This window comes from Neovison vison, chromosome 12, assembly GCF_020171115.1.
Source record: "Neovison vison isolate M4711 chromosome 12, ASM_NN_V1, whole genome shotgun sequence".
NCBI lineage: Eukaryota > Metazoa > Chordata > Mammalia > Carnivora > Mustelidae > Neogale > Neogale vison.
Window position 1 is genome coordinate 9,228,545 of NC_058102.1, and position 69,480 is coordinate 9,298,024.

Here is a 69,480-nt window from a genome sequence, read left to right on the forward strand (position 1 = left end):
AGGAGAGTGAAGGCAGCTGAGCTCAGAGAGGCCTGGGGCAGATCGTGGAGGGCCTGTGGGTTGCTGTCAGGACTTGGGGGAGACGGGAGCCCCTGGAAGGCTTGAACAGAGGCATCTCTGTTACACAGTCCTCTCTCTGGCTGCTGTGCAGAGACGAACCACAATTCAAGGGCCAAAGGAGGGAGATGGGTCAGGAGGCCACTGCAGGCATCCAGGCAAGAGATCATGGCTGCCCGGATTAGGGTGTGGGGGGGTGGATTATTCTGAGATTATTCTGAATATCGGTCCAGCAGGATTTGCAATGGGTTATGTTCCCGTGAACTACCGCGGTCTAACCAACCAAAGCCCCAAAGCATCTTAAAACGATCAGAACCATTTCGTTATTTCTCATGGTTTCTGCACCTCAGGAATTCGGGACGGGCCCTGCTCGGTGGTCTGGCCTGGGGTCTCGCGTGCAGCTGGCGTCAGCGGCTGGAGCTGGGATGGCAGGGTGGAGGCAGCGTCTGCGGGCTGGGCGTCTGTCCCCTCTTCCGGCCCAGCGGCGGCCTCTCTGTCGGGTCTTCCTGGGCTCATTGGGCTTCCTCCCAGCATGGCAGCCCGGAGCCCTCAGGCAGGGTCCCCAGAGAACCAAGCGGAAGTTCCGCTGCCTTTTCTGACCTAGCTCGGAAGCCACAGAGCATCCCTTTTGCAAAATCAAGTCTATCCAGATTTAAGAAGAGGAACACGGGCCGAGCATCGTCAGGCCGTTAAGAGTGTGTAGGATGGGAGACACCGCTGTGGTTCTCTCTGGAAAACACAACCTGTCACAGACTGCAGAGGCAGGATCTGGTGCTGTCACTGGGTGACGTGACCAAAGTGCTCGGCCTCTTCACGCCTCTGTTTCCTCAATTGTAAGGGGGCGTGGGTACCAGAGACACCCCAAGGTTGGGATTCCACGTGAGCCGTGGCCCCCCACCCCAGGGATGTGCTCGGCGACCGTGGGCTTCTTCTGCCCACGTCTCACTGGCCACATAGGCTCCACTCTGCCGTGCAGGGAGGCTCCGGTCCACGGAGACGATGGAAGCAGACGCTGAGCGGCTGAGCCTCGGGGCGGCTGTTGACCCCACGCCACCTGTCCGGGCCTGGACCACCTTCCTCGCGTGTGCTCCTGTGCACGTGCATGCGCACGGGGGTGCTTGTGCATGTGTACGGGTGTGCTTGTGTATGCACGCCCACGTGCTCAGTGCTTGGGAGGGCGTCCCTCTCCCAGCCCAGCTGTGGGGGCATCTCAGCCTCTAGCAGCTGCTCCAGCGGGAAAACTTGCCTCGTCTGCCTTGGCCAGACGCTCATCTGGTCCTGAAAATTCCTCTCAAAGCCAGTTCTCAGGGTCTCCCCCCTTGACCTTTCTTGGGCCAGCACTGTCATGGTCGCCACCTCCAGCTGACTGGGTCCCTCCATCCTCCTCGGGCCTCTTCTCCAGGGCCCATGTGGGCACAGAGCCCTCCCAGGTGCAGGCCTGGAATTCTAGAAAGGGCGACACTGTGGAGCTAGAAGTCAGGTCAGTGAGGGCCAGGGCCAGGGCCAGGTGCACGAAGGAATGTTCGGGGTGGAGAACACGCCCCGTGTCCCCTCCGGGTGGGGAGTGACACGACTACATCTGTTCAAGTTTTGACACCTGCTGACTTTTCCACCCTGCTAAGCCGACAACAGCAAAACCTTCCCAGGGTCCTCATCTGTCTGAGCGCTTGTCGAGCCCCGCGGTGTGGCCGGCACTGTTCTGGACACGGGGCACAAAGCGGGGGTCGAGGCACAGGAGATCCCCATCTTCATGGGGGGGCGCCGGTTGGGGTCAGACGGGTTAGAACTATAGGGGACATAACAAGCAGCAATGTGAGGGGAGAATCAAAGCGGCCAAGGAACCAGGAGGGACCAAGCTCATTTGGAGGCCTTCAGCGACCTGTCCCCTCTCCACTGCCGCCCCCCAGAGGTCTCCTGGCCCCAGTGGGGCCAGGCTTTGCGAGAGGGGGAGCTGATGGCTGGTGCTTCCTGTCTCACCAGCACAGGACAGTGGGATGGGACACGTGTCCCGGTGCTCCCACCTCAATGGCAGGACAAGGGGACATAAGGCGTTTCAAGTCCTCACGAGCACACCTCGGCACACACATGCTCCAGGCTCTGGTGCACACATTGTCCTTGGACACTGGTGCACACACTCGAACACGGGGCTCTGGCCTGCGTGTAAGTCCACACCCCGCCTTTGGTGTCTGTTCTCTTTCGATCCCATTCAAGGGCTTCCACCTTCTTCGGGAGCGCGCTCTCTGGGCAAACACAGGTGGGTGCACACGCACGCGGACCTCCTGGCTCTGCGGCACACGTGGCTAGTGCGGCTGCTTGCTGCGGGCTTACTTGCCACAAGTTCTGTCTCTATCTCCCCCACAGCCCTGCGAGTGGGCACCATCGTGACCACATCTCACAGATGGGGACACAGGGGGGCTAAGGGGGGGTTAGTTATCTTGCCCCAAAACTGCAGTGACAGTGGAGAGCCGGGATCTGAAGCCAGGCTGGCTGGCTCTGGACTCTGACGTTTGTGGCTCTCCATGGAGATCACCAGGTGTTGGGGACACTTGTCTGTAGTGTCTCCTGCTCTTGGGGAGGCCCCGTGCCCCAGGTGTGCCTAGCACCTCAGAGCTGACCCAGCCCTCTCCCCTCCTGAGATGCGATAGTGATGGGTCTCGCTCAAGGTCACACAGGGGTTGATGGCAGAACCCGGATTAGACCCCGTATCTGTGACTCCCGGTCTCCCCATCTTGCCCTGCTCTCCAGGGATATTGAGCTGCTGGTCACTGCCCTCCTGCTGCATAGACTCAGGAATTTTCTGGAGAGCCGGGAACAAGGGGGAGGTGGGAGGAGGCAAGAGTGCCTCACTGTGCGGGCTGAGGGGCCTTCCTGAGGAGGCGGAAGAGCCAACCTAGTTTTGGAGGGGTTAAGAGGAAGGAGGGGCAGTCGGAGGGGCCCGGTGTTCTGGGACTGTCCCCTGCAAGGGGCTGAGGACAGCAGGCGTGCCTCATCCGTGCCTGTCCCAGCCAGAGGACAGGGATCCAGACCTGCCTGCACAACCCCAGGGAGAGCAGGGTCAAGGCCAGGGACGAGGGAAACCTAAGCAGGGTACCTGTCTGGAGATGAGGAATGTCGGCCCAGGAAGTGTGGCTCCCAGCCCGTCCTCTCGCGCTCCCCGTCCTCTGTAGAAGGCTGTGCACGGCCAGGCATTGTTCGCGGGTTTAAAAATAAAGGCATCTTGGCCTGGGCCCTGCTGGCAGAGCAGGGGAAGGGTGGCCCTGCCTCAAGCCTGAAGGGCATCTGGCTGGAAAAGGAGGCCTCACCCAGTTCCACCACCAGCATAGCTGGGAGTGGGGGGGTGGTCCCCAGAGAATTGCCAGCTCCTGAGCTTCTGTAACAAGACACAGGCAGAGGGTACCTGGGTGCTGTCTGTCCTGTCTTCAGTTCGGCCACTCAGGGCTGCCCATCACACTTACCAGAAGTTTCCAAGAACCTGGGGCCCGTGGGGAGACCCAAGTCTCCTCCTAGTACCCTCTCTACCCCACCAGCTGATAATACTAACAATAATAGCTGTGTCCCAATAGCCCTGGTGGGGAAGGCACTATTACTACCATTAAGCAAATGAGAAATTTAAGAAAAGCGAGGCTCAGAGAGGTTTAGTCACTTGCCCAAGGCCACACAGCTGGCCAGTGGAGAAGTCAGGCCTTAAACCCAGGTCTGACTCCTCAGTCAGGGTCCTAACCAGGTGCCTCACTGTCCCTCGCCACTCCAGGGCTCCACCTCCTGCCAGGCTCCGGTTCCAGGCCCCCATCCTGGGCAGCAGAAGCATGAAGCAGTCTACTTCTCCCAGGGAGAGGTAGAGGGAGGGAGGCAACCGACAGACAAGGAGCGCTGGGGTGTGCCAGGGCCTGGGTCGGGGGTGGGCTTGGTGTTTCCTTATTCAATTCTTTTTTTTTTTTTTTTAAAGATTTTATTTATTTATTTGGCAGACAGAGATCACAGGTAGGCAGAGAGGCAGGCAGAGAGAGAGAGGAGGAAGCAGGCTCCCTGCCAAGCAGAGAAGGGCTCAATCCCAGGACTCTGGGATCATGACCTGAGCCGAAGGCAGAGGCCCTAACCCAGGCGCCCCCTCCTTATTCAATTCTTATACTAAGCCCTTGCATAGAAGGAACATCCCCATTTTGTAGATTAGGAGGCCCAGGGAGGCAGTCAGGGTCGAGATGGGATTTGAACTTGGGTCAGCCTCAGTCCAAAACGTTTTTCCTCACACTCAGTGTCTGAAGGGTTAATAGGAATCTCCAGCACAGAGCCCTATCTCCCCCCACCCCCAGCAGGGCTCCACTATAAACCAGAAGGCACTGAGGGTTTGAGGAGCTGGAGGGAATAGCGTGATGGGGGTGGAGGGGGGGCGCTGCTGCCAGGGAACCACCTCCCCCCTCCTGGAGAGATGGTCAGTAGCTACTGCAGGCCCATAGTCCAGGGTGCCCCCCACCTCAGATGGGACTGGCAGGGCCCTGCCCTTCCCCGATGGCTCACGGCTGCCAGCCTCCCCATTCCAGACAAGATCCGGTGATCCCCCGTCCGCCCCCAGGCCTTTGGCGAGGTTGGCACTCCGGTGCTGGCTCCAGAAAGCGACATTCCAGAGGCCACCCCCCCCAACTCCCTGCCAACCTCAGATTCTTGGCAGAGCCGGGTTAGGGGGGGTGCAGGTTGCGGTCAGGGAGGATTGTGGGAGGGGCCGGAGTCAGAACACCTGTCCACAGGAGGTAAGAGGAACCAGGCCAGAGACAGGGAAGTCACCCCCCCCAGAGACAGGGCAGACCCCGCAACAGAAACACGGCGGACCCCCCGCCCCCGGCCACTTCCCAGGGACTGTGCATCTCTGGCCTGCTTACCACCCTGAGGGCAGCATCTCAGACACGGCTTTCTTGAAAAGACACATCCTTTTCACGTGGCAAAGTTCCTCTTCCTACCTTCTATAAAAGGATTTCCAGGCAGAGTTGCCACTCGCTGTGTGACCTTGGGCAGACGTGTGCCCTCTCTGGGCCTCAGAGACTCATGAGAGGGCTGAAGTGGGAAAATCTTGAAGGTGCCCTCCAGCAAACAGTGTTTATTATCCCAAGGTGCTGTGACTTTAGTCTCTCCCTGGGCTCCCTGCGGGTCCCTCTCCACAGAGCAGCCAACAGATCCTCTAAAATCTGAGGGAGGTTGGGACTCTCCTGCTTGTCCCCTCGCCCAGGGAGGGCACCACCTCCTCTCGCTCAGGGAGTGCTACCCTGGTTTCTTCCCCATCTGGCCCCTGCCACCTCCTGACCCCCGTTCCTGCCCCTCTCTGCTGGGAGTGGACTCCTGACCTCCAGACTGCCCCCAAACCAGACACATTCCTTCTCTCCTTGGAGTCTGCCCTTGCCCCTCCTCTGGCCTGGAGGGCTCAGCCACACCGAACCCTTCGAATAGTTGTTTGCGGCCATCCAAGTGTCAGCTCAAATGTCACCTCTCCGGGAGAGGCCTCTCCTGACCCTCTCTCTAAATCAGGGCCAGACACCCCACCCCACCCGGTGTCATGATCCCGTCTCTCTGATTTATGTCCTTCATAACATGTGTCAGGACGAACGCGATCTTGGTCATTGACTGTTTGCTCACTTGCTGACTATCTTTCGTCCTCAGCACGGTCCACTCCGGGAGGGCAGCCCCTCTCTGTCCCCAGCGCTGGGCCGGACATGCAGCTCGAACTCAGCCTGTCTTTTCTCAGTGACCGACTAGAGACCTCATGCACCTTCCTACATGCCCCAGGCCCCGGGTTCCTCACCATGTGCTCTTCCCTGGGAGCTGGCCCCCCCTGCCTCTGCGGTTTCCCCGAACCCAGGCCGGTGCTGAAGTTCTCAGGAACTCAGCTCAGGGCCCGGCAGCCCGAGGGGCAGGGTAGGCAGGGCGGGAAGACCCACGGCCCTGAATCGTGGGCCGCCCACACCCCAAGAGCAGGAGTTTGGCCTTGGACCTGGAAACCCCCTGGGTCCTGCTGTTGGGCAGGCAGTTCCGGGGTGACCTCATCGCCTTGAAAGGAGGGCAGCAGGGGCAGGAAGCTGAGGACGCATCAGATGGGCTAAATTTAGAGCGTTTGATTCAGCTGAGGCAGGACAATATTCCTGGAGTCCCCATTGTTCGTGAGGGGCCAGAGGGCAGGCTGTCCATTGAATGGCTGGGTCTGAGCCGTGCCAGGCTGTCTGGGCAAGCCGAGATGGGGGGTGCGAGGTGGAAGGGTGAAGGGGGGGGTGACCCACTCCTTGCTGGGGGAGAAGCCAGGTCAAGGGTCCCAGAGGCAGGGCCTGGCGGAGTGGGTGCCAGCTCTGGGGGCTTTGCCCTTGGGATTAAGGCCCAAGGTGGGAAGGAGGATGCCTTCGAGGTAAAGAATGGGGCTCTGGGCGGTTACTGCTCAGCGGTGTGACCCTCACAATGGCCAAGACAGCCATTAGTCCCCCTCCCTATTCTACCATTTTACAGGCCAGGAGCCTGAGGCTCAGACCCAGCACACTGAGCCACCCCTGGGCCACACAGACGTCCCGTGTCCTGATGCCCAGCCCCAGGCGGCAGTCGTCAGCTGTGCCGGAGCCCTGCACCCTCCCAACCAGGACAGGTGCTACGGGCCCTCACCCTGGCAAAGCCTGCTCCCTGCAAGGCCAGGCAGCTGCAGGGGGACGGGAGAGGAGGGTGGCTCCGCCCAGGCAGGCTCCAGAACCCGTTGCCATAGCAACCCCGGGGTCCAAGCCTGCCCTGCTCTGGAGGCGAGCCTGAAGCCGAGGGTTTCCCTGGGCGAGTGGGCAGGGGCTGGAGCGGGCTTCTGACCCTTGCCTGCCAGAGCCCAAGACTGGGTCAGCGGCCCTGCGCAGCTGCCTGCGCTAGGCCAGTGCTCCTTAATGGTGTCCTGTTTCTACACCCACACCTCAGCCCCACACCGTGGCCAGGCAGCCAAAAGAGGGTGGGGATCGTCCTAGATCTGAGGCCTTCTCCCCCGACGGAGAAGAAGTTGTTTCCCCCACCTCGCAAGCTGTGGGTCCTTCCTGCAAGTCCCACTGGGGCCCAGGGAACTCCTTGGGCCTCCTGCCCTTGGACATGGGGGCAGGTACTAGACGTTGCCATGGACCCAACCTTCCCACTGACCTGTGAGAGGCATGAGGAGAGGACCAAGGATGCTCACTGTGGGCCCAGCCCTCTTTCCTCTTCGCGGCTCAGGGAGGGCCTTGGCAACGAAGCCCAGGTCCCCCCGCCCCCCTTCCGCCCCCCCCCCCCCCGCCCACAGTTCCAGGTGAGTAACCAGAGCGTCTGAGCCCAGATGAGGCTTGTCTCACACCATACATGGGGCTCTAGCTTCGCCTGTCCTCCTGGGCCCTGCCTGCTGCCAGGGCCCGGGCTCCAGACCCCCACTCCCTGGAGCCCCACTGCCCTGCCCCGGGCGGTGGCCCAAGGCTGTTCGCTGCTCCTCTTGATTTCACATCATGACTCATGTTATCATGTTCTCAGGAGCTGAGTAACCACCTGAGTTATTTATACCCTGGCTTAGCAGGCTTCCTTCCCTCCTCCCAGAACTCAGGCAGGGAGGACTGGGAGGGGGTAGGGAGGAATCTCGGAGTGGGGGGGGATGTGGACTGGGAGAAGGCAGTTGAGCACCCCCCCGTATCACCTCCCCTGGGGTACCACCCCCGTAAAACACCCAAAAATAACCGTGACTATCCCAGCACAACAGGATGGGCCTGGATCTATGGCATCGATATATAGGTATTATGATGGTTTGGGGAGGGGGGAATTCCTTTCCCGAGCGAGTCACCCGTCTGGAAAAATAAAGAAGGAAAAAGCTGAAATTTTTTCCTTCCATCAAAACAGGAAGGAGCTGGGGGAGGTAGGGGGGGTGGATGGGGAGATGACCGGTGGAGGCTGAGATGCATCCTCTCCCCTGTGGTGGTCTTCAGGGAAGGGAGGCCCGGGGCAGCTGCACGCAGGGCCCACTGGCCCTCGGCTGGCACTGGGTGCTCCCACTGTGCGTATCCCTGGCCACCCAGCGATGTTTTTGTCCCCTCCCTCCCAGGCCCGTGTACGCTCACGGACACACACAGATGCCCACGTGCGCACAGACCCATGACCCTCCTCCTCCCCATCACCATCCCTCTCATACGCACATCGCACAGACACACTCGCTCACCCCCACGTGCCACCACCAGATCCCACAGGAGAAAAGATCTCACCCTGGGTGGGCGGGACTTGGGAGGTCTGCCTTCCTGACTTACTTGTTTTTCCCTCCCCTGGAGCACTGCTCTGGGAGTCCTACAACTTAAGTTCGCCTCTGACTTTGCTCCAACAATGGCCGGCAGGACGACCTTAGGGAGGTCACGGTTCCTCTCTGGAGCCTCAGTTTCTCATCCGTAATAGGGGTCATTCCCGTGCTGCTTTCCTCGGGGGCCAACAGTGGGAACGGTCTCATCCGAGCTAGGGAGAGCCAGAGCTCCCCCTTCCTGAGAGCCCTCTGTGTGCTAAGCATCTACAATCAGTCGCTAGATTAATCCCTTCACCCAGTGTGCTAGTTCCAGAATTATCCTCAGCTACAGCCCAGAGGGCAGGGACTCACCCAGGGTTACACCGCTGGGGTGTGGTGGGGGTTGGTTTTGAACTCTGGGCTCCTCCAAGGAAGAATGAAGGAGGTGCCATCAGAGCCCCAAGGAAGAGGAGGAGGAGGGAGGGGAGGAGGGGGAGGGGAGGAACAGGAGGTGGATGAGGGAGATCTCGCTTCTCTGGCCTCGTGCTCCCACAGGGACCACTGATGACAACGCCGTGTCCTCAGGAGGGACGTGCCCTGGTGGTCAGGGGACGCATCTGTGCCGAACGAGCGTTACGCCCGCTGTGGTGGTGGTTTCCATTAAGACGGTTAGTCATTCCCACTGGGCTGCCCTGTTTGCTTATTGACTTATGTAAGCACCGCCTGAAGGTGTTTGTACAGTTCTCCATCTTTCTGTCTGTCTGCCACCTGCCTGCCTCAGCCTGTATACCCCTCAAGGGTAGGGGGCTCCAGAGAGGTGAGTTGGCAATTAACACCCAATCCTTCATAAGGACAAGTCTGGGGTACTAGGTAGGGCCTGTCTGCACACCCTACCCGCAATCAGATTGTGTTGGGACCCCATTTTACAGATGAGGACGCTGGGGTCCTAGATTTTGCTCCTCCTGGCTCCACACTGGACAGCCCAGGACGGCTACTCAGGGAGTCGTAGCTCCGAAGCCTTTGGCACTGGTTCAAATCTGGCTTGGTGACTCCCTGATCGTGTAAATCAGGGAGGTCATGTGATTTCCGAGGACTCAGTTTTCTTGTCTATAAAATGGGGATAAAATACTTTGTTCTCTCTGGGTCATTGGGTGCTCAAGGAGGTCAACGTATTTATTCGGTCCACATGAAATCATGTTGCTTGACCATTTTTTGTTTTTTAAAGATTTTTATTTATTTATTTGACAGACAGAGATCACAAGGAGGCAGAGAGGCAGGCAGAGAGAGGGGGGAAGCAGGCTCCCCACTGAGCAGAGAGCCCGATGTGGGGCTTGATCCCAGGACCCTGGGATCATGACCTGAGCCGAAGGCAGAGGCTTCAACCCACTGAGCCACCCAGGCGCCCCAGCTTGACCATTTCTGACCTTCCCTTTAGATCAGGGCTTCTCAAACTGCTGTGCCCATGGATCGCTGGGACTCTTCTTAAAATGCAGATGCTGAGCTGACAGGTCTGGGGAGGGCCCAGCACCATGCACTCCTGACAAGCCTCCAGGGTCGGCAGCAGCTGGTCGGGGGACCACACTGCGGAGCAATGGTGGGGGTGTGGACAACGATTGAAAGGGAGTGGCTGAGCTGTAGGCTGAGCAACTGTGCACCAGGCCCTGGGCGGGCGCCTCGAGCACCGATCCCCACATCTGGTCTCTCAGCAACTGTGCAAGGCAAATGTAGAGATCCCAGTTCGCCGCTGAAGAAAGTGAGGCTCAGAGAGGTCAGTGTCCTGCCCAAAGACACACAGCCAGTAACTGGCACAGCAGGGTCTCCGAGCCAGGCCTGCAGGGCTTACCTACCAAGGGCCTTGTCCATGGATCCAAACCTCCACGCAGGTTCACAGTCCCTGCCCTGGAGAAGCTCGCAGGTCTTCGAGTGGGGTGGGGTGGTGAGTGGGGTCCCAAGATACATCCAGGACGCGGAAGCCTCCTCAAGCAGCCTCTTGGTAGTGGCAAGAAGGGACAGCTTGCTACTTCTGGGAACTCGCTCCAGGGAAAGCTCCCCAGCAGGCAGGCAGGACTGGTGAGGAAGTGGGCAAGATGTGGTTGGAGAAGAGAGTGAAGGCTGAACTGAGAGGGGCATCGTCACAAGTACAAGTGTGGTCTGGGGTAAAAATTAGCCCTCCACTCTTCCTTGTGAACTCCAGCTTCATCCAGAACCTTCTCTCATATCCATCTGTTTCCCTCCCTCTCTCACTGACCACACTTCCAGACTCACCACCCTGGAGACCTTGCTTCCCCACTCCCCACCAGCAGGAGAGGGCTGGGGGTCCCTGCCGTTGGCAAAACTATCGCTCATTTCTGTCCCTGACTCACTGTGTGATCTTGGGCAAGTCACATGTTGTCTCTGAACCTCAGGTATCCCCTCCGAACAGCCTTGGCTTGTACGGCAGGGACGGGGGCTTGAACATCGATGTTGTGTCAGACTTTCTCCCCAAGGAGGGCTTCCTAAATAGCAGTGGGAGGAGATGGGGACTCTGGTGAGGAAAAGGAGTGAGGAGGACAATGACCATCCATTACTTGCCATCTGTGTCTCCTTTCTAGCAGCCTCCCCTGTCCAGCATTAGCCCACCATGGTGCGGCACCACACAAGGCAGAGAAAGGAGGCTCCTTTGGCCAGGGGTCCAGCCCAGGGCCCACCAGTGGACCTTCCCCATGTAGGGGTGGAGCGAAGGCAAAACCAGTGGGTGAGGGCGGGCAGTGTCCAGGTGGGCTGGGCAGCTGTGTTTCATCTTTGACAGGCCTGGCAGGCAGGGACAGATGTTCAGAGGATGATGCTGGCACCAGGCTGCCCAGGTTCAAGTTCCAGCTCGGCAGGTTGTGAAGCTTAACTGGGTGAATATACCTAAAAACCTGGGCTCATCTGCTCTCAGGAATATTGAGGACGGATCTGTGACTTTGTCACTGTGATCAGCTTTCCATCCTTCGGACAGGTCCGTCATGTTTCCTGCAGTTACAAATATCTTCCTCCGGAGAGCTGGGGAGAGTCTGTGGGCTGCTGTAGCCCCACCAAGAGGGGCTGCCCGCTGCCTGCTGGCCCTTCTCTCCCTCGTGCACCGTCTCAGTCAAATCTTCAGAGCTGGGCAGCAAGGACATCCTGATTTGGAAAGGGCCAGCTAACCCGGATCTAGCACACAACTTCCCATTTGTGGGGCCACAAATGGCTCCCTGCCCTGAGGTGGTGGGCAGGTCTTGGGGGCCCACTGCCTCCAGCCCTGCTCAGTTTCCTCTGTGTAGCTCACTTAATTTGTTGAATTTTCTGAATGGAAAGTGACATGAAATGCTGGGCGGCTCCAATCCAGGCCCCACAGCAGGCATGATGTAATGGGGAGACGGGAGAAGTCTGGGCTTGGGCAACAGGGCTCTGGATTCAAATCTTGACACTGCTGCTTCCTTGCTGGGTGATGCTGGGCCAGCGAGTGTCCCTCTCCGAGCCTCAGTGCCCCCTCCCCCAGGGATGAAGAAGATAAGAGCGCCAGCCCTCCAGGAAGTAGCTTGTTCCTTTGCTGGTAGAATGGTGACAGTTGCTATGCCCTCCTCAGGCAGAGCGCTTGGTTCAGGGTGAATGCTCTGTAGGGGAGCGCATCCTGGTTACTGGAGGCTCAGCCCAGGAGCAGCCAGGGGTTAGGGGTGCCCAACACCAGCTCTGGGGCGGAGTCATCTCCCAGCATGTTTGGGGGGGTGGGGGGACTTTGCTCCATTTCCAGCCAGCTTTCAGGACAGGTAGATCTGAGCTGTCCCGTCCAAACATCCTCTTCCTTGTCTGGAGACTAGAGGAGCTAAAAATGCATAACTCAGCCCCAGCAAAACAAACACCGAGCTTCCCTTGCCTTTGTATACAGGACATGAGGCCCAAGGCAGCAGAGGCAGTTTGGTGGGCTCCCCCAGGCTGCCTTCGGCCTGGGGAGGAGGGATCTGTCTGTCTACCTTCCTGGGGTTCTCTCCTGCCTCCCTGGTCCTCACATCCATAATGGCCAGAGCCTCACCAGTGTGTGGGTGTCTCCAAAAGAAGTGGTGGGGGGCTCATTGTGAAGACCCCCCCCCTTCCAGGTGATGTGACCAGTAGCCTGGCTGGCCTTGGGCTCCACCCCAAGCCCTGTCTCCGGAGCTCACAGGTGTGTGTGTATGTGTGTGTGCGCATATGCCTGGGGCTGGAGGGCTAGAGCCATAACAAGGATCAGCCCAGCACCAGCAACCGACATGTGTGCAGCGCGCCCGCCATGCTTTCAACACTGAGGATGCGTTAACCCCGTGACGTGATCACTACTGTTATCCACATTCTATAGAGAGAAAGCCGAGGCTCAGAAAGGTGAAGTTCAAGGTCACAGGGCTAGTAAATGGCAGAGCAGGCACTGAACCCCTGCTGCCTTTGCTGGGAAGCCTCCCCATGATAGGAGCACCAACGCAGAAATCGCTCCCTTCCTGGGGGAGGGTGCAGGCTGGGGTCCGGAGGCAGGGGCAGGGCAGGTAGGGGTGAGGGGGCAGCTGACTGCAGCTACCTGCTGTGGGGGTAGATGCCTGTTTTGCCATCATACAGCCTCAGGCTGCGGCCTCGGGCCATTTGTGGCTTGGCCTTGGACTGTCCCCAACTTGGGAGCCTGACCTCCTCCCTGCCCCCCATCAAGCTGGAAAAAGCAAACATGCCTGGCATGGGGCCTGCTAGGCCTCTCTCAGGAGAACGGGGATACCCACTCCGGACTTGAGGGCCCAACGCTGCCCCCGGGATGGAAGCCAGCTCCTTCCTTGGCCCTGAGCCCCCACTCCCAGAGTATGAGATGTTTTTGATGGAGGAGAGCTTAGACTGCTCTAGACAAACAGTCTAAAAAGGCCTGGCCTTTGGGGGGGGCCCTCAGCAATTAGCGGAGGGCTGTGGCCACTTGGTTTTCTGCTGGGCTCAGACCTATCAAGGGGGTGGGGGGTGAGAGTTATGGCGTGTGGTTTCCAGCCCACATAAACAGTTTCCAGAACTATTGGAAAGCCTAATTCTTCAGGGCCCCATTGCCAAAAGATGTGCCGGGGTCTTTCCAGGTCTGTGAGGTGCCCCTGTAGAGTCCGGTTTAGAGGCTCACATTATAAGCCCCTCCCTAAGCCCTTCCACCCCCTCAGGCAGGGCATGGAATCTTTGCACCACAAGGCCAGGGCTCAGAGGAACAAAAAGGCAAGATACTTCTTCATTTATTCTTTTCTTTAGCAGATATTTATTGAGCATCTGCAGTATTGTGGGAGCTGGAACGAGACCCTTGCTCACCAGGATCTCAGTCTAGAGCTAGACTGATAAATGGGCAATGACAATACCATGCGGCACATGCTGTGGGAACCCAGAGCAAGTTCCAAGCCCAGGGGGCTTCCTGGAGGAGGTGTTAAGTCAAGTCTCACAGGAGGAAGAGGAGGAGGTGTTCTTTAGAGAACTGCTGGTGTGGAAAGACCCCCCCCCCCACATTGGGATGGTGTCCGCGAGGAGCAGGCATAGGAAAGGCGAAAGGCGTTCTCCTGAGCAAGGCACTCAGGCTGGGTGCCCTGTGGTTCTGGCCGCCTCTGCTGTCCCTGTCCTGCCACTTCTAACCAGCGCATGAAGACGTCTGGTCTGTGATGATCTGTGTCTAGCTCACTCGAGAGCCTGGTAGGTCACAGAGGCCCAGCTCTGGGTCTGCTTTCTTACATTTCCTCTTAGGGCCTGCAGATCGTGTGTGCTCAGTGATGCCGGTCCCATACCCTCCCCCCTTCACATCCTTCCCCTGAGGCTGAGCCGTGTGCTCCCCTCCTTTGTGCTCCTCCAGCACTTTTGTGTGTAAGTCAGAACTGCTATTTGTATAGCACTTTCAGTTGGCAAAGCACTTGGACATGTATTCATGGATTTGATGCTCACAAAAGTGTAAAATATGTCCTAATTCTCATCGTCAGTCATCACCTGCCAAGAGGCAGCATAGCATGGTGGTTCAAGCCTGTGGGCTCCACAGCTGGAATGCTTGGGTTGGAGTCTAGCTCTACCACTGTACTGGCTGTGTGACCTTGAACAAATTGCTTCAACTCTCTGTGCTACAATTTCCCCATTTGTTAAGATGGGAGCAGCACACCTAACAAGAGCACCGAGAGGCTACATGCGGAGTAAAAAGAACACTTCTATGACGCGGTCCCCTCAATGATAACGGGAGCTGTTCGCATCTCTTTTATGGATAAGGATCCACAAGGTCAAGGTCAACATCACCTAGTGTCCTGTGGTTTTATGTCTAAGTCTTTGGACTTCAAGTCTTGTGTTTTGGGATCATCTTCCCAAACCCCCACACCTCAATCTCCCCTGTCACCCTGTCTCCTGATTTGTCTGTCTATGCCTCTGTCTGTCCTTCTGGATAGGGACTCTGCTAGGGCAGAAGCCTGTATTAGCCTTGTGTGTTCTCCCCAGCGCCTGGAATAATGCCTGGCCCCCGGGGAACACTCAGACTCCGTGTTGAAGGAACGATGGACTCTGTGTGTCGGGTATCGTGCTCAGTCCTTCCAGATGCGTTATCTCCTCTGGGCCTTCAGACCGCTTCAGGAGCTAGCTAAGAATTCTACAACTGCACAGAGGTATAATAAAATGCATAGATCAGTTCTGATGTGGGTAGGTATCCGTGAACTCATTGTTCCCAGCAAAGCTGACAAACATCCTCATTGTCCCTAGCATTTCCCCAGGCCTCCTTGAAATCCTTCTCTCCCACCAATTCTAGATTTATTTCTAGTTTCTAGGGGGAGGAAACTGAGGTACGGAGAGGTGAAGCTTCCCAGAGACACCTGACCTGCTCAAGTGGCCACACCAGGATTTGAACCAAGGTGACCTGCCCCCAGCCTGCCTCCCAGCCACTGTGCCAGGCTGCCCAGGTGGTCGTGGGTAGAGGGGAGTGCTTGTAGCTTTTGTAAAGAGGCCCGCCTGGCGAAATCCTCCCTCCTCTGGGCCCCCCTCGCTTGGGTCCAAGAAGACGGCTTCTGAAGAGACAGCGGGTGTGCCTGTCTGGGCGATGGAGGCGTGAGGAGCAGGCTGGCACCCCAAACGGATGTCTGGGTCCCAAGGGCAGACAACAGAGGGTGCAAGGGGACCAGAGAAAGGTGCCCTATGGCCAGGAGCCCAGTGATACAGTGAGGCTGCGGGTCCCGTGGTGGGTGTTGGGCTGGGCGGGCGTGTGTGTGACTCTGTGACTGTGATCGTGTGACTGCGGGGCCACCGCAGCTCTTTTGGCGCTGGGGGTGGGAGGCGTTAACCGTGTGAATGCCGGTGGGTGTCCACCCCCCACCCCGCCCCTGGCCCCCGGCCTCAAAACCTGGGGGCTGAGGGAGGTAGTAAACACCAGGGGGACTGTGGGATTGCGATGGCGGCCCTGCAAGGATGCTGCAGGGCGGTGGGGGTTTGTGTGACTTTGCAGTTCAACGCACTGGCGGTGCCTGTGGTGTGCCAGGCAACCAGCGAGGAGGCGGAGACACCAACCCAGCTTTCTGCTGAATGGTACTGGCTGCGGGGTCTGTGTGATCACCTTGTGGCTGGCTCCCAGCTCTGTGCTGTCTGCCTTTTCTGGCCCCAGGTCCTCCCAAGAACCTCATGCCACTCCGAGGCTGGAGGGAAGAGCGAGGAAAGGAAGTGACTTGCCCAAGGTGACCCAGCTGCTCAGCGCCAGGGCGGGATGGGAACCAGGCTGCAGAGCCTGAATCCTTCACCGCTCCTCCTGGGTCAGGGTGCAAGTGCTGCCCTGGGGGGCTGCGGGTTTGGACTCCCGGGGGTGGTCCCGGAGACAACTCCCCAACCACGTGGGCTAGAAATCAGGCCACGGTCACTGTGCTAAGGGGCGGGGCGCTCGGTTGCCCTTAGTTCTCCCTTCCCACGGGCCAGATCCTGGATAGAGGGGCTGCGGGGCTCTTAGAGACCCCTGAACGCCCCGCCCCCCACCCCAAGCCCTCCCAGAGCTCCCCCCCCTTCCCGGTGCTGACTCTGGGCCAGAAGAGGAAAGGCAGTCTCCACCCACCTCTAGCGCTCTCCCTTCTCCTTTATAAAGGCCGGAACAGCTGAAAGGGTGGCAACTTCTCCTCCTGCCGCCGGGAGCAGCCCGCCTGTCTCCCCGCGCGCCCGCAGCCTCCCCCGCTGCCTCCCTGAGGGCTCCCCTCTGGCCGCCCGCGCCCATCTTTCATTCCCGAGATAGAGATATTTTGCGCACACACACATACACACACGCGCAAAAAAGGGGGAAAAAAAAAAGGCCCACCCTCCAGCCTCGTTGCAAAGAGAAGCCGGAGCAGCCGCAGCTCACAGCCCGCAGAGGACGCCCAGAGCGGCGAGCGCGCGGACAGACGGACCGACGGACCCGAGCCGCGTCCACCTGTCTGCCGCGCCCGGCACTGCGCGCAGCGGGCACGCCGCGAGCGCGGAGCAGCCGTGCCCGCCGCGCGGGCCCCGCGCCAAGGCGCACACGCTCCGGCCCCCCCCAACCCGGCCCGGGCGGGAGTTTGCACCTCTCCCTGCCCGGGTACTCGGGCCGCTGCTGCAAAGCCAACTTTGGAAAAAGTTTTTTGGGGGAGACTTTGGCCGTGAGGTGCCCAACTCTGCACTTTCCGACTTCGGGGGCCTTTCCAGAAAATGTTGCAAAAAAGCTAAGCCCGCGGGCAGAGGAAAACGCCTATAGTCGGCGAGTGAAGACGAGCCATCGACTGCCGTGTTCTTTTTCCTCTTGGAGGTTGGAGTCCCCTGGGCGCCCCCACACGGCTAGACGCCTCGGCTGGTTCGCGACGCAGACCCCTGGCCGTGGATGCTCACTCGGGCTCGGGATCCGCCCAGGTAGCGGCCTCGGACCCTGGTCCCGCGCCCAGGCCCTCCCCAGCCCCTCAACGACGGAGCCGGGGCCGGGGGCGGCGGCGCCCGGGGGCCATGCGGGTGAGCCGCGGCGGCGGCTGCAGCGGCCTGAGCGCCTGATCGCCGCAGACCCGAGCCGAGCCCACCTCCCTCCCCAGCCCCCGCCCCCAACCCTGGCCGCGGGGGCGGCGCGCTCGGTCCACTCGTCCGGGGCCCCGCGGGGCCGGGCCCGGAGTCGGCATGAATCGCTGCTGGGCGCTCTTCCTGTCTCTCTGCTGCTACCTGCGTCTGGTCAGCGCCGAGGTGAGTTGCGACGGCTGCCAGGGCTGGTTCGCTTCATTCATTTCCCCCACCCTCGCCCCTTAGTCGTTCCCTCCCCTCCCTGCAATGAACTTCGGACCTTTGCAGCCCACGGGCCTAGCGCCGGGCGCGAGGTGACCTCCGAGGGCTGGGACGCGAGGTCCGGGAGGTGCCAGGCTCTAAGGGGAGGGGGCAGGGGCAGCTTTCTTTCCGAGGGCGCGATCCCAGATCCCCGGCCCTTTCAGCGTCGGGATAGGGTGTGTGTGTGGCCCTGTCACCCACCCCTCAGGAACCCGAAGGGAGAGACGGTGGGGGTGGCGCCCGGGGTGCAGAAGGCGGCGCGTTCTCCCAAGCCCACTTTGGTTGCAGCTTCGTTCTGTCCAGGAGCCGGCTTGCACGCGAGGTGCGAGCTCGCGCACCGGCGGCAGCTACGCCAGCCTTCCGCGGGGATTTGCCTCCCCTCCCAGGCTCTGGCTCCCGGTCGGGACGGGCGCCCTCGGGCCAGCGCAGGGCATGTTCAGCCCTAGAGCGCAGTCCCGCAGCAGCTTGTGTCTTGGGTGCGGGGGTTGCCCAGAGAGAGGTCTTGGGCACTCGGGAACTGGGGAGGAGTAGAGGCTCTTAAAGAATCCAGCCCTCGGGGCGGTGTTTGCCCCAGGCTCCGCCATACCTGCGCCCGCGCCCTGCGAGAGGGAGCGCCTCTCTCCCCCGCTTGCGGGGAGCGGAGCGCGCCAGGAAAAGCGTAGCTGCAAGGCAGGTGGGGTGTAAAAGCGTCTGCGGGAGCGATCAGGTCGGATCAGTACCCCCACCCCTCCCAGCCTCACGTAGCAGTGAGTTGGCAAGTCCACCCGGAATCCAGGTGGGAAAGGGGGCGGGGCAGGGAGGAAGCGCGAGGTTTGGGGGAGGAGAGGGCAGCGGGGAGCGCTGCGAGCCTGGGTCCCGTCCCGCCTCCGCTCCGCGGCGGCTGGGAGCCGGCACTTCGCCGGCTCCCGAGGAGGGCCAGCCCCTCCTGGCGTCCAGCGAGGCGCAGGAAGGCGGCGGTGGCGGCGGCGGCGAAGGGGTTAAGGTGAAGGGCTCCGAGGCAGCGGCCAGACCTTGGGCCGCCGCCAGCGCAGGTTGTTTTGACCACGGCGGAGCCGTCGCCGTCTCCTTTTGTTCTCGGGGCTCCTCGAGGGCCGCCGGCCGCCCGCCCTGGGGCCCCGCCCTTCCGCGGCCAACCCCCCGCGGTCCGCACCGGGAGGGAGGCCGCAGGGCTCGGCCCAGCAGCCTGCAGGCGCCTCCCGACGCCCCCTCCTCTCCTCTCTGCAAGCCCCCCGGGCCGCGGCCAGCTGTTGGGGAGGGGGGCGCCGGCCGGCCCCAGCTGCCGCCTCGCCTTGCCGCGAGGCCTGGGGGCTGGGGCCGGTGCCAGGGCGTCCTGGGAACGCCGGCTCCCCCGCCGCTGCTCTCCGCAGCCCACCCCGCCCGGCCCCCGGACTCGCTCACTCACCCCACGCACGCACACTCTTGGCCAGAGGCGATGCTGCGCTCCGGCGGGCGGGCGCGCAGAGCGACGGGCACGCACTACCGCGGCCGGGTCGCGCGCCCGCCGCCGCCACGCCCGTGCACACGCGGGGCACACGCGCGCGCGCCGCACACACACGTACGCCTGGCCCCCGAACACGCGACCTGAACACACGTGCGCGCACACCCACGCACGCACCCGGGCACGCACGGCTCCTATACACCCGGCACTAGGAGTCCACCCCCGCGCAACAGGTGGGCTCACCGTGGGCCCTGGAACCTCCTCGTCTCTGTGGGGACCACATCTCCTTGCTGGGCCCTAGGAGAGAGGGGAAACCGGGACCCTCCCATCAGGGCCTGGCTCCGTAGCACCCACTGTGTTTTGCTGGCTCAGGTCAGTTTGCCGCCGCTCCAGCATTACCCCTCCGTGACTGCTTTTTTCCAACTACCGGGGAGGCGGAAAGTAGTGATGCGACCGGGGGCGCTGTGATGTCCAGAGCAGTCTCCCTTCCTATAAACCCTTCTTTGAATCTCCAAGACTGGAGGACCCTCTCCGCTGAAGGGGCTCCCCCTGGCTGTTCTGTCTCCTTTGCTGATCCCAGCCAGCCAGCTCGGGAGAGGCTGGATGACAGCTGGATGAGTCTTTTTCCCAGGCCTGCCCTCCTCATTTCCAGCTTCCTCCCCCAACTCCATGGATATGTTTGGGGAAACGCTGTGACACCGAAGCTGGTGCCTTGCTCCCCACTGTAATCACAGTGGCCTGGAGCACAAGGCCTGGAACACAAGGCCCTCCGGAAGCCACAATTTCCGAAAGAAGCACTTTTGAGCTAAGCCTTGGCGGGGCTCTGGGGGAGGAGACATAAAGGGGAAACCCATCAACATGGGGGCCAGTCGGGGAGGGGAGACCACAGGAGAGCTCGCTGTGGAGATGGCCTTGGGGCCGGCCTGGTCCCTGGCCTGAGCCTCAGGTAGAGGCCGGAGCAGGTGCACAGGAGGGGTGGGAGCTCTGATGGGGGGCCTGGCAGAGGGTCCGCAGAGGCCTAGGAGGTCCTATCTCCATCAGCTGAGCTGGCTTGGGGGAGGGTAACTCCCATTGTCATGTGATGCCTCCCGCCTCAGCACCCTTCTGCCGGGAAGGAGTGGCTTGCTAATGGCCTTAAAGTGGTGCGGGACCAACTTGCTGGGTTCTCTGTCCCAGCCCTAGAAATGCCTGCAAGTTTAGGACTGAACAGAATTTCGAGGCTCTGGGGCAAGACCTAAACAGGGTGCCTATACGTGTGTGTGTGTGTGTGTGTGTGTGTGAGGAGGAGGGGTTGATTCAGTGATAGTGGTAAAGAGATGTTTGCCATGGGCGTCCTGGGTCCCTTTCAGTCTCCTCCTCCTCCCATGCCTCATCTAGGACAGCTGTTCCATTTTCTGGTTTATTTATTATCCGTCTTCCCTCACTAGTCTATATTCCTCCAGAGAGTTTATCTTGGTCACCACGTCTCCCATTCTTGGAACAGTGCCTGGTCCAAGGTGGATAATCTGTAAATATTTGGGGAAAGGATAGTCGATGTGGGGAGGGGTTGGTGTCCAGGAAGGACCAGACCAGACGTCTGTCTAGCGCATGCTAAGTGCTTTATAAACAGGGCCTAACTTAGTCCTCAGTCACCCCCAGGGCAATGCAGCCTGCTCTGCCCTCAGGCAGACTTTCTCATTTGAGCCCTTCCCCCCATCCTGAGAGACAAGCTCGTCTTTCGGTTCCATGTCTTGGGGCTTGGACTGTCAAGATCCGGACTGGACAGAGGAAGAAACAGAAGGGAAATCGGACTGCACAGATTCAGTGTGTCTTGCGCTGGGTCTCAGTTTCTCCCACTCCCCAAAATGTGAATGTTGGATTGGCTCAGAGTTACCCAGGTGCAGCGGAATTCCCTGGCCTCTTGAAAATGCAGATTCCTGCTCAGCCCTGCCCCAGTGCTGGGAGCTGGGCCAGCCTGGGGTGGAGGATAGGACCCCCGGTGGGGGTGGGGTGGGGCAGTGACTGAGATGGGCTGCCCCAGTGGTAACTGCCACACTGACCCCTTTTCCAGCCTTAAGAGTTTTTCTGCTCTAGGGAGAGGTGGACAGCCCAGTGTGGGGCTGGGCTAACATTCAGGAGGGGCGGGAGGGTCCCAGGAGCCACAGGGAAGGGAAATACTAGGTGGGAAAGTCTGGTTCTGAATGGCTTCTGTGGTCTGCCCAGAGAAGGCTTCTTCAAAGGGCTTGGCTTTGGCATTTGAATCTAAATCAGGCCCGAGACTGTCGGGCAGGCGGGCGCTGGGAGGCCTTGCCGGCTTCTCTCTCCGCCAGCCACAGCCAACGCCCCTGGCTGCTTGGGCTGAGCCTGTCATCTCCCTCCGAGGAGCAGGGGCTGGGGAGTGCGTATCTGTGTGTGCAGCTGGGGCCCTGGGGGAGGGTGGGGTCCGCGCCCCTTTGATCTGCCAGCCTAGTTGGGAGCAGGTAATTCACCTGGCCCCACGCTGGTAGCTCCTGCCCTTCCTACCTTCTGCAGCTGGTGTCGGGGGTGGGGCGGGCTGGGGAGGAGGCTGTTTGCCTTGGCTGCCACCGCTGGCTGTGCCCCAGCAGCCTTCTCACCGCGCCCTTGCCCTGTCAGGAACCCCAGGCCTGAGATCTGGGGCAGCCTCATCTGGATGCCATGCTCTTTGCCCTGCCCACCTAAGGAGGGTTCTAGAACGTATGCCCAGGAAACCCGGGCCCCGGCTGCTCACCCTCCCACACCAAGAAGAGCCTCTTACCCCCAGCAGGTGCCCAGGCGAGTCTCCCCCAGGGCGCTGCATCCTGGAGCCGAGCACAGGCTGAATTTCCCCCATCCCTCACCCGCCCCCAGCCCCGGAAGGGACACGCCAGCCCACGCGGCCCTGGGCAGTGCCAGTGGGGGCTAGGGTGCCATTTCCTGGGGCCCAGCACAGGGTGGGGGGAGGGGGGCTAATGCAAAGCCACAGGCTCTCCAGGGCAGGTGGCTCTCCACCCACCGTCTTCCTCAAAAATGCCCTGCCTGCTGGCCCTGGGCGTGTGTGCTGCTTGCTGCTCTCCTGCTTGCTGCTGTCCTCGAGGAAGGAGCGCTGCAGGACTGAATTGGCCAGTGACAGCTCATTAAGCACCCATTACTTGCCCACTGCTCTGCTCGGTGCAATTATACCTCCCAGGTCAGGTGTTCTTCGCCCCATTTAAAAGACGAAGAAGCTAAGGTTGTTCAAAAGCTTAATCCAAGAGGCTAGGTTTCCTTGGCAGCTGAAGTCCCTGCTTTTCTGTGTACTGGAGTTTTTCAACATCTGCCCTTTGGACATCTTGGGAAGCTAATTCTTTATGGTAGAGGACTGTCCTGTGCCCATTAGGACCACTGGCTGCCACCTACTAGATGGTTGTGACCACCCCAGCTATGCTCTGGTTGTGATCTCCTCAGCTATGGCCCGTGTCCCCTGCGGACTGTCTAGCCCCTGCTCTGGGACACCTGATACCAGAAAGCTCCATGGTGGGCTGGAGGAGGGAGGGGCACAACTCTGCTCCTTGTGGCATAGACCTGGAACCCTTTCCCCCCTTCTCTAAGCCTCTAGCTTCCTCACCTGAAAGATGGGGACAAAAATAGAGAGCCAGCTGCTTAGGACTGACAGTACAGCATTTAGCTCAGTGCGGGCTCATAATCTGCACTTAATAAAAGTTAGCTATGGTCTCATTATCGAATCCAGGTGGCTCGTAGTGAGTCTGGGCAGCCAGGGGCCAAGTTACTAGAAACACATGCAGGGAAGGCCTCTCTGCTTAGAAGAGGAGGCAGTTTGTTTGGAGGGTGGTGGTGGTGGGGGGAAGAACCCAGGAGGTCTTCCTGGTGGAGGAGGTAGGAGGTAGGTTCTCTCCTATCACACAGGAGAGAACCCCAGGGAGAAGTGCAGAGTCCTTCATGCATTTTATGAGTACGTCTTGAGCACCTCCTGTGTACTTCTCCCACATTCCCAGGCTGTCCTGGGCTCTTTGCCACTCAGCTTGGGAGGGTAACATCATCTCTTGGATCGCAGGCTGGGTCTGGGGCATCTGCTCATCCTGTCTGGGGTCTGCCTCCTCTGCCCCGGCTGGCAGCTGCAGCGAGCTCTCCAATGGGCAAGGAGGTCTTGGCATGAGTGCCCTATGCCATTAGGTACTGGGCCTCTGGGCCCTCTTCTGGGGGGGTGAATTGGATCATTAACACACAGATAGCCTGGGGGCCAGGGCTGGGCACCCTCACCCTTGGCTTTCCTCTGCTGCCTCTCCTGCCACCACAGGCAGAATTAGAATGGAATCAAATGTCTGTGATCCCCGATGCACACATGAGGGCCAGGACCAAAGAGGGGGCAGTGAGCCCCCCGAGGTTGTGGGGTGGTTAGTAAGTACAAGGGTAGAATTTAGTACCCTAGACTACCAGTTCTGGGCTTGGCAAAACCCTCAGGGGAAGTAGCCTGCCTTGGTCTTAACTGGGGACCAGCCGCCTGTTTTCCCGTCTGTGGGTAGGGTCCTGTGCCCACATTTGGGGACACCAGAGGCATGGGGGAGGAAAGCGAGGGGCAGCTGAGCTGGTGTCCTTGCCCTCTTGTGCCCACAGCCCCTGACTCCCCAGCTTCCTAGACTTGGGCCCTGAAGGGAAGTTCCCAGCTGCTGGGGTTGGCGGGGGCGGGGGGGGGGTGGCACTTGCTGCTTACTTCCAAGCTTACTGCTCGGGCCCCAGCCTTCCTGCCTTGAACCTCCCAGCAGGTCTAGACACCAGGCAGGATCACAAGCTCTCTGTTCAAATGAAAAAACAAACAAACAAATAAAACTGAGCTCAAGGCTTTCAAGGAATTTGTTTTAAAAGTGGACATACCCACACTCCACCCCAGATTTAAGGCCAACCTAGGTGGCCAGGGCTGATTGGACGGGGTAGAACCCCTGGAGGAGGTGTTCCCAGATGCCATGATAACCATTGAGGAAACAGACCTTTGAGGGAGCCAGAAACCGATCTATCCCCAAGCTCCAAACAGCTTTTGGGGAGAACCCCCAGGGCTGGCTCTGAGGCAGATGACCTCCTTGCCCACCACCCCCTCCATCAGGCAGAGACTCAGCCCCTGCAAAGCCAGTCAGAACTCCGGCCCTTGGAGTGTTCCATGAACTCACTAGAACTGGGGTTCCTGCCTCCTCACCCAGAGAAACTGAAGCAGAGTTGTTTAAGTAAGTCAAGTCTGCCGGCGCCCCCTCCAGGGCTCCCTCCCCAGGACCGCGCCATCCTGCATCTGCGTGGGCACATGTGTGTGTGTGTGTTTGCACGGCTGTGAGTTCGGACATGAAGCAGGGTCTCACTCGTTTCCTTTGTCCCGAGGCGCTGGGTGCCCAGATTGGGCCACCCTCCTCAAGACCTCTGACATCAGCCCCTTAGGTCTCCCCGGACCATGAGGGATGTGGCCGTGACCTTCCTAACGGGCCGCTCTCATGTCATTGTGAGGCCTGCGGTTTCCCTGGAGGAAGCCCGGCTCCGAGTGGGGCCTGTTAAAGCACTTATTAAGTTTCAAGTGTTTTTGGTAACAGGCCAGAGGGGCTCTAAAAATAGGGTTTGGCTGGGCATGGGGCATGGGTAAGCTTTCAGGTTTCGTGTCTGCATCCAAGGATTCCCTTTTCTCCTCTTTTGAGCAAGAGACTAAATAAATCTGTCAGTACCTGGGACGCCCTGAGCCTGTCCTGCTCCACAAGCACTTAGGAACCCCCTCATGTACCCAGGAGGCTGGGGGCACAGGTTCTGCCATCGGAAAGCCTTGGATTTGAGTGTAGCTTCTGCCGATAATTGGCTAGAGGATTCTGTTTTCTCATCTGTAAAACGGGGACAATTAGATCTCCTATGACAGATGCTGGCTGTCCTTGGCTGTCAGGTAGGGAGGAAAAGCAGAAAGACGGTGTTGGAGTCTCCAGGAGCCTGTGATGCGATGTGGGAGACGGGAGGCCACCAGCCGATCTCATTCAGGACAAGCCGCAGCTTCATTTGGGATGGGAGATGGGCCTCTGATTGGGGTCTTAGAGGCTTGAGAACTTTGTGCTTCTGGTTGCCATGGAATCTGCCCCCTGGCCGGCTGTCCATTTGCCCATGGCCGAGAGGCCCTGTGGGGCTTCTCCGGGGGATGGTGTGTGTGTGCAGCAGGGAAGAGGACCGTGGCTGGAAAGGCCTCGACTCCCGCTCACTTAACCTCACGGCGTCTGCCTGGCAGGGGGACCCCATTCCCGAGGAGCTCTACGAGATGCTGAGTGACCACTCGATCCGCTCCTTTGATGACCTCCAGCGCCTGCTGCATGGAGCCTCCGTAGGTAAATTGAACCCTCATTCAGGGCTCTGGGCCTCCACTAAGTCCTTGGGGGAGCTGGGAGGGGCCAGGCAAGGGGTAGCCTCACTTTCTTGACTTTCAGAGAACTAGAGGCCTGTGGCCGCCCCAGAAGGGCTCGGCCACACCTGCCCAGGGCAGGGCTGAGTAGGTGGACGGGTTGGTACCTGGGACGTGGGGCGTGGCAGAAGTACCCACACGTGGCTCTGGCTTGGTGCATGGGGTGGGGTGCTGGGAGGAGGCGGGGCAGGGAGAAGGTGCCCAGGGCATAGGCTGAAAGTGTATCCAGGTGTGGACTCAGCCAGGGAGGGTGGTGGCAAGGGAGCCATATCCTGGCCCCTCTGGCCAAGCGCCCGGTCTGTAAGGTCTCCCGGGGACACCTGGCCCAGACCAGCAGGCAGCCATGCCCTAGCCTAAGAGTGCATTCAGCGAATGGGCACGTGCTTGGTGGCACACACGTGGCAGGGCTGGCGGGCTGGGTCGGGAATGTATTTATAAACGCTGTCTTCAGAGCAAATTCCATTCTATTCTAACCTCTGGCCTGTTCCCTGGAGCCCTGGTCAGCAGCCCCCCCCCACCCCCGCACCCCCAGCTCCCCTTCCCTCTAGGGTTTTGTCTCTTTGTCACTTTGTAATCCTTGCCCAGACTCCTATCTACGGGGGACAGCATTTCCTGTCTTTGTTTCCTCTCCCCGTTGGGCCCCTGGCTCCCTCTCAAAAGCATTCCCGGGCCCTTTCAAACCCGCCTGTGCCGGGGGCTGGCGAGGCAGGCGGGAGGGGGCCCCAGCTGGGCCCCCCTATTGTTCACTAGGCCCCCCACCCTACGTCTCCCACACCCCCCACCCCATGCCCGACTGGCCAGCCCTGGCCAACACAATGGGGCAACTTCCAAATTTAGCCTTTCTGCAGTTTCTTTCCAAGGCCCTTGGCCCCCACCCTCGGACAGCCCCTACACACCCCGGCTGGGGGTCGGGTTTGGAGACAGAGGTTTTCAATAGCGGGCCTGTTTGGAGGCAACCATGTGGCTATTTTTTCCTAATCAACTTAACCTTTCCACAAAGCACATCTTTTCCCCCATCTCCTCTCCACCAGAGACATTCCAGAGATGACGGGGAGAAAGGAGGGGAGCGAGAGGGACAGACAGACACACTGACGCGGGAGCAGTAGGCTGGGTGGAAAGGCACCCGTTGTGGGGACCGTCCTCCTCCAAACAGGACCCCTGGGAGCCCACACAGAAGAGAAGGAGCTTTGTCCTTGGCAGGGCCAGTGGGAAGGGGAGACAGCAAGAGCTGCGAGAGGGCTGCGTGGAGGGGGCGGGAGTTTGTCCCCAACATCCCTCGGTCTATTTGCTCCCTCTTCAGCCATCAGAGAGCTGGAAGGGTCTCTCCAGGATTCAGTGTCAAACTCAAAGTCTTCCGGTCTGGCCCTCACCTCCCACAGTGGTGTCCGCTGCCTCTAGAGAGAGGGATGGCTCCAAGGAGCACCAAGGATGACACCAAGATGAGGGCCACCCGGGCTGGAGAAGGGAGCTGTAGTCTGTGACCTGAGGGTGCAACGGACAGTTTAGGGCAGGTACCGGGTCAAAGGTTAGAGGGGAGAGGCAAACACCGTGACACTATGGGAGCTGGAGCAAGACCCAGGCCTGGAAGGGCTTGGGGTATGGGCGCCCCCATCCCAGCAGTCTGGCTCCCCACCCCTCTCTGCTTTCAGCCCCCACCCCCACTCCTGTCCCTCCTCCCTCTCTCCAGCTCAGCTGGGCCATTGTCCGGGGCTCCAGAAGGGCTGTGTCCAGGGCATGCTGGTCCCCCCGGGGATTCTGGGAATTTCTCCATTCAGCACTTCCTATGGGAACGCTGGGCGGAGGGGCACTGGAAACTGGCCTTCCGAGCTCTGGGTCTTTGCCCTGCCCTGGAGGCTAAGGAGGGTTCGCTTACAGTAGCAAAAGGGAAGGGTTATTTTTAACTCCTTTGACATGGGTTCTGTCCAAAAATGTGGCTGAAGAGCCCAGAGTGGGGCTGAGAGCCGCCCCAGGATGCAGTCCAGGCAGGCCCCGCTACCCCCTGAGCCCCAATACCACCCTGGGGTTGCCTGGAGGGCCCCTTGTCAGAGCGAGGACCCTCCATTTTATAGGGACCTGCAAGGAGAGTCTGTTCTTTGGAGTGGGGCACCAGTGAGGGAGAGAGGCCGCCTTCCTGCCTGCCCCAGATCCTACAAGGGAGCCTCCACCCCACAATCGGAGCAGCCAGTGGCTAACAGAGTGCATCTGACTGTGCCTTCTCTTACAGATGAAGACGGGGCCGAGTTGGACCTGAATTTGACCCAGTCCCATTCTGGCAGCGAGCTGGAGGAGAGCTTATCCAGAGGGAGAAGGAGCCTAGGTGAGGCTGCAAATGCGAATGATCATGGCCCCAGGGCGGGAGCCAGAGTAGGAGACCTGGGGTGGCCGCCCCCCTCCCCCCCCCCAGGCCGTCCCATTCGTCCCACACTGAGGATTGAGTCGAACTCAGAGAGTAGAACTGTCCTTCAAAACACTATATTGAGGAGTTGAGTCATCACACCCCATCCCCCGACACAGTTTCCTAAATATAGTGCTTTTAAACTCATTTGTGCGTTACTCCAACCCTAGAGATAGAGATTGTTGGCCCCATTTTATACAGTTGGAAAGTGGGGCCCAGAGAAGGTGAAGCCCTCATGGCCCAAGTCACACAGCTAGCAGGGGCAGGGCTGGGATCCCAGAAGCTCTTCTCACTTGAACCCAGTGCCATCCTGGTGGGGTGTGTGTCTCTTCCGTGGCTTAGGGCTGCAGCCTGGGACGGCAGACAAAGCTTGGTACCTGCTTGGGTCCCATGGAGGCCTCCCAGGGAAGGCCAGAGCCTGCTCTAAGTCCCTCCTCCTCTCTGCCCACTTCTAGTTCCCCCAAACACTGTAGACAGTGGCTAGGGGGACCTCTATGAATTTGGGCAGCTAGTCGAACCTCAGTGTCTCTCTAGGAGAATGAGGGCACAGCCCCAGTGTGGACAGCAGTCTTGCTGTGGGGCGCTCCCATTACTCAGATCTGTAAGTGCAGGGTATAGGCGCTGTTAGCCCCCAGGCCATTGATGAGGAAACAGTCTTTGGAAAGAAGCAAGGATGTAAGAATAGGTAACATTGTAAACCGGCAACATTTAAGAGTGTTTACAAAATAATAAGCCAGTAGGAGCCAGGGGTCAGGGGAGCCCAGAAGTGTGTGAAATCGCAAATGAACCTGTGGGCAGGTGGAAGGAAACTGACACTTACGACAGACCAGCCTTCTCAATGATCTCACTGGATCCTTACAGCGGTTCTTCGGGGTCTCATGGAGAAACTGAGGCTCAGGGCACATCGGCAACCTACCTGTCCGGGTCCCACAGCTGATAACAACCAGGACGCGCGCAGACGCCCCTCCTCCCCCACGCTTCCCCCTACCCTGGGGGTGGAAGGAAGCGGGACTTGGCCGGCCGGTTGTGGGGGAGAGCAGTGCCCGAGCTGCCCTGCTGGACCGGGCCTGGTGGGGGCTCTGGGCCGGCCCACCCTCCTGACGGAGGTCCCCTCTCCCTTCAGGTTCCCCGACAGTCGCCGAGCCGGCCATGATCGCCGAGTGCAAGACGCGCACGGAGGTGTTCGAGATCTCGCGGCGCCTCATAGACCGCACCAACGCTAACTTCCTGGTGTGGCCGCCGTGCGTGGAGGTGCAGCGCTGCTCCGGCTGCTGCAACAACCGCAACGTGCAGTGCCGCCCCACCCAGGTGCAGCTGCGGCCCGTCCAGGTGCGCAGGCGCGCCGCCGCCCCGGCTGTGAGCTGTGGGCGGGGCTTCCCGCGGGCCCCGCCCCGCTCCCCTCGCGGACTAGCTGGCCGGGCTTCCGCAGGGGTGGAGAGGCGTTCCTGGCAGGATACTGGGCTCTGTCCATTTAGGGCTCTCTGGGCAGGTGCGAGGAGGCCACCTGTGAGTCCTCAAGACCACCCAGGCCGCTGTACGCTAAAGCCGCATACAGACCCCCAGGCAGGGCTGGGTGTGGAACGTTAAGTGAAGGGTGCTGCCTCCTCTTTTACAGAGATCAAACCCCAAAATGTCCCTTGAAGACACCTTTCTATAAGCATTTACTGGATACTCAGAATGTTCTGGGCTGCTCAGTTTTCCTCCAAACTGGTTTGGTTCCTTGCTCTGTCTTTAACAAGGAGGGTACAGAGTCCCTCCAGGCAACAGACCCAGCAAATGCTGGGGCAGCCCCTAGCAAAGGGTCAGAATGCGGAATCCTGCCTCCTTTCTGGAGAGATCAGGTATGCAGTCTGACTCAAGGCAAATTCTAGAATAGAGGCTGCTCTGGGGAGCTCCGGGTCTCATGCTGGGCAGGGCCCGGCCAGAGAAGACTCAGCTGTCTTCTGATTCATGTGGAAAGGTTTTTGTGCCCCTTGGGTCAGCCTCGCCTACACAGCAACTCAGGAGGGGCAGAGCTGCTGGGCACACCTAGGGCTCAGCACCGGCTGGTGAGCCCTGCTCTCGCCACCTGCTCCACCTGCTTCATCTCGCTCCCCTCCCTGAGGTCAGCTGTGGCCTTTCCCCATGCCCACCATCCATCCCAGGCCTGGGCCCTGTGCCCGAGATCACAAGTGTCACCGGCTACCACACACCCACTGTCAGGGTATCTCCTGTCCGCAGTGTTTCCAGCTCCATGGACGGACACCTGACAGCTGACCTCCCCCTTCCCGCCTCCCTCCTGGATAAAGCCTCCCCCTACTTCCTTCCAGACAACCATCTCCCGCCTCTGCCATAGTCCCTGACCTTGGCTGGCGCTCCGGGAATGAGGACACCACAAGCCCTAGACTCAACCCGGAAATGCCTTTCTCCCTCTCTGGGAGCTCCAAGGGGGATGGGGCCAAGCTGGAGGCCGGGTCGGGAGGGCTTGTTTTGATGGAAAAGCTACGAGAAGGGCAGAGAGCAAGGTCCTGCTATTGTTTGGGCCAGTGCCTCTCTACTCCGGGCTTTCGAGGAAAGATCCCTGTGGGGGGACAGTGGGGTGGGGGAGGAGTAGGCAGGCAGGCTCCTTCAGCCCCTGCCTGTGTGGTCTTACAGAGGCACTTGGATGGTTCTGTCTTCCAGGTGAGAAAAATCGAGATTGTACGGAAGAAGCCAACCTTTAAGAAGGCCACGGTGACCCTGGAGGACCACCTGGCATGCAAGTGTGAGACAGTGGTGGCTACTCGACCCGTGACCAGAAGCCCGGGGAGTACCCAAGAGCAGCGAGGTAACCGCTGGTCCAAGGTCTGCCTCTGAATTGCTCAGCCGGGCAGCTCCCTTTTCTTGTGCCGGGGCGGGGGTGGTAGTGGTGGTGGTGGAAATTGAATCAGGCATGCCCCTGGTTAAATGCATGTGGAGCTTTCTATCTCACTGAGAACAATCCAGATTCCTCCCCTGCCTGCAAGGCTTTACACAAAGATGTTAGCCCCTGATTGGCCTACCAGCCTTGCTGCCCACCCACTCCCCCCCCACCAGCCTGACCTCCTTGAGTGGCCAGATACATTTCTGCCACAGGGCCTTTGCACATGTCTCCTTCCATCTGAAATTCATTTCTCTCAACTCTTCAAAAGCCTACTTGTGTTCATTTGGGTCTCAACTCTGAAGTCACCTCCTCCTAGAGGTCTGCCCTGACTACCTTGTCCAGAGTGGCTCCCATCCCCGCCTCGCTACTATAGCCCCTTACTTTGTTGAATGAGTACATGAAATTATGGGGCAAGAGAAGACTCCACGGACATCATCTTCAGATATTTGACAACCTGTCCTGGGGACTAGAAATCAAACTCATTTCCTGTGGCTTTCAGAGGAGATTAGGACCAGTGGGGAAAAGCCACTGGAGAGAGATTCACTCTATGTACCAAAAGCTGTTGATCAGTCAGGGGGTCAAGATGGAATTGTATGCCTTGTGCAGTAGTGAGTTTCCTGTCATTGAAGATGTGTAGGTAGAGACTGGGCAACCGTGCAGCAGTGATGTGAAATGTGAATTCAAACACTAAATGGTTAATTGGATATGGAGTTCTGTTCTACTCTTTATACTTCATGAATTCACAATTTCAGGGGCATAGTTTGACTCAAGGGACCCAAAAAGTGATCTGATCCAATGGCCTGGTTCACATGTTATGGAGGAGGTGCCTGAGGCTCAGAGAGGCTAGGGTCTTGCCCAAGGTCACACAGCCAGTCCCAGGCAGGGGTGCAGCGGGTGTCTAGGGATCCTGAAGTTCTATTCTTGGCCCTTCCCTCACCCTGACAGCAGTCACCAGTTCTTACCTGCCTTGTCATTTTCTTTTTTTAAAAGAATTTAATATTGTTAGAGCTAGAACAGTCCACAGAAATGACCCTACAAGTCAGTTGTTTAGTGTTCTTGATGGGGCTCCTAGAGCCCAGAGAGGTTAAGGGACTTAATGAAGGTTGCATAGTGGTGAAGTCTAGCCCAGAGCCCAGATCTTGTACTGTCTAGTTCTGCATTCTTTAGGCTGTCCTGCTGCCTTTTCTCCCTCGAATGTTTGCAGTAAGGATCAAGAATTATTATTTTAAGATTTTATTTTTAAGTAATCTCCATATCCAACAAGGGGCTTGAACTCACAACCCTGAGATCAAGAGTGTCATGTTCTACGGACTGAGCCAGCCAAGAACCCCAAGGATCAAGACTTATCAAATTAATATGCTTAGATGAGCATTAAAAAAATCACCTATTGATTTTCAGTTACTTTCTATTGGTAGAGGAAAGAACACCTTAGAAGTCTTCTGAAGGCAGGCCTACCTCTTAGCCTCTTTGTCCTGATCTGAGAGCCAAGCTGAGGCCCGGATGCCCTGGGAGGGTTGATAATTTGGCAGCTTCAAACTGACCGGTTGTAAATTTACAGTTAGTTAATACAGTTATTTAATACAGTTTTAATAATACATTTAATTAACACAGTAATTAATACAGTTAACACAGAGCACATGGGGTAGTGAATAGCATGGAATAATAAGAATGAACATGGAATCATTTAGTCAGGAAAGATCATATTCTCCTCTGTGTTTAGGATGGTGTTCTTTCATGTGCCCGGGCTTCATGTGATTTTTCAAGCCAGATTTTGGAAGGCATGTTCAGCTGATCGATACGTAGATTACATAAAGTCTTTTTTTTTTTTTTAAAGATTTTATTTATTTATTTGACAGAGAGAGATCACAAGTAGGCAGAGAGGCAAGCAGAGAGAGAGAGAGGAGGAAGCAGGCTCCCTGCCGAGCAGAGAGCCCGATGTGGGACTCGATCCCAGGGCCCTGAGATCATGACCTGAGCCGAAGGCAGCGGCTTAACCCACTGAGCCACCCAGGCGCCCTAGATTACATAAAGTCTTGCCATGTCAGTTTCAGCAGTTTGGCCCCAGCCTGGCTTTGGCTTGGTACTGTTGCCCGTGTGATGCCTGTGTCAGACCTCCTGGGCTCGAGACTTGACTCTGTCACTCATGAGATGCATGATGACCTTGAGCCTGGTCAGAACTTGCCCAGCTCTGGGTCCTGCTGATGACTCCCATCTCTGGAGCCCAAACTCCAGGCCCTTTAATGGCCCTTGTAGGTGTCCCTCCTCCAAGGGAGATCTGAGACCTGTCTGCATCCTTATACTGCCTGATGGCAGAGATAGGCTGCCTCATGGGAGCTTGTGTCTGGAAGATGGGAAGCCGGCTTTGGCCCCGAAGAGCTGGGGGTGCTGGGAAAGGCTCCCTGGAAGAGATGGGCCTTGAGCTTGGCAGAGAAAGCTTTTGCAGCAGGGTGTTGACATGGGGGGTCGGGAGGAAGAGATGTAAGTGCTTACCTTGCCTGAGGCTCATGAGTGCTGTGATTTACAGGCCAGTGGTCGAAAGTACGGGCTCCAGAGGCCGACTCCTAAGTTCAAATCCCAGTGCCCCTGCCTCAGTTTCCCTATCTGTCAAATGTAGATACTTGTACCTGCTGTGAGGATAAATGAGTTTAGAACATTGCCAGGTGCACGGGAAGGGCCACCCAAGGTTTTCTGGCGATTTCCGCACGTTATCACCTAACCCAAGGACCAGCGCTGCTGCCCGCTCAGTTTTAAAGATACAGAAATCGAGGCACAGGGAGTTTATGTGACTTGTCCCAAAGCACGCCACTAGTACCTGGGAGAGCTCAGATTCGAGCGCAGGTGGTATGGCCCACAGCCAGAGCCCTGGCCCACCCCCACCAACCCTCTTCTTGGAGTGGTGAGGGCCAGGTGAGGACAGGCACAGGGATGAGGAGGCCCAGCTCCATGGTGGGAGTGTGTGGTTCTGGCCTGATGCCCAGTGGCTCCCCCATCACAGGACTGGAAGGGGCTGGGAGGCTGGTGGGAGGAAACCTCAACAGGAGTCCAGTGAGGGAATGAGAAAGAAGTGAGTAAGAGCAGCCCCCCTTTGCTGATCAGACTCCTTAGTCTGATCTTAGTGGCTTAACACAACCACTACGTTATCATCTCTCCCTGATGCTGGGTTCACTGGGCTCTGCCCAGCAGTTCCACTGGTGTCTCCTGCGATCCTAGCGGGGCAGCTGGGCCCATGTCCTTTTCCCTGTAGTCCATGGCATCTCCTTCCCACGTGCCTTCCCCAACAGAGTAGCCAGACTTCTTAGGCAGTGGTGCAGGGCTCCCCAAGGCAAAAAGAGGGGAGCTGCCAAGTCTTCTTTAAAAAAAAAAAAAAAAAGATGTATTTATTTACTTCAGAGAGAGAGAAGGAGCATGTCATCAGGGAGAGGGGCGGAGGAAGAGGTAGAGAGACTGTCAAGCAGACACCCCGCTGAGCACAGAGCCTCACGCAGGGCTCGATCTCAGGACCCCAAGATCATGACCTGAGCTGAAATCTGAGCCTCAACCAACTGAGCCTCAACCATCCAGGCACTCTGGGAGCTGCCAACGAGCCTTCTTAAGGTTTTTGCCCAGAACCAGCACAGCACTACTCTGCCTACTTCTATTGGTTAATAGATCCAAGTCCACGCCAGGCTCAAGGGGCATAGAAATTAGGAAGGTCAGTGGGATAAGGACAAAGAACTTGAAGCCATAGCAATCTACTCCCTTCTGTGTTTGCCAATGAACTGCCATTTATTCATTTTACCAGTCCTGTGAGGGGGTGGTCTTACTATCCCCATATCACAGGGGGGGAAACTGAGGCGCAGACTGGTTCAATAATTGGTAAGCAGCGGAGTTGGGATTTGAACCCAAGGAGGGCTGGCCTCAGGCTGCTGCCCCTTCTTTCAGCCCAGAAGATCTGGAGAGGTCTGTGGCAGGTGTCAGTTGAGAGCGATAGACACTCTCCAGAGGCTGTCTGCCTGCTGACAAGACCTTTCTTTCTCTCAAGCAGCCAAGACACCCCAAACTCGGGTGACCATTCGGACAGTGCGAGTCCGCCGGCCCCCCAAGGGGAAGCACCGGAAGTTCAAGCACACGCATGACAAGAAGGCACTGAAGGAGACCCTCGGAGCCTAGGGGCATCTGCAGGAGAGTGTGGGCAGGTGAGGCCTGGTGGGGAAACTGAGCCCCGGACCCCTGGCTTTTCTTCTCCTTGGCCTGAGGCTTGGGCTGTGGAAGGGGACAGGGAGAGGTATTTCCCCCACACAAAATCCCAGCTCTCAGCCTGGATCCCCTCTGCCCAGTTTCAACTGAATTTTCCCATAGGAAGTTGGGTGAGGGGCTTTGGGGACCCCAGCCCAGATGTGTCCCAGCTGCCCTATGAGAATGGGAAGTCTAAGCCTCAACTCCCCCAGCCCTGAGTGTTGCTGGAAATCAGCTCCCCATCTCCAGCAAGAGAGGCGTGTGAGCGTGGGATGGAACCCTTAGGCTGTCTCTGACCCCCCCGTGTCCCTCTGCTTGGCCCACAGGGTTATTTAATATGGTATTTGCTGTATCGCCCCCATGGGGTCCTTGGAGTGATAATATTGTTCCCCTCGTCCGTCTGTCTCGATGCCTGATTCGGACGGCCAATGGTGCTTCCCCCCCTTCCGCGCGTCCGTCCACCCACCAGCGGGTCCACTCATTGGCCTCCAGCGCCTTGCCCAGCAGCTCGAGAAGGAAACGGAGGACCTGAGCTCCATGGCTGTCTTCCTCCGCCAACCCCGACCACCTGGGAGAGAAGCAGAAGAGAGACCAGCGGGCCCACTGTTCCCCGGCTCCCCGCCCGGGTCACACCTGTGTGCTGTGGACTGGCCCGAAGCCCTGCACAAGGTCCAAAGACCCTCTAGATGTGGGTGGCCTACCTGGTCCCAGGACTCCGGCCAGCTCTGAAGGGAACCCCCCAGGCAGGCCAGGCTACCTTGTACTCCTGTGGCTGAGACCACTCGGGGGAGCACGAACTGGAGAAAAGCCCTCCCACAGCGCCCAGGCCCAGTCACTTCTCCCTGGTCGCCTCTGCTTGCCATGGCTTCCTTTTGTTTTCTACACCTGAGATCTTTGACGGTGTGGACTCCTCTGGGTGGGCGTGACCCGAGCACCAGGCAGCCAGGTGCCCCCTCAGATGGGTTAGAGACGAAGTTTGCTCTGGAGCTGACACGGATGGTGACCTGGGCATTCACTGCCTCCTTCCACTACCCCCCACCTTCACTTTCTCTGTTTTATCTCTACCTCCACCCTGTATCTTCCTCTTGTCCTGGCCATCAGTCTGCTCCACCAAGGGTCTCTTGGACCCCATGCTTCTGCTCCATCAGGCAGAAGACCAGGGGTCAGGGCAGCAGGGGGCCTGCCTGTCATATCCCAGCCCAGCCAAGACTGCCATGTAGGTTCATGCAGGGTGTGCACTGCACAAGGGCACTGCCTGCAGGGATCATGGTTCACACTGTAGAACGTGGACAGTTTTTGTATTTATTAGGACCATCTTCTGGCAGAAAGAGATAAAAACGTCTAGAGAAAGGGATCCTTTTCCTAACTGACAAAGGCTCCACATGAACTGGCTGTGCCCTGACCTGGCCAATGGCTCGGAATGGCTGGACAAGAGCAAGCCCACATTGGGTGGGGAGGCAACACTGTTGTCCATCTGGTCTCCGTTTTCCTGAGTCCTCAGCTCAAGCAGTTCCCCTTCCAGGCAGGTGTGAAAAACCCAAGAGAAAGTCTCCAAGGGAAGGGGCAGCCCTTCTCTCTCCCTGCACACTCCCCCCATATTAGATTCTTTTGAGTTCCACTACTGGTAGCTCCTTCCAGGAAACCAGCTCATGGGCTGGGAGTTGGGGAGAAAAGGGAAAAGATCCCCACGGCTCCCTGGAGTGGGGTCTGAACTCCCACCTCCCTCCCCACCTTCGACTGCACTTTCCTCCCTACTCCCCCCTCCTCCAAACTCTGCTTCCTTCAGTTTGTAAAGTTGGTGATTATATTTTTTGGGGGCTTTCCTTTTATTTTTTAAATGTAAATTTATTTATATTCCGTATTTAAAGTTGTAAAAAAAAAAATAACCACAAAAGAAAATCAAGTGAATCCACCGGAGTTCTGTCTGTTGGCATGTGTGCGACAATCACCCTTCCCAAACTGGCAGGATTTACTGACAGCCTGTCATGTGTTCCTCTGGCTCTGGGAAGCGCAAGCCCACGCTCTTGCGCACGCTCACATGTGGGCATGTACACACGTGGGCCCGCTGTCCCGGGGGTGGGGAAGAGCCATACAGCCTGGCCTGTAGATTTTGGTCCTGCAGCAGCTCCTGATCCCCGACCACAGGTCTCAGCACTGTGCCTGTCGCTGGCAGTGACAAGAGATGGTTTCTGCCAGCACGAGGATCTCTGTAAGGGCACCAGATCCTTGGCCTCATAGGGCGGGGCTGGCTGTGGGGAAGGGGGTACCCCATGTGGGAAAAGCTGGAGGAGGTCCTGGAGGGGCTGTGAAATTCAGAAGGGACATAACTGAAAGGTGGATCTGGGGTCCGATCTTGGCTCTGTCCTTACCCTGCTGTGTGGCCTTGGGTGAGTCCCAGCCCCTCTCTGGTCAGAGCTTCCTCTGAAACACTAGAAGATGACCAAGAGGCTTGTGGCCTTTAAGGTCCAGCTGTGAGATTCTGTACTTTCCCTTGCCTGCAGAGATTTGGGTCCTCTAAGTGTGTTTTGGGTCCTGAATCTGACTGCTCATAAGGACAGTCTAAAACTAAAACCATTTGCCCCTGGAAGTAGTGATCTCCCCATCACTGGAAGTATGTATATGGAAGCTGGGCTACAACTTGGCTGAGCTTAGACTAAATGACACCATGAATGAGTGATGGGTTAATTGATTGACTCATTCATTTTTTCCTCTACTCATTCGCTCACCTTCTTGAGCCCCTACCTTGTGTCTGTCCCTAGTAAGGGCTTTTATGGCAATCTAGTTTAAATTCTTCTGGGACTCCTAGTCCCACACTTGAGGAATTGGAGTCCATCTGTGGTGGTGGTGATGGTGGTGGAAGGCACAGGTCAGAGGGGGTTAGCTGGAAATTTAGCCTGCCTGCCCAACTCTGTAGGATCCTCCCTTTCCTCCAAGCCCTCAAGGTTCTGGGTTCCCAGGGCACCAGAGAAAACTCTGGCTGGAGGGATGAGGGACAACTCCAGTAGGAGGTGGAAGTTAGGGGGCCATTGGAGGGCCCAACGCGTGTGGTTTCTTGGAAGCGTCCAACTGCTATATTGTTCCAAGGATGACTGCAGGAACATCCCTGGAGACAGGCAGGACTGCCTGCTTCTCTCCCCTCCCTTATGCCATCTCAGACAGCAGCAGTACCAACACTGGGGGCTTTCCAGGGGCCTGGTGGGCCCACTCTGGGTCTTAGAACTGCTAACCTAGAATGGCATCACTCAATCATGGTTTCTTCTGGAAACCTTTCTGCTGGGGAGAAGACATTCCCTTTTTTATCCCTTCCTCTGTCCTGTTGGCTGTGATACAGACACGATATCTGGTACTCAAGCAGCCATCTTGAGCCATGAGGTTAAAGCCAAATACTGAGATTGGGGGAACAAGAAAGAAGGGGCTGGGTCCCTGCCACATGATGACCTAGCTTAGGAGTTTTTATTCTTTTTTTTTCCCCCTTTTTTTCCAAGTAAGCTCTATGCTCAACATGGGCCTTGGAACTCCTGGAACTCATGACCTTGAGATCAAGTCTCATGCTCTACCAACTGAGCTAGCCAGGCACCCCAGGAGTTTTTACATAAGAAAGGAAGAAATTTCTGTCTGAGCTACTCATATCTTGGGTTTTCTGTCCTTTGTAACTGAACCTAATCCTGTTAAATAGCCCCCTTCTTTCTCAGAAAGAGAGGATGTGGCCACCAGGCTGGTCTGGGCATTTGGCCTCACGTATGAAGGCTTTTCCTCTATTTGAGGCCTGCCCGGATCTCATTTTTCCCGAGGAGCCTTCTGTGTCCCAGCCAGCAGCTCTCCTCCCTCAGCTAGAGCAGAACCAGAACCCTCTTTAGAAGCTTAGCATTTATTGCCTCCAGAAAGCAACAGACGAGTGAACATTGACAGTGTATAAAGTAAAATATCTGTGAAAATTCAGGCCTGTTTTAAGGACCAGAGGGAAAAACGAACAGTAACATGATAGCAAAGGGGTTCAGGGGATTGAGCTCATGGCTGGATTCCAAGAGCGCTCTCCTCTGCTTGACACCAGGTCTGGTGTGTTTCCCGCATTCTGTAGTATCAGATCAGGAACCCCAGAACCCCAACACCTGTACATCACTTCACTTCTAGTCTGACTCAGCCGCGTAAGTTATTGTGATCCTGGGACAGTCACTGCTCCTTCCAGATCTGGACCCCACTCCCTTCCCTCAGGCCTCCTAGGTGTCAGCCTTTCCAACGGAATTGCCCCTGGCCTCCAGAGCCCCCCCCTTTCTTGCCCTGTTTTGTTTATCTTCATGGTGTTTACCCTCATCAGGCTCACTCTTCGTGTACGTCATCGTTGTCCACCCCACACATGCTGGAATCTCCACATGGAGCTATTTTGAGCACTGCTCTATGCCCAGAGCCGAGGATACTGGCTAGGACTAGGGGCTCAGTGAATGCCTGTTGAACAAATGAACAAAAAGGTCTGTTACTGGGGTGATCGAGTGTGTCCACCCCAAGTCACAGCTTGCCTGGCCGACCTGCAGCACACACTCTGTTGTGGCTGAAAAATGGCAGACTCCAACAGCGTCACTAACTGCACATGTTTCCATCTCCCAGTTAGGTCCATGCTTAGCACTGCCTCTTTCTTGACTGGAAGATCCTCGAGGGCTAGAGGTCGTGTCAAATCCATCTTCTAAGTCTATCTAGTCATTATCTCTCTCTGGGTCTATGTTTCTCTGCCATGCATCCATCCACTCACCCACCCATCCATTCACCTACCTACCCGCCTTCCCTGAAGTCCCCCCATCCACTCACTCACCAGCCATTCATCTGTCCATCCACCCATCCATTCATTCATCTGTCTGCCCATCCATCTACTCAGCCATCTGTCCATCCATCCATCCATCCATTCATCTGTCCATCCATCCATCCATTCATTCATCTGTCCATCCATCCATCCATTCATTCATCTGTCCATCCATCCATCCACTCAGCTACCTGTCCATCCATTCATCTGTCCATCCATCCATCCATTCATCTGTCCATCCATCCATCCATTCATCTGTCCATCCACCCATCCATTCATTCATCTGTCTGCCCATCCATCTACTCAGCCACCTGTCCATCCATTCATCTGTCCATCATCCATCCATCCATCCATCCATCCATTCATCTGTCCATCCATCCATCCATCCATCCATCCATCCATCCATCCATTCATCTGTCCATCCATCCATCCATCCATCCATCCATCCATTCATTCATCTGTCCATCCATCCATCCATTCATTTATCTGTCTGCCCATCCATCCACTCAGCCACCTGTCCATCCATTCATCTGTCCATCCATCCATCCATTCATTCATCTGTCCATCCATCCATCCATTCATTCATCTGTCTGCCCATCCATCCACTCAGCCACCTGTCCATCCATCAATCCATCCATTCACCCACTGTCCATCCATCCATCTACCATCCGTCCATCCATCCACCCACTCTTTGAACCATACCCCTCCTTCTTTCTTGATCACTTTCACCTTGTCCTAAGCTCTGTATTTACCACCTCATTTTATTAACTTCTGAGGATCCTGGTGCTACAGTGGAGAGAACACAACTAGGTCCCCATCCCAGCATTGCTACCTCCTGCCGTGCGAACTTGCTGAGCTATTGCCTAGGTTAGAGACCCCAAGGCCAAGCCCTGCCCCGACCACATGCTTTTCCCTCAGTCTCTGGTAGGGGTTGTAAGTTTTGAACAGTGCCCGGCACAGGGCTGATGATAGTGCAGTGGCGTGAAGATGGAAACAAACGAAAGAATGAACATGAAATCACAGAGGGATTAAAATTCAGCTGCAGGCAATGGGAGTTTATATTCCAGCCACTGTCCCGTTATTCCGCTCAATTAACCCGACAATCCTTTCAGGCAGATGTTATTGTCCTCGTGTTAGAGATGAGGAAACAAGGACTCAGTGAGGCTGAAGCCTGCTCCCCCTGCTCCCCGGAGCCGGGTTCTCCTGTAAATGGCCATAGTCCCCGTGGGGTAGTGTGAGGGAGATGAGCGGACAGACTCAGTCTGGGTGGGATAGGTGCTGGGGGGAGGGGCTCAAGTCAGGCTTCTACTTACCAGATCCAGGTCTCTCTGGTTATAAAAGCCACACGTCTTTGGGGGGGTCTCTGATCCATTCTTGTCCTGGGGAACTTGTGATCCATTAGCCCCATGAGTCCCCGCCGGGCAGACCATTGGGATGGCCGCTTGGTCCTGCTACTTTTAGAAGGATGTGCCCCCCACCCTCACGCCGCCCCTGGAGGTCATTGCTGCTGCGGAATCTGTACCTCCCAGGGCCTTGGTTTCCACCTGAGAAATGAGAAGTCGGGACCCTGAGGCCTTCTGAAAGCTGTTGGGCTGCAGCCACAAGGCGGTTCGTTTGTGGTGTCTTGGTGAAAGGGTTGTGGTTCGGTGCAGTGGGACACCCGTGGTTAATCCACAGCATTGTCTCTCCGTTATGCCTGGGCACTTCTGTCTCCTCCATGCCAGCGAGCATGGGCCGCCGCTGAGTCAGCCTTCAGCAGCATACCTGCCAACCCAACACCAGCCCTGGAAACAATGAGAGGCACCCCTAGCTGAGACCCACACCTGGAATCCAGAATGGCCGCTGGGTATAAGCTGAGCTCAATGGATCCATTCACACACTGTCTCAGTGTGTGATTTTTGATCCTATGAAAGATATTTTGATCCTGTGAAATAGCAACGTTTTGCCCAGATTTTGGTTTGGGTTGATATTCAGTCCCGCCCAGTCTGGGGACCGGACTGTGGTCTGAAAACATGGGGGGATTAAATGTAAATTGCCCCATTAAGGCAAGATTAGCATTATCAGACAGTGAAGACAGGCTGCTTCAGCCTGCAAGGGGTCTTGGCGGGAATCAGGGGTTCCTGATAACCCCAAACTCTCCCACGTGGCTCCATGCAAAAGCTAAGTTCACTCTTTTCCGGTCAAGGGCCTGACTTCCGAGGAGCCGAGCCGGTGAGGCTGTGGCCGCAGCCACCAAGGTAGCTCACCATTCTGCAGGCTCAAACATAGGGTTTCGTTTTCTGCTGTCTCAGCTCGGGGGCTGCAAACATTCAGGGTCTTCTCCGGTGTGTGATCCAGATCTTGAGCCAAGAGTCTAGGATTTGGGGGCTTATCTTCTCTTTCCTCAGTGGTCCAGCCCCATGAGAGCCAGCTGCCCCTACGCACAGTCTCATCCTCACCTCTTGCAAGGTGATGGACCCCGTCTTTGTCTTGCTTTCGGCAGGATCTTCATTCCAGGTGACTCTTGGTGGGGACTCTGAATTCCTGTTTCCCTCTGCATGCCAGAGTATTCCAGAGCTGATCCCTTCTACTGTGCTGAATTTTTAGTGTCTTGGCTCCCAAGCAGTACACATGCCCAATCCCAGCTTCTCTGAATCTCTTTCAACATCCATCGCCTGCAACCACTCCGGGCACCAATTTCTATATAAGGCACCGTTCTTCCTTATGGGTGGCAGAAACCAGCTCTCGTTAACTTACGCAGGAAAGATGTTCAAAGAACAGATATTCAAAAAGGATATTCAAAGGATGTTGGGTGACTCATAAATCATAAGTGAGCAGAAGACCTGGGCTTGTGGTCTGCAAACAGGAACAATCCTCTCAGACAACCCATGAGGTCAACACTCTGGACACCCTTGCAAGCAGCACAGCGCACACCTGAAGCCCAGCACTGGGCACTGCTGTCCTAGGGGTTCAGCAGGGAGGTGCTCTGCTCCTTCCCAGCATGAGTTTTGTTTCCAGTTCTTGGGGCTGGTGAGCTCTGAAGCCCCATCTGCAAGGGAGTCAGAGAACATGGGTGGCTGGTCCTTCTGGTTTCTAGGCAGGAGGGTGATCCATGGGTCCAAGACCTATGAAGTGGGGTTCAGAAGGTGGGGCGGCAAAATGATTAAAAAACAAAAACAAAAACAAAAAAACACCAAAACCAAATGCCTGTCTCCTTTCGTAGCAGGCTTCTTTCATCTCTTCTAGGTTAGTACAGGGTGTGTCGACCAGCCCAGATCTCTGCCCCTCTTCAAAGTCAGCAATTCCTCAAAAGATGAAACAGAGTTACTGTATGACCCAGCCCCTCCACTTCTGAGTATATATACGAAATAACTGAAATCATCAGTCTCCAAAATGTGTTGGTGCACCCATGTTCATAGCAGCATTATTCAACGTAGTCAAAAGGAGGAAGCAGCCCAGTTGTCCGTTGATGGATGAATGAATAAGCAAAATGTAGGATATTCTTATAAGGGAATATTATCCAGCCTTAAAAAGGAAGGCAGCTCTGACAGCTGCTCCAGCATGGCTGAAGCTTGGAAACGTGATGTTAAGTGAAATAAACCAGACACAAAACGGTACATGCTGTCTGATGGCCTGATGCGGCTGCAGTGAGGTCGCTGGAACGTCACATTCATAGAGATGGAAAACAGGATGGGGGTCGCCGGGAGGCTGGGGGATGGGAAAATGGGGAGTTCGTGTTTAATGGGCACGGAGTTTCACTTCTGCAAGATGAAAAGTGTGCTGGAGATGGACGGTGCTGATGTTGCACAAGGATGTCAATGCGCAGAAGACTGCTACTGACCTGCTGCTCAAAAGTGGTTACGATGGTAAATGTCAGGTTATGTGTATTTCACCAGTAAAAGAGGAGAAGCAAAAAAACCACTGCCCTTGGAGCTTTCTGGATCAGAAATGAGCTTTCTCTCCTGGGAACCTCTTCAAACATTCCACCCCAGATTTCCCTGAATTAGGAGACGCCGGGTGGCAAGATGTCTCTTTGAGGGCAGGTTCTGTGCCTGAGCCACCGATCTGTACCCACCTCATCACTCCCACTGACGCCTGACTTGGTGCCTGGCACCAGCAGACATTGGGTGGATGAAGGAAAAAGAAGTGGGGATGCAGCCCTCACCCCTGGCCAAAGCTCCCTCCAGCACAGTGGCCGCAAGGAGCACCATGCGAGCCCACGCCCACCATCCCCAGACAGTGGCGCAGTCGGCTGTCTGTACGTGCGCGCTCCGGCGCCCCGACCCTCCCCACTCATAGCCAGGGGACGGCAGGCGTGTGGTGAGGTAGGTGGTGAGCGGGACCTGACAGCGGTCCCTTCAAACAATTTCCTGCTTCCGGGGGTCTGAGTCCTTTACGACCTGGCGGTCTGGTAGAAGGGTTAAAAACACAGACCAGCTCTATGCTCACTAACGTTGTGTCCTCATTTGTAAAACTGGCATAAAGAGTCCTAGATTTATAGGGTTGTGTGAGGCCCCACTGAGATGATACATGTGAACTGCTGAGCATGGTATCTGGGGGAGCACACCTTGTCTGTCCCATGTGACCGGTGGCCGTCCTCCCTTTTCCTGAAAAACAGAACTCTGATCTGCTTATGGGACCAGCAGAAATGATAGGGGCGCCTGGGTGGCTTAGTCATTAAGGGTCTGCCTTCGGCTTAGGTCATGATCCCAGTGTCCTGGGATGCCCCGCACAAGGCTCCCTGCTTAGCAGGGGACCTGCTTCTCCCTCTCCCACTCCCCCTGCTTGTGTTCCCTTTCTCGCTATCTCTCTCTCTGTGTCAAATAAATAAATAAAATCTTTTTAAAAAAAAGAAAAGAAATGCTGTGATCTCAGCATCGGAAGATGGACCGTGGGGGCCCATCCCATTCATGAACATCTGATTCCCTCGGACCCGTGGTTGGTCTAACTGTGGCCACGTGACCCTACTGTTACTGAGGGGGAGCAAGAGGAGATCCGTTGGGTACGGAAGGAAGGTGACAGTGAGGGCTTCTCCTCAATAAAAAGGCAGATACTTACAGGGACATGGCCCTTCCCTATTCTCCCTTCTTGCTTTGAACGCAGACACAATGCTTTGGGGATCAGCTGCCGTTTTGCAGTGAGGAGGTGATAAGGACGTTAAAGAAACCCCAGCCCTGACATCGTCAAACCACCTGGCAATGCCAAGGTCCCTATCCGAGTTTCTTGGAATGGAAGAAAATGAAACCCCTTTCTTTCTTCCCTCAGCCTGTATCAGTTGGAGTTTTGTTTCTTGTACTTGCAACTGATGCCTTCCTATGGCACACGCGGTCTCATAGCCCAGTAAATATTCACTTGAATCTGACCTCCTACTCTCTTCCACCCGCGGGCAAGACGTGCGACTCTCTGGATGTCCCATCATGTATAAGATGGAGAGACAGCTGTCTCCCCAGGCTCTTGGGAGGATTAAATGAGACACGGTCTGTGAAATTGCTCTGTGGACCATGAGGGCTTCGGCTGGGAGGGAGGGTTGTTGTGGGCCTCTCTGCTGGAGACCAGGGCTCCCCGGGTGGGGAACAAGTTGGCTGCAGCCAGAGAGAAGAAAGCAAGGAAACATACTGGGGAGCAGAGCCCCAGCCCCAGCGCCCGATCCCGGGGAAGGAGGGGGATTCCTGGGGAGCCACACCACAGGTTGGTCAAGCAGTCAACCGCTCAAACTCTGGGACCCAGCTGCCTCTGCCTCTCCCGCACGCACTTGGTAGCCTCTCTGTGCCTTGGATTTGTCTTTTGAAAAAGGGGGGATAATGAGACTGGGGTATCAAATAAATAAGTGTATGTACAAGCTTAACTAACATGGACTGAGGGTATCCTGTTCCGTACACAGGTCGGGAGAGACTGGCACGGCCCAGGATGATTCTGGAGGACATCTTGAAGGGAGGGAGGAGTGAACTTGACCCTGAGAGAGGCTAGCCTGTGGCAGGTGGATCAGCCAGGGGCCAGAGGTGGGGTGGGCAGGATCACGTCCTAGGACACAGGTTTGGAGGTAACAGGAGATGAAGCTAGAGGGTTGTAGGGTCAGATGGTGCTGACTGCAGGACAGTGGGTGGGGCTGTGTCCAGGCGGGGCTGCCCAGTCATTCACAAATGTTCACCGAGTCCCTACTATGTGCCAAGCCCCCGTGCTGGGTGCTGGGGTGCATCTGTGAATGGGAGAAAGATCCTATCCAGGCAGAACATATATCCTAGGAGGCAGAGAAGACAATGGAAAAAATTGGTACAACCGAGGGAAGGTCCAAAGGTGACCAGTGCCATGTGCCAGTCACTGCAGACCTACTGTGTGCCAGATATGGGAGAGCTGGGATTGCTGCCCTCTAGTCTCTCAGCCTGGCAGGGGCCAAAACTGTGTGTGCATTGGCCCCTCCTCTGTGGTTCGTGCTCGGTGGTCCGTGTCCGTGTGCGCACAGCTGTCTGTGGGCGTGGCTGAGTGGATCTGTGCTTTGCTGGCAGCCCTGTGTTTTCCTGAGAGAGAGAGAGAGAGAGAGAGAGAGTGTGTGTGTGTGTGTGTAAGGAGGGAGGCGAGGTAGTGAAGGCTCTGATTCAGACCTTCCTCTGCTCTGGCAGAAGCTGAAGTCTGGAGGGGCGGGAGTTGGGGCGGGCTTCTCCCTCACACCTGTCCCCTTGGCTCTGGGGTGGGGGTGGGGAGCCCTGAGGGTGCCCATGACTTTGTGGGAAGAAGGTCAGGGCGCAGCCGGAATGTGTTTGCGTTTCCTGGGTGATTGGCGATGGGAGCAGGCTGTCTTCCCGAGACAGATGTAGGAATGTTTCTGCTAATCAAGCGGAAAGCAGGGGCGTGGGGGCTGCCTGAGGTCCCCCCCAGCCCAGCTCCACGGCCACCTGTCGGGGCCTGGGAAGCCGTTGGGCAATGCTAGGGAGAAGCTCCCAGACCCAGGCGACCCCACTGCCCACCTCTGCCTGCTCAGGAGTCTCCAGTCAGGCATGGCTCACCTGCTCCCCAGATATGCCTGGCTGGGTGGGAAAATGGGGTCCAGGGTTCAGCCCAGAGCGTGACCCTGGGTGTGGAGGGGGGTTTGAGTGGGGGAGTGGGACTTCAGGCATCTGTCCCAGCAGCTGGGGAGCAGGCAGGAAGAGGAAGCATCCATTTTCCCAAGGTTCCTCCTCCTGATCCCTGTCTCCAACCAGCCCTGCCAAGGGCAGCCTCAGGGTACCCCCCTTTTCTTCCATGATCTCGGGTTTAAGAGCCCCAGAAGAGTCAGCAAAGGCAGGAAATTACCCAGAGAGGAAAACGGAGGGGAGGGGTGGTCCCTGGTCTCAAAGGGGTGAGTGGTGTGGGTGTTCCAACTCCAAGGGTCCCACCCCTGGGGTCCCACATTCCCCCCAGCCCACCCCTCCCCTGTTCTAGAAATCCCACGTCCTGGGAGGGGCAGGGCAGGGGGAGTGGCGGATAATAGGACATGCAAACCAGTGTGATCTGGCCTCTGGCAGGCCTAGGTTGTAGCCATTCATCTTCAGAGAGACAGTGACTCTCTGCCCCCTTGACAAACACCCCCCTGGGTGGATACAGGCCCTTATGGGAGGACTCTGTCCCTCAGGGTTGGGATGGGAGTGTCCAGGGTTTCACTGGAGGTAGTGGGCTGCCAGTCAGAACGGCTCCCACACCAAGAACTCCCTGTGAAGCTGGGGCTGATGCCTGTCCCAATGTCATCCGTTGTCCATCCAACACCCCCTCATGTCATCCCCCTCCACCCAACACCCCTCTCCCCCCGCCACCTTGCACTGCAGTGACTTCCCCAGCACAGTCCTGTGGGGCTCATGAGCCAGGACTTGCTGACTCGGTGACTTGCCTTGTTTCCCAGGCTAGCACAGGCAGAACGCCCAGACCCCCAACCCTGGCCCTGGCAAGGTCACAGCCCAGCTGGGTCCAAAGTCTCTTTTCTCAGGTTTGGCTCCGAAACACCTCTTTCCTCCTCCCACTTTCCCAGTCTCCCCGTTGAGGATCAGGGGAGGAGGGGCGTGCCTGTGAGTCACCCTCTGACTCACAGGAGGCTTAGCCAGGGCCTGCTGTGTGAGGGTGTGCGTGTGTGCGTGCGTGCGTGCGTGCGTAGGGGTGTGTGTGTGTGTGTGCGCGCACGCGTGCGTGTGCGCGCACTGGGAGGCGAGGAGGCTCAGCTGAGGTGGGGAGACATGTCTTGGCTTTGTGGCCTTTAAAGAGCTTGGGGCACCTGGGTGGCTCAGTCGGTTAAGTGTCTGCCTTTGGCTCAGGGTCCAGCTTCGGGCTCCCTGCTCGGTGGGGAGCCTGCTTCTCCCTCTCCCTCTGCCCTACTCGTGGCTCTCCTTCCCTCTCGTTCTCTAAAAATCTGAGCTCATTGCAGCTGGACCCCAACTGATGGGACCACTTGGTCACAGCCGGGTTGGGTAGGTCCCCTGGAGCAGATGGGTAGGGCCTGGGTCCTGGGTCTGGGCTGACCCCATGGGGGCTGACCCTGCAAACGGGGGAGCCCAGCAGCTACTGGGATGCTCATCTGGGAGGTACTAGATTTCTCCCCAACAGGACAGCCCGGCAGTGAAAAGTGCTGGAATTCACATAGCAAACCTATCACTGTTGGATTAATTAAGTGACTGAACAAATATGTCAGGCTGGGTAGACAGATTTGGGCTTCCTGGCTACGAACTGACACTTCTCGAACCTTAAATGTGTGGGAGAATCCCCTAGGGGCTTTGTCCGAAGGCAGCCTCCGACTCGGCCGGGGCATCAGAACCACAGCCGTCACCTCTGAGGGGATCGGAGCCAGACGCTGTCAGCAGACAAATGTTTCACATGTTGACAAGAAGGGAAATGTAGATACCAGAAAATATAAACTGGACAGCTGGACGGAATCCCTGGCAGACCTCCAGGGCAGACAAGGACACAGACGGTATGTGAGGACTCAGGAGAAGTACTTCAACTCCAAGCGCCAACTTGGGTTCTCTGTGTTCTAACAAGCCCCAGGTGACGCCAGCTCTGCGGGTCCAAGAGCCACACTGGGAGAGGCAAGAACGGAGGAGGGTTTAGAAGGGAAACCTCGGGGTCAGCTCAGCAGAGTTCCTGGTCCTGAGCTGGTTGTGAATCTTCTGGGCACGCCCTGAACCAGAACGGTGTGATGGGGTCACACAGCTCCTGCCTGTGGTTCAGGGGTCCTGGCCCAGGAGCCATGAAGGTGGCCAGAGCTTCCAGAGAAAACCTGCTGGCTCTAGGACCAGGTCTGGATGGCCACAGGGTCAGCGACCTGGAAACTGCGTCCTACCTCTGTTTCCTGAAGACCTACTGTGTGCACGCGAGGACCATGAGTTGGGGAGAGACACAGACATTGGGGAGCTGAAGGCCAGTTGGGGAGATCATACGGTTAGTATTGAAAGGGTCCTCATCCTGTTTCCATTTCACAGGTGGGGAAACTGAAGCCACAAAGGTAGAGGGAACAGACTCGAAGTCTTACAAGTAACCAGTGGGGTCAGGACTCGAATCCTAGCCCTCTTACTCGCGGGACAGGATTTTTTTTCCTCCCCATTCTAGAAAGGAGCATACTGGGAGGATGAGGGGCCTATGGCAGGGGAGGCTGTGGGACCGATCAGGCTGCTGTCCCTGAACCTAATGCAGGTCCAGAGAGGCCTGGAAACTTCCATTTTGTTGAGGCTTTTGGTTATATTCAAAGTATGAAGAAATACCTAAATAGGGTTAGCAAATTTGTTCTATTTTAGAATCTTACATCGATCAAATTAACATAACACAACATACCATTCAGTGACTGTATGTGGATCTATTTGGAAATAACCTCACAATTCAATATAGGTGTTTCACAAAGAGGAACCCAAGCCCACAGGCCTGCAGGCAACAGTGCCCCCTGTGTGTCCAGGAGACTTGGATGGCCACGGATGAAGGGTAGAGGATGGGTGGAGAGGCCAGAGGTGCAGGTGGGAATCTGAGCCCAAGCGGGCAAGGGTGTCTGTGTCTGCTTTGCTCACTGCTATTTTCTGAGTCTGTAGCCGTGCCTGGCATACAACAGGCTCTCACTCTGCCCTGTTGGCTGAACATGACTGAGCCAGGGCACAGCTGTGGGGGAAGGAGAGAGGTGCTGGGGCAGGGGAATCTAACCATCCTTTCTCCGGGTGCAGTGGGAATTTTCTTTTTCCCAATCCTGACCAAGTGAAGTCGGTCAGAGAGTCGGGTGCCTGAGTTCTGATCCTGGCCTCCTGTGTAATAGGGTAACCAGGTCCTGTCTCAAAGCGACAGCTCCCTGGCCTGTAGAACAGGGGTAGGCCATGTCACATTCGGGGTCTCAAGGCAGCACCAGACAATCCTTTGAGGTCCTTTCTAGCTCTAGGAAAGGTTTGGGAAAGAAGAATTCTGGAAGTAGTTGGGATGGGGATGGAGCCGCGGGCAAGCAGGGGCACAGCGACAGAAAGGACAGAGAGACACTGCTAAGAAACCCAAAGCAACTCGCAGACCCAGGCGTTTTCTAGTGATCAGTAACAGAAGCCGGCGTGTGGTCCCACGTGGATGGGTATGCAGGGCGCATCGCAACCGTGCGCAAACCCACCCACTTACTCCACCAGTGGCCACGCCCCCAGCCCCGCCCCACTTCCCTGTCTTAGCACAAGGCTGTCTGAGTGGCACGGTCACTGTGTGCTCTTTCCACATGTAGGATCCTTGGCTTTTCCTCTGTGTCTCCAGCTAGTTGGCCCGGACAAACCCAAGCATCTGGCCAGCCCCCATGACTCTCCCTCGGAGAACCCGCGCTGTCTCGGGCGCTTTAGTTATTCCTCCTTCGTCCTCGCACACCATCCCCGTCCTTGTCCACCCTGGAGGTCTGCCACGGTTTATGTCGAGCTGACCAGTTCATCTTTTCTGGTATCCACATTTTCCCTTCTTGTCAACATGGGAAACGACTGTTGCATGCTGCGAGCATCTGGTCCCCGCTCCCCTCTTTGGGTTCCCTCAGTGGTGATGGCTGTGGCGCTGGTGCCCTGGTTCCCTGGCCACAGCTGGGCATTCGATGGCAGCTCAGTCCCCCGAAACGGGACGTCAGCCCCAGGTCTCATGCAGTGTAGGCTCGGGAGGTGAAGAGGGAGGTGATTCTGGCTAATGTCTTTTGCAAAGTTAACTTTAAAACAAAATTTAAAAATATATATATTATTTATTTATTTATTTGACAGAGCACAAGCACAAGGGGAGTGGGGGGCGGGGGGGGGAGAAGAAGGCTCCCCGCTGAGCAGGGAGCCCTACTATGGGCGCGGGGCTCAATCCCACAGATGCTTCGCCTACTGAGCCACCCAGGCACCCTTGAAAGTTTTCTTTTATTTTGAGGTAACTGTTGATTCACATGCAATTTAAAGAAATAATGCAGAGAGTTCCCCTGTACCCTTTCTCTGTTTTCCCCTACTGGGAGCATCTTGCAAGACTATATAGTACGATATCACAACCAGGATGTTCACATGGATGCAGCCAAGATACCAAACGTTTCCATGACCACAAGGATCCTCCTGTTGCCTTTTTAATGGCCACGCCCACTTCCCTTCAATCCCCGCCCCCTCCCTAACACCCCTCCCCCCCAAACTGATCTCTTTCCCATTTTTGCAATTTGTCATTCCAAGAATGTTATATAAATGGAATCATACAGTATGTAACTTTTTGGGATTGGTATTTCTGACTCAGTATAACCTCTGGAGAGCCATCCAGGTTGCTGTGTGGGTCACTTGTTCATTTTTGTCACTGAGTCCTTCGTTTCCCATGAAATGGATATACGCAATTTGTTTAGCCATTCATTTGTCGAAGGACATCTGGTTTGTTTCCAGATTTTGGCTATTACGAATACAGTTGCTAAAGCATCCCTGTACAGGTTTTGGTGTGAGCAGAAGCCTTCATTTCTCTGGGAGGAATGCCCAGGAGCGCAATTGCTGGGTTGAATGGCAGTTGCATGTTTAATTTTTAAAGAAACTGCCGAACTATTTTCCAGAGTGGCTGTACCTTTTCATGTTCTCACCAGCAGTGTGTGAGTGATGGGTTTCTCTGCATGCTCGCCAACATTTGGTCTTGTCACCATTTTTTAATTTAAGCCATTCTGATCGCTGTGGAGTGATAGCTCATTGGGGTCTAATTTGCATTTCACTCCTGGTTAATGATGTTGAACATATTTGCATGGGCTTATCGGCCATCTGCATATCCTCTTCAGTGAAATGTCTCCTCATGTGTTTTGCCTATTTTCTAACTGGATTTTTTTCTTTCTTTTTTTTTTTTCTTTTCGCTGTTGAATTTTGAGCGTTCTCATGGGTTCTAGACACTGGTCCTTGGTCAGAGAAGTGGTGTGCAAATATTTCCTCCCAGCCTGTAGTCTCTCTTCAGTTTTTTTTTTTTCTTCATGATTTATTTATGTGTTTTAGAGACAGAGACAGAGAGTGAGCAAGCGCAGGGGGAGGGGCAGAGGAAGAGAATCCTGAGCAGCCTGTCCTCTGAGTGTGGGCCATCTCAGGACTCAATCTCGTGACCCTTAGATCAGGACCCAAGCCAAAATCAAGAGCTTTCAGCTCTTCAGCCTTTTTTTTTTTTTTTAAACAATTTATTTATTTACTTGAGAGAGTGAAAGAGAAAGCATGAGAAGGGAGAGGGTCAGAGGGAGAAGGAGACTCCTTGCTAAGCAGGGAGCCTGATGTAGGACTTGATCCTGGGACTCGATCCTAGGGCTCCAGGATCATGACCTGAGCTGAAGGCAGTCACCCTACCAGCTGAGCCACCCAGGTGCCCCTTGGCTCTTCAGCTTTTTAAGAGACTCCTCCATGGGAGAGCCTGGGTGACTCAGGCAGGTAAGCACCCCACTCTTGATTTCAACTCCAGATTATAATCTCAGGGTGGTAAGGCTGAGCCCGGGGTTGGGCTCTGCGCTTGGGGAAAAGGGTCTGCTTGGTCCATTTGAGATTCTCTCTCCCTCTCCCTCTCTGCATCCCCCCAATAAAGAAATAAATCTTTTTTTTTTTTTTTTAAAGAGACCCTTCCACGAAGGAAGAGTTTTAAATTTTGATGAAGCCCCATTCATCAATCTTTCCCTTTATGGCTCATGCTTTTGGTACTCAGTATGAGCCCTGGTTGCTTAGCACTAGATCCCCAAGTTTTTTTCTTTTTTTTTTTTAATTAATTTTTTTCCCAAAGTTTTTTTCTAAAAGTTTTCTAGTTTTACCTTCTACATTTAAGCCTCTGGTCTATTTGGATTGATTTTTGTGTAAGGTATGACTAAGGTTGAGGGTCTTTGTGGGTTTTTTGTTTGTTTGGTTGGTTGGTTGTTTTTTTTTTTAACCTATGGATGTTTAGTTGCTCCCACACCATTTGCTTAAAGGTCTGCCTTTCCTCCCTCAAATTGCTTTTGCATATTGTAATGCAAATATTTGTGTGGTCTGTTTCCAGGTGCTCTAATTCCTTCCACTGATCTCTGTGTCACTTGCTCTGCCAATATCACACAGTCCTTCTTACTATAAGTATGTAAGATGTCTTACCTGCTTTCTATATCAGGTTTTTGATAAAGTCCATGGACTGGATCCTCTCATTCCTTTTCAAAATTGTTCCGATGATTCTGGTTCCTTTGCTTTTCCATATCAGTTCTATTTATTTTATTTTATTTTTTATGTCAAACATACTTTATTAGCACAAAAAAGCAGCCATAGGGGCGCCTGGGTGGCTCAGTAGGTTAAAGCCTCTGCCTTCGGCTCAGGTCATGATCCCAGGTCCTGGGATTGAGCCCCGCATCAGGCTCTCTGCTCAGCGGGGAGCCTGCTTCCCCCCTCTCTCTCTGCCTGCCTCTCTGCCTACTTGTGATCTCTGTCTGTCAAATAAATAAATAAATAATCTAAAAAAAAAAAGAAAAAAGAAGCCATAAGAAGCCACAGTGAGAAGAAACATACATTAGCAGTCAAACAGTTAATGTTGCCTACAAATACAGCTTTTCCTTTCTGTAGCCTTGGCAGTAGCCAACAGCTTATAAAAGAACTTTCTGTCACAGCAGGGTAAGGAAACCAAGGAGTACTGACCGGTGGTCCAGAGTACATTAACAAAAAGACACAAGAATGGATTCGACGAGTGCAAAATGTCTGGGACAGAACTGTAAATTCAGTTTGATACTCAGAAGCAAACACTAGCACTTGGCATCACTTCCAAAATAGCTCACTGAAGTAGTATTTCATATGATTCTAAGTGACCAAAAGGTGCTAAGTGAAGTTATTTATAGATACAATGGTTGCACAGTATCTTTGAAGCCTGCAATTAGAGTTTCAGATTTTCCATTAGAAATTAACTGCCCTGAAATTGTACAAACTGTACTTAAGCAATTCAGCTATGAGAGTTTACAGCTAAGAGCTATATCCTGCCATCCAAACTGTTCATTGCGGTTTAACAATCATCTCAACTCGGCAACCACTGCTGTTACCATTGGACTTGTCTGGGCATCTTCTAGTCTCACTTTCTTCATGGTTCATAAACGCATCACGGGCACAGGAAAAGATCCAGCTTTCATCAATGAGTAGACTGCACGTACTAACCTAAGAAAATCACACACAGGACCACATTGCACCTCTTCCCAGAGTGTTTTAAGTTAAAGCACTCATTCAAAAAAAAATTAATACCTAAGGCCTTGGGATAAAATTCTACTACCAGCTTTATGAGCCTGAATTTTTAGGAGCAACTGTCTAGGAAACCTGGTTTACTGAACAGTACCTTTTGCAGAAGAGACACTAGACTAACTCCAAATTCAACACTTCAGTGAACTTCACTGTGCCCTTGTGGCCAGGAAATGGCATTTTAATTTTTTTCTCAAAGGAAGGCAGTCTTTATCTTTTGGACTTCCAAAGCTTGATTTATAGTAACTACAAACAGCGCTACTGTTGGAAGGTTGTAGAAAAATTCTTTGAAAAAATAACAATTTCAAAGATTAGTCACACGGTTGAAATACTCATCCAATAGTAATAATTTGTTCTTCAGTAAGAAATAGAATTCTTTGGGGCACGTGGGTGGCTCAGTTGGTGAAGCGCCTGCCCTTGGCTCAGGTCATAATCTCGGAGTCCTGGGATCCAGCAGCCCCTCTTCCTGGGCTCCCTGCTCAGTGGGGAGTCTGCTTCTCCCACCCCCTCTGCCCCTCCCCCCTGCTTATGCTCTCTCTTAGGAAATAAATAAAATCTTAAAAAAAAAAAAAAAAAAAGGAAATAGAATTCTTCACAGCAAATGCCCCAGAGTTGTTTCACTCAATTACAACAGTCATTAAAAACCAAACTGTTCGCTCAATGGACAAAAAATTGTTTTTCCAGCCTTACTGAACACTCTGTCTTCTGTTGTCTCAAGGGGCCCCACATTTATCTGAGTAAGTAACTGCAGATCGCACCTGACAGATACTAACACTAAGCCTATACACTGTACTGGAAAAACCCTAACACGGATATGCGTCCTTGCTATGTAATAGCACACGGTCTGATGCACATAAAAGCAGATCAAGTGAATGCCCTTCGGGGGCATTCTTTGCCTTGACTGGTTCTCGTTCTAACCAGTGAACTCTTAACTTTTTGGGCATAATGATACTCTTTCAAAAAATCCTGCAGCATGAATGGTAAAGGGAGCTATCAGTTCCATCCCATGTAGGACACCTACAGACCACTGCCCAGCAGATATATGGCAGGCTGAAAGGGAAAGTCCTATTTAAGGATAGAGTAAGCAATAGTTCAAAAAACCATGCAAGAACTGGGATCTTCATAACGTTCCCAGAGTCCTATTACAGCGGAGGCCTGAAATATACACGGTGACTGGCACCCAGACTGCACTTGGGACTCCAGTGTTCAATTCATGGAAGCTCATGGAGGTTCTGTGGTCGCAAGAGGTCGTCTTCTTGCGTAGAAGGTGCAAGAACCTGCCTTCAGTTTCCCTTCAAGGAAGGCTTCTGCTTCGTAACGGTCCATCTCTCCCCAGGAACAGGGATTCCCTCGAATCCAAAGTGAGTCGGCACGTGGCAATGCCTAGTCAATTTGTGGATGGACTTTCCAACCCCCTGTCTGCTAACATGGACATGGCCGTCTCCAGACACCTGATATGGCTTCTGCCTACGTGACTGCAGGCACAGAGTGATTGTCCTCTTCTGAGTCATGGTTACCTTCTAGAATCGCAGTAATGTTCCCATTTACTTCAGTCATTCCAGGAGCTGATTTTGGTCCCAATTTACATAATGGGTTAACCTGTACGGTGCCTTCAAATGTGTGTCTTTGTGCCTTGGGAGGAGGGTCAACACGCTCTTCGATACTAAGCCATCTTCCCTCTTGAAGCCTATCTTCTTCATCTCCTGTACAAACCAGTGATGGATTGAATAGATCAAAAAAGTTGAGTGTGGGCTCACGAGGGGCTCTGTGCTGTTTAATCAAATGCCATTGGGGAGCTACATCTGAGCCAGCAGGAAATGGGCATTTCTCAAGACTGAATTCAGAAACATGTATTTAAAAAATTTTTTTTTTATTAGAGAAGAGGGTCTGGACTGCTGGCTGTAAGTTCTCATGAGGAAACACAAGCTCACAGTGTTCTGCAACCTCTGTCTCAGAGAGTGGCTTCCCATGGCTCCGCGGACACCTGTCCACATCGAGGACAGAGCTTATGCCATACTGCCGCTCTCTCCTTTGAAGTCCACAGAGTTCTACCCAACTTTTTATCAGCATCTAATGAACTCTATGTCTTTGTAGAACAGGAATGTTTTCTCTTCCCACCCCATGGAGCATATCCAGAGTACAGATCTCTTCTTGCAAGTCTCTTTCCTGGGGTGACACATGAATCACTACCCTTTTCAGTGCTTACTTCAACAATCTAGCCATTTCGGTGGCACAGTTTTGGGTTCTCCTTGAAGAATTCTTGGAAGGGCTTAATCTCAATTGCAAGGTAAGGTTTTCTCCTAAGGGGCTGGTTTGTTGTTAGGGAGCTGAGTACAGACAAACATCTGTTGGACTTCACGTCCACATCTTCCCCCTCCCTCGTGACCAAAGAGATTCTGACACCTGTGTTTAAAGTGATTCTGCATCTTCCTCACTTTATCTGTTGATTATAAGATCAGTTTGCGCACGTGGGAGGGCCTCACCTTCGGGCACCTGAGCACAGGAAGAAGGTCCCGTCTGTCCTTTTCGACTGACCAGTAAGCACAGTCTCACTTCCTCTGGACTAAGCCGGGGGCTCCGGGACTCCAACTCTGCCAGATGCTTCCACACACCCTTCCCCAGCCACCTTCCACCCTTCACCTTTTCCTCTCCCCCCAGATCTCACCGGAATGGAAAATACCTCCCCTCCATACCAGTTTTAGAATAATGTTGTCTATCTCTATCCTCAAAACATTTTGCTGGAGTTTTAATAGGAATTGTATTAAGTCCATATGCCAATTTGGGGAAAATTGACATTTTACTCTGCTGAGTCTTCACGAACATAGTAAGTCTTTCCATGCCTTTGCCTTTGTTGATTTCTTTCATCCGCTTTCTGTGAGTTTTCAGCACGCCAAGCCCCGTGGACGTGTTTTGTTAGATTTACACCTCAGCATTTTATTTTATTTGAGCAATTGTAAATGGTATTTTAAATGTTTATATCTTTTGTTTCTTGGCTGAGACTTTTGTTTTCATTGGTTTCAGATGTGTTCGTAACACTTCGCTTATCTTAGTGTGGGCATCTATGCTCATTCGGCTTGAGATCTTCCTGGCTTTTGGCTTGATGAGTGGTTTTCTAGCAAGACCTGGATATTTTGGGCATTATGTGATGAGACTCTGTATCTTGTGCAGCCTTCTGCTTTAGCTAGTTGCCCGGGATCTTCTGGAGTAGGGAAGTGGGAGAATTGCCTCATTGCTGCCAAATAGGGTTAGAAGTCCGAATTCCCCACTTGACCTCTGTTCCTGCTATAGTTGGTGAGTTTCCCTCTTGTTGCGTAGGTGGAGAGGCAGGTCCCAGTCCCCTTCTTGGCCTTTCCCCGATAGCATCCCGGCAGGGAGATTGGAGCACCTTATACACTGCTGAAGGGAGAAGTCTAGGTTTCCCACGTGGTCTTGCTGGCAAGGATGGGGCCACAGATTTTTCTGAAGGGTTTGGCCGGAGTACACCAATTATTGTGTAAAATTTTTCTGTCTTGCTAGCTGCCTCTTTTCTGGTTCTTTGGCTAGATAGAGCAGGCTTTGTTGTTTTTTTTGGGGGGGTGGTGAGTGTGAATATCCAATCCCCTTGGCATTTCCAGATTGCTGGCTTCTTGAGCTTAAAGTCTGAGCTATATGAGGCAAATTAAAAAAAAAAATTCCAACAACAGAAACTCATCGCTGTGTTGTTTCTCGGGTCCTGTGATCCCTAGCTAATCTGCCTTCTTCTTCCCTCCCTTCAGAGCCTCCTCGGGCTTGTTTTATATACTGTGATTAGGGTTTTAGTTGCACTTAGTGGGAGGAATAAGAAAAAGTACATCTTCTACTTCCTCTCAGAAGCAGTCCAGTTTAAATATAATTTTACTTTTTATGTCAAGTGGAGATTGTTCCGTTAACTAAAATCTTTTGTTCTTCATATGCTTTCACTGTCCATGCAGGGCCTTTAAAAATTTTATATAAAGTGTGTGTGTGTGTGTGTGTGTGTGTGTATCTCCCCTCATCCCTGAACCAAACCCTATTCCCCTCCCTCCAAAGACTCCTCTTCAAATGTAGTCACGATATGTTCTTTTTGTTTTGTTTTGTTTTTGTTTTTTAAGATTTTATGTATTTATTTGGCAGACGGAGATCACAAGTAGGCAGAGAGAGAGGGGGAAGCAGGCTCCCCGATGAACAGACAGCCAGATGCGGGGCTTGATCCCAGGACGCTGGGATCATGACCCGAGCCGAAGGCAGAGGGTTTAACCCATTGAGCCACCCAGGCGCCCCACGATATGTTCTTAAATAAATACATACCCTCGGCAAGCAGGTAGCTTTGGGGAAGTGTATATCCATTTTAAGTTTACACCAGTGAGATCATGTCTGATGCCCCATTTTATTTATTTCCTTTTTTTCCCTCAAAACCAGGTCTTTGGGTTTGACCCATGTTGTTTTACAGATGGGGCTAAGTCTTCTCCCCTCCGCCTGCATCCCCCACATTCCTCAGCCATTTCCCTGGTGAGGGATGCCCGGTTGCCTTCACTTCACAATTGCTGCAAGCAGGGTCACGGGAAACTTCTCGGGCATGGTCCCTGGAGGGCTGGGTTGTAACGCACTCTGAGCGTTACCCCAAGGGGAGGGCTGGCTGTCTCTTGGGGGGCACACGCTGTCCTAACTTGCTTCCCAGCTCTTGGGAAAGTGGTTTGGCATTGTCTCCCCTCTACCCAGCAATCCCACCCACGGGTTTATGTTTAACAGAAATGCATGTAGACGGCCATTGAAAGAAATGGACAAGATCATTTGTTGCAGCTTTATTCACAGTGGCCAAAGGCCAGAAATAACCCGGATATCCATCAACAGTGGAAAGGAGGAAAAATCAATGAGGGACAAGTATAGCAGCCACACGGATACATCACAAAAAGTGTCGAGAGGCAGAAACTGGACACGACGGCGGCGTCCGCACCATGGGATTCCATTTATGTGAATTTCAGAAACAGAGAGAATTGAACAAGTCAAGATGGTGGTTATCTTTGTGGGGAAAGGAGATACAGTGCCTGGGGTGGGCGGGGGGGGGCAAACGGGGGGATTTCTTGGATGCTGATGATGTCCTGTTTCTTGATCTAGGCACTGGTTACGCTGGTACCAGATACCCTCCCTTTTACACCAGTGTTCTGGAAGTCCCAGTTGTTCCACATCCTTGCCAACACTTGATAGTTTCTACACTTTTTCTTTTAGCAGTTTGGGTGGGTGTGCAGTGATACCTCGTTATAATCATCAGGTGCATTGCCCTGATGATTAATGTTGTTTTTGTGGACTCATAGGTCACTTGCAGAACCTCTGTTGTGAAGAGCCTGCTCAAAGTCTCCTGCTCCTTTTCACTTGCTGCCTCTCTTTTTCTTATTGATTTGTAGGAGTTCTTTACATATGTTGGAAATGCGTTGTATGTTTTGCAGATACTCACTGGACTTGACACCAGGGACTGATGTGGTTGAACTGCATTGCTAAAAGCTCCCCCTGGCTGAGAGGGAAGGACAGACTGTGAGACCCCAGGAGGGAGGGGGTGCCGTGGAGTTGCTGACCAGGGTAGCAGCTGTGCAGTTGGATGGCAAGGGCTGGGGTCTAGAGAGACTTCAGCAGCACAACTGACAAGCAACATCTGTCATACCGTGTCATGACAAAAACAAGACGTGAATGGTGATGGAGTGTGGGGGAGGGGCAGCGAGGCTGACTTCCAGGTCTTGCTGGCTGGCCTACGAGCTGACGCACTCTGCCCACCCAGCTGCCAGCGGCGAAAGGCGGCTTTGTTCTTTGAGGCCCCACCCAAGCCTGCTGGTCCGAGATGCTCTGGGGTCACCGTCGGGACACTGGACAGAGTGTCCAGTGGTAGAATCTGGGTCTCCAGTGGCAACTGGGGGACAAACACCACCTCCCCCCAACCCCGCATGGCTGGGCTGGTCCATGGAGACCCTATGCCCTGGAGGGGTTGGCAGCGGCAGGATCTAACCCCGCCAGGGCAGACAATGCCCCCCGTGTCTGCAGCCTACTCACCCCTGCTGAGTCCAGGCTCAGGGGATGAAAGTCCTGCTCGGGTCCTCAGTCCCCAGGGAAAGGGTGGAAACAGATTCTGCTGTGTCTGGACTTCTGCCCAGCAGTGGGGGACAACGCTGGAATTGGGCCTCTCTCCCAGAAAGCGAGGAACCCTGCGTCTGTACCGCAGGTTAATTTCTCACCAAAGTCCCACCCCCATTCTGTTTCTCAGTGTTTACTTGGAAGAGTTCCGCAGGCTCCATCTTGCAGCATTGGGCTCAGCAGATCACAGCATTTCTGCTATGATATTGTAATTAAACCTTACAAACTCCTTCCATGATGGGAGGAGGAATATAACACTCGCCGCCGGCTGCACTGTGCTAGCTGCTATACATACGTGATGTCAGTCATTCCTCCCCACGATTTCTAAGGGAAGTGTTCATTTCTTCATTTCCTACTGAGTATACTGACTTGCCCACATTCACACAGCAAGCGTGGCTAGAGGGTGGACTTGAACTTGGGCCAATTGGACCCTGCAGCCTCCCTTTCTCTATCTTCCTGCCTGGCAGACAGTAGGGGCTATGGGGGGATTGAACGTCCCCCCCCCCCCAACCAGCGGCCTCACCCTCACATTACTGTGTGTGGGATGGGCCTGACTCAGAGCTGAGCTAGGGGAAGGATGGTAGGGGGAGGAGGCTGGCCTGAGAGAGCTCAGGTTCATATTCTGCCTTTGCCCCACCTCTCTGAGTGACCTTGGGTGAGCTACATTTCTCAGAGCCTCGCCTCCCCATCTGAGCAATGGGGTAATCCCTGCCCAGCCTTGCTCCCTGGGTTCTTGGGTGAGCAAGGTATGGAAAGAGCCAGCGGAGCTGAGACCAGACGGGGCTGTCTGCTTTTGTCACGCTACGTGCTTGGATCCCTTCTGGAGCCTAAGCTGACCTTTCCTGTTCCCTTTTTTGGCGTTAGGGAAGAGTCGGATGGCTCCCCCGCCCCAGCCCTCTTTAGCCTGCACTTTTCCCAGCTTACTCAGTTCCCAGCTGCCCAAGTGTCTCAGGCAGGCCCTGGGTTCTGGCCAACGGTGGCTGTCCCCATGCCGGGGTTCCAGGCTGGCCAGATGGTACTGGAAATAGCCTTGATAGGAGATTCCCCCCTTTCCGGCGCTCAACCACTTCCTCTCTGACAGAGCGCGCCCTCTCCAGGAGGTCCTGCAAGCGGGCCAAGGGACATGCCTCAGGTCCTCGACTTTTGATCGTGAGTCTCGTGAATCTGTCCTACCGTAGCAGACGCTGAGTGGTTCCTTCTCTGGTACCCATTCCCTCCCCTCCCTCGGGATAGAACCCCATGTTTCCAGGGGTAGACGCAGTCCTGCCCCAGGTGGGCTCTGACTGACTTAAACCAATTACGATAGGGCATCTCATGGCTACTGTGATTGGCTCAGGGATGGACACGTGACTCAAGCCATCCAATCAGAACAGAGACCTCTACTTAATTTCCCAGGGAGGTGGACCTTCTCTCTCTGCAGGCTGTGAAGACAAGGTAGACCCAGACCCTACTGGGGGCCAGACTGAGAGCCCCAAGGGAGAGCCAGCGTGGGACAGGAGCCAGAACATGGAGCCAAGAGATGGAGGCAGAGGAGCCAGGTCCTTTTACCCTGTTTGCAGGGCTGGGTCCAGCTTTGCTTGAAACCTCAAATACTCGTGTGCTTTTCACTATACTACACAGCCCACAGATTTTAGTTTTCAAAGTCACCTTGAGTGGGGTTTTCTGTGACTTGGAACCTAAAAATCCTGAACAAGGCCTACAGCATAATGACGGCCAGGCCTCCTCTTCCTGCCTGTTCAGCTCAATGGATGGAGCCCAGGACAGTGCAGACAAGGTTTCCGTGGAAACATGTCCCTGTGGCACCTTCAGTCTCAGAAGCAGAAGACCACTTAGAGGCCTCGAGTGGATTTTCCAGATGGGGGAAATGAGGTTCCCTTCAGCCCTTCTCTACTCCACTGTCTGTGTACCTCAGATGGGAAGGGCTGAAGACCCAGCCTGCTGCGTCCCCAGGCCTCTGGGAAGGCTCCTCTCTTCCCCTCTCCTGCTTCATCTGAGGATAGAGGCTGTGTTCTGTATTGATAAAACCAGAGAGGGCCTGGCAGGTGCACGGAAGGTAAATACCTCTAATTAAGTGTACTCTCAGTAGCCTCCGGGGTCAAGTTCAAACACCTTAGCCTGACATCCAGGACCCAATGCCCTTGACATTTCCTCTTCATCCTCTGCTCCTCCCTGGAGGCATGGACAGAAGCTTGGGGCCACTGTGGGGCCCCATTTCTGTCCATTTCTTGGGGCCATTTCTGTCCCTGCAGAAATGTTTTGAATGCCATCAGGCCAAGGGAGGGAGGGTGACCTGAATTTCATGACTGTAGGTCTCAAGTTGGCCCTTAGTGTTTGTTCTGATGACCTATTTCTGGGTCATAAAATAAAGGCTTAAGACAGCGATGATTTTATCATCTCTTGTGGATTCTGGGGGTCATGGAGTTGGCTGGGGGCTCAGCTGGGTTGTTCAGGGTTTCAGAGAATGGCAGTCACGTGGTGGCTGGGGCTGAAGCATCTGGGGACTGGCAGGACATCGCTCCCTCTCTGTGTCTTCAGAGCTTTTCCTTGTGGTCTCTCTGGATGGGCTGGTTTGGGCTTCCTCACAACATGGTGGCCCAGGGCTCCGGCAGGAGTGTCCTACACAATGCGAGTGTTTCCCGTGTCACTTCAGAAGTGTGGCAGCATCACTTGCACTGCATTCATTGCCAAGAACTGAGTCACCAACCTGCCCAGGTTCAAGGGGATGGGGATTTAGATTCTGCTCCTTAGTGGGAGAGTGGAAGGTTCTAGAAGGGCTTGTGGGATTCAAGATGTTGCTGTGGCCCTCTTGGGAGAATGCATCTGCCAGCATGCTGTTGGGCAGAGCAGCTATATTTCTCAGGTCCCTGGCTCCCCTTCCATACACAAGGGCTCTTTCAAACCTCCTCCCTCCGCAAACCTCCAGGGCCTTCTGCCCTTATTTGTAGCCCACGGTGACGCTCAATTTGCACTGAAATAGCAGAAGGAATCATGGGAGAACATCAACGTGCTCCACCCACCCTCCTGCTGGGCCCTGCACCTGCTCAGGCTGCCTTCCCAGCTAGTGTCGTGGGTGGGGTACCTGTGAGTCTCCAGCGGGGCGATCCTACACACGGGCACGTGCACTGGACCCCCAGCCCTCCCGCAGTCGGCACTCAACCTGCTCCATGGGTTTCCCCTCCCTGGGTTCGCTCTTTGGGAGGGAATGCTAGTTTTTCTCCCATCTTAGAAACCAAACAAAACCTGAACCGAACCAAAAGACAACCCTGTCTTCACACCACGACTCATGCTGTCCGCTCCAGGACACTAACACCCTAACACTGGCAGGCGCGGGGGCCAGGGTCCAGATGGAAGTCTGCGTGCTGAAAGTCAATATCCAAGTGGCATCACTGCGTGAAACACGTGTGAAGTCAAATAAAGGCTCTTTCTCCATGAGAAGCAGATCTTTTTTTTTTTTTTTTCCTTGTTCATACAGTATTGTCTTCCCTCTGTCAAACCTTGAGCTAAGCACTTTTCCTGGGCTGCCTGGGGAGGCACAGGGAAAGAATATACAGGGCAGACGAGACCTATGGGAGGTGGGCATGTCTCCTTCCTATGGCAAAGAGGAGGAGAAAGTCCACCAGCAGGCACAGGAGAGCCACGGCCTTTGGGAGGGCCAAGCTGCTAGGCTGTCATCGGTCGGTGTCTCTGGTGGTTTTAGCACCGCCGCAGACAGTGATGCGCTCAACAGCGGAGAGGTGACCTCCTGACCAAGAAGGCGGTGGGGGCCGGCTTGGCCCAGGCATCCATTTTCAGCGGAAGCAGGCTTGTGGCAGAAGAGCCGCTCCCCAGTGCAGAGAAGACAGAGGGAGAAGTTGATCTTCTTAATGAAGAGTTTGGATTCAGAATTTTCCCACTCCTGGAACACGGCAGTACGTGGGGAGCCAGCCTTGGCCATGACCTGGCATGTGGCCCTGGCCCAGGTCCCTCTCTTTTCTGACCCTTGGCTCCACCCGCACATTGACCGGCCCTGAGCACCTGTGTGTGGACACCAGCCCAGACCGAGAGCTCTGGCCACTGTCCCCCGCCCTCCAGTAAACAGTGGCCCCTTGGCCACTGCTGGGGAGGGTCGTGGGAGGATGACGTTGGGGCCCTCTGAGCCTCTTGCTTGGGTTTTGGGACACCACTGAGGCTTCCCTGTATAGCCAGGCTCCTGGGAAGAGTTGTCCTGACTCGCCTTTCTGAGTTTCTCTCCACTGTTGCTAGCCTAAGCCTCTCCCACCAGGCCCGCACCCACCTCTCTGCAGGAACCGTGTTTGCCCCACTCCTCTCTTGAGCACCCCCTCCGTGGCTCCTCTGCTGGTCCCCTCCCTTCTCCCCAAAGAATAAGTGGTTGGGGGAGCCCGGGGCTCAATCCTTGGACCTCCTCTTTGTGTCCATCCCTTCCCGGGGTATCTCCTATTTCGTGGGTTAATTGCCATTCACAAGGCAATGACCCCCCAATGTGTGTCCCCAGCTGGGACCTGGACTTCAGACTCCCGGGTCTGGCTGCTTGCTCTGCGACACCAAGTGGATGTCTCAGTTCGTCCCTGGGGTTCTCAGCCGTTGTCCATCCAGCCTCAGTGCCTGCTGCCTCTGTTCCCTCACTTGTCACAGCCCCGTCCTCCCAAGAGCTGGGACACACGTCCTGGAATCTGCCAGCACCATTACTCCCGGCTTCAGAAAACACTGAGATACCCGTTCCTTGTCCCCACCCCCACACTGCCAGCCCAGCCTGGCACCCCCATCTCTCTCTGCCCCTCCCTGTCCCCCCGCCCCAGGCCGCCAGAGAGCAGGTTTACTATAGCTCAAGTCAGTTTGTGCACTTCTCTGTTCAGCCCTCCCCCCGCTAAGGCTCCTGCTGTGGCTTGGAGGAAAAGCCCAGGTCCCCACCACAGCCCCACACGGACCTATGGGTCCTCCTCTGACCTCGTGTTCCCTGCGTTCCCCTGCGGCCCTGCATGCGCTGTCCCCCTCCCCTTTTCTGAAGCTCTCCTCCTCAGGATTGCACACCTCACTTCCTTTTTCCTCCTATCAGATGTCCCGCTATCACATAGAATCAACCCCCGCCTTGCCCTGGCCTTGTCCTTCCTCGTAGTGCCTCTTACCACCCGGCATGTCAGATCTTTTACTCTTTAATTGTTCAATCGCCTGTTTTCCTCCATTGGGATGGAGGCTGCACTGCAGGATTCCCCAGATGCTGTGTGGCACATAGTAGGTCTTCAACTCGTTCTTGAATGAATTGCTAATCAATCCTCGCCTTCTTTCCCTGTGAGTGCCCACTTAGCTTCAGAAGCTCTGAACCCAGAGCTCAACCCAGCACCGCAGACTTGGGGTGAACTACTGCCTGTGTGTCACACCTGCTCCGGACAAAGGGTGGTCTTCTGGCCACCCACTGTGCTTCCCTCCATTACTGCATGCCCTCCCTGAAGCCCTGGGGTCTCAGTCAGGCCAGTGGCTGACTTGATTTCTGCTCAGGTCATGATCTCAGGGTCCTGGGATCAAGCCCCGAGTTTGGCTCCATGCTTAGTGGGGAGTCTGCTTGAGGACTCTCTCTCTCCCTTTACTCCTTCCCAACTTAAATAAATAAATATTTTTTAAAAAGTCACCTCCTCCCCGAAGCCCTCCTGATTCACCTGTCACTTTCTCTCTTTCTCTGGTGCCCTCTGGGGCTGGGAGGAACTGCAGTATATCTGTGTCTGTTATCGGTAACTGGTGATTCTCCCACCCTCCTGATGGACAGTGCTGTCACCAGGAAAGGCTACATCTTGAGCATTTCCATAACTCCACACTCAGCAGAGCCTTGGTACCAAGTAGGTGCTCCCCAGCATTCGCTGTCTTGAGTTGAATATTTGGCTTTGTTTTATACTTAACATTTTCCACTAGGCCTTCATTTCTTTTATCTTAAATCATGTTTGTTTTCTGCTTCCTCTTTAATTTGTTTTTATATTACCTCTTTTTCCTTTTTCTGGTTAAAAACAAGTGCGCCTTGCAGAAAATGTTGAAAATAGCCAAGAGTATAAAGTAAAGACAAGATTACTCATAATCTAGCAATCTAGAGATAACAATTATTAGCGGTTGCTGTATTCGCTTCTACTTCTTCTTTTGGGTGCACTTTTTTTTTTAAACGAACTCTTAAACTGTGACAATTTTTTATGTCATCACGATTCTTCAAAGGCATCATATTTAATGGTTGCCTAGTACTCCGCCCATTCCGCTCAGTTTATCATAATTCATTTCACCAATTATTCCACACACACAAAATCCTGACACACACCCCGTGTCACCCTCCCCCGCCACACGCACGCACCACGCCCGCAGACGCGCCGGCGCACACTCGCGTGGCTCCCAGTCGCCACAGTGGCGGTGATTTCCCAGCGGGGGTGAGGAGTGCACTGGTCACGTGGACCCAGCAGGGTGTGTTCCAGCCTTTTCCTTTTGTGGTCCCTCAGACAGACAGATGTCGGGACAGACACACACAGGACGAGCAGGCAGGAAGCAGACAGGGGCCCCGGCCACGCGGCGGCAATGGCTTCGGGGGTGTCTGGGCCGTCAGGGGGATGGAGTGACGGGGAAGGTGGGGTTGTTGGGAGCAGGACCCTGGCTGCACTGTGAGGGGCAGGTCCCGGGCAAGGGCAGGTGACAGAATGGCGCTACCTCTGTTTAATGTGGTCAAGGGTCTGCAGGGAGGGGTGGGGCATGGGAATTTGAATCTCAGAATCCCGGGACTGCTGTGGGTCTCAGTGGGACCGGCCCGGAGGGACCACCTTATCTAACTCTCCAGCAGTCATGCAAGGGCTGGGGTCCAAGCGTAGGGATGTCTTCCGACTCCTAACTTGGGCAAAGAGCTTTTTCTGCCTCCCTAAGTGGCCTGGGCCAGGTTCCCCAGTCTTTGTGAGCTGGGGTGAGCTCTTGAACTCTGCAATGGGCATCGAGGGCAGTAGAGAGCCTCTAGGATGGGGCCGAGGGGCTTGGGGGTGGTCCTTGAGCCGCAGGAGAGGAGAAGGGGAGGGGGACTGGCACCCAGGCAGGACCCCAGAGGTGCCCACCCCAGAGCAGCCGCTGTGCCTTCCCTGCTGGGCCCCTGTGACTCTGCCGAGCCCCCCAGCTGCAGAGAGCAGTGCAGGGAGCAGAGGGGGTGCCTGTGTCTGGGGCCACCTGCTCACAGGCTTAGTCTCCCCAGGAGAGGAGATTTCTGACCCCTGGGGATCTGCCCTGTCCGGCTCCTTCCCAGATTGCTCTTGCTCTCACGGTCTGAAACCAGGGGCTGTTTGCAGGGAAACATGGGAATGAATGAACTCAGCTCTGGTGGCTTTGGGAGTCGCTGCAAATGCGGGAGGTCCCGAGTCAGCTCAGTCCGGCTAAGTGGGCCTGGGATCTTGGACGAGTTATTTCCCTCCTAGGACCCCCAAGACATATCCAGGGAGGAGGGTCTGGAGCGAGGCCACCCTAGGACTGTGTTGTTTCCAGTTCTCTGGGTCTCAGAAGCCTGCGGACTGTTGCTGCGGATAGAACAGCAGGTGGTCCCCGGTCAACAGTGAGAACCACTTAACCTGCACTAGGCCAGGCTCCAGGCAGGGACCGACTGGGTTTCTGCCCTTGGTCAGGGGAAGAGGCTCTCCGCAGTGATCACTAGATCACGGCACCACAGTGTAGCAGGGCTGAAGTTGCTTAAAGGAGGGAGCCAGCCCTCCCCTTTTGTAGATGGAGAAACTGAGTCTCAGAGAAGGAATATGACTGTCCCAGCCACCAGAGGCTGGAAGCCAGGCGCCCTCTCCCTCTCCCCTCTCCACCCATCCACCTCTGTCCTCTGGCTACTATCCAGAGCTTCCCTGGGGGGAAGGGAGCAGGCTGGGGGGGGGGACCCCAGAAGGTAGAACCAAAAGCTGAACCCCTCTCCTGTTGACACGACTGTCCCCAGGCCCCCCAAACCTCTCTTTACAGAGTGGGGGTTTGTCTGCTTCTGGGACGGCATGGGGTGAGTGGGACTGGGACCAGAGGGGTCCCCTAGTGCCCCTAGACCAAGGGCACCCCAAGTGGGAGGCTGTCCTGTCATGCCGAGACAGCCTGGACCTGAGCCAGTGCCCGGCAGTGGCAGCTCAAAGCAGCTGGATGGGGCTGTCGCCAAGAATGCCAGGAATGTGGAGCGGCTGCGTCCTTCCCGCTCCTCTTCCTCCCCCCACTCCCAGAACAGGATATTCCCCGTCAAGGGAAGCCCAAGTCCAGCCCCCTTATGGGAAAACCTCAGGGCATGTGCTGAGCATGGCTCCTGCCCTGGGGTGGGCACCCGGGCCGAGGGACCCAGGACTCTGGCACTGCAGGGCAGGACGCAGTGGGTCTGTGTGGGTTCAGCATGATGCTGAGGACCTACTATGTGCTAAGTCTCTCATGAGTATTCGCTCACTAAATCTCACAGAAAACCCTGGGAGAGGCTGTTTTCCAGATCTGGAAGTTGAGGCTCAGAGGGGCTGAGGAACTTGCCTGAGCGCCCCAGCTGGCAAGTAGCAAAGCCGGACTTGATCCAGGCCAGCCTGACGCTGATGTCCTTACTCTCAGCCATGAGGCTAGGTGGCCTCAATGCCACTGTGGTTGCTAGGGACCATCTCCTGGTGTCGCCCCCGTGCAACTGCAGGGGTTGGGGGGGCGTGTTGCAGAAAGGCAGCCCCTTCCTCTTGGCAGCTGGTCTGTTTTGCAGTGGAGGCTTGTCTCTGAGACACGAGGGCTAGAAGGTCTGCTCTAGGCCTCTCCCTGGCAGTTCTCGAAGGATCCCAGCACCAGTGAATCCCAGAGTTTGACAGAGGTACCTCCCCATGGCTCAGGAGGGGCTCCTGGGATGAGCGGGGGAAACTGTCCCTCGGGGGGTTCAGGAATAGAAAGTGGGGCTCTGGGAAGGCTGAAGGGAGATGATGCAGTGATTGCGGGGACAGGCTGAGCTGCCCTGACTCCAGCCCTCTGACTTTGCCGCTGTGCACCCACCTCCTCCTTCCGGAGCCCAGCTTGTCCCTGGCCCTTCAGCGGGGCTGCACTGTGGGGGCATCACCCCGAGGGTGCAGTGCAGCCCTCCTCTGCTGGCCCAGGAGTCTGGAGTGCCTAG

General features: G+C 55.4%; 1 protein-coding gene and 1 pseudogene across 3 annotated transcripts; one reads left to right on the forward strand and one right to left on the reverse strand.

Moving 5' to 3' along the window:
• The first annotated feature begins 17,337 nt into the window (after positions 1-17,337).
• On the forward strand, positions 17,338-36,708 carry PDGFB (platelet derived growth factor subunit B). 3 transcript variants are annotated; one of them, XM_044228346.1, is made up of 7 exons: positions 17,338-17,440; positions 25,174-25,270; positions 27,569-27,661; positions 28,863-29,068; positions 30,401-30,545; positions 34,642-34,795; positions 35,162-36,708. In XM_044228346.1, exons 1-6 carry the CDS (start codon positions 17,378-17,380, stop codon positions 34,767-34,769), a joined length of 732 nt encoding a protein of 243 aa, XP_044084281.1. In that variant the 5' UTR covers positions 17,338-17,377; the 3' UTR covers positions 34,770-34,795; positions 35,162-36,708. The 3 variants fall into 3 exon arrangements, with proteins under 3 accessions (XP_044084281.1, XP_044084282.1, XP_044084283.1); XM_044228347.1 differs by having other exon boundaries at positions 35,305-36,708; XM_044228348.1 differs by having other exon boundaries at positions 34,645-34,795.
• An 18,349-nt stretch (positions 36,709-55,057) lies between these two features.
• Positions 55,058-68,946, reverse strand: LOC122892336 (annotated as a pseudogene).
• Positions 68,947-69,480: the final 534 nt, after the last annotated feature.

Bases quoted from the DNA above. Each gene is read 5' to 3' on its own strand.
- PDGFB (XM_044228346.1), top strand. From the start codon at position 17,378: ATGAATCGCTGCTGGGCGCTCTTCCTGTCTCTCTGCTGCTACCTGCGT. The intron at 17,441-25,173 runs GTGAGTTGCGAC...TCTGCCTGGCAG, and splicing joins TGCGTCTGGTCAGCGCCGAG to GGGGACCCCATTCCCGAGGA. The intron at 27,662-28,862 runs GTGAGGCTGCAA...CTCTCCCTTCAG, and splicing joins CAGAGGGAGAAGGAGCCTAG to GTTCCCCGACAGTCGCCGAG.